Genomic DNA, 72,089 nt, shown 5'->3' on the forward strand with positions numbered 1-72,089 from the left:
TGATCTGCACATTTTGTTTTCAAAATACTTTTTTGTTGATTTAATTTATGATATATAGAGTATAATAAGTAATTATTGCTTAAACTTGTTATGATTATGTTTCATATCAATAGTTCAAAATTAATGAAGGCATTGACATATATTTCATGATTGATTTCATTTGCAGTATGCAGAGGAAAATGCAAGACCACTACAACCACTCCACGATCGAGAGATCTACCTCTACAAGCGCCCATAGTTTCTAATAGAGAGCATAAATACAAGTAATTGATGAAGACAAAGAGTTATTAATACACATTATTGTCAACATCCACCTCTCATTTGTTATTATTACTTTTTATTTTTATATTTCTAGCTGGAGGGCATGAATACATAGAACAAGACTAGAATGGACTTTTTTTGTTGTGAACTCTGTCCATGTATTATTATCATTCTTTCTCATTTTAATGAAAACATTTTGGTGCTTTATTTAGCCGTGTTATCCAACTTGTGCTATTAACCATATTTACATTATAGATTTAGTGGGCATTAACAAAAATTTAAGTTTAGATATGCCTTTGCATAACAAATCGAGTTTCAATAAGCCAAATCCTATTGTAATTTTTTGCTCATACTGATAAAAGTCACTAATTCGGCCCCCTATTTTGTGGCACTTACTAGTTAGTTTTTCGAAAAATGTTTGTTTGGCAACGTTTTAATTGATTAAAGCTCTAGTCTTGTAACTAAAGAGATATAATAAAAAGAATTTCTTTTTTATTTTTTATTTTATTTTATTTTATTTTATTTTATTTTATTTTTTTTTGTTTTTTTTGTGAAGAAGGCAATTCCCAGTTTAACATTAGCATTGCTTGTTCTAAAATATTAAATAAGAAAAGAAAAAAAAAGTATTAAACTCAAGCCGAGATCAAACATTTATTTTTAAAGAAATGAGTCTGGTTGAATTTTTGGACTAGGAACTAATTGCCCTACAGTTATCTTAAAAATGTAGGGACCAATTGAGATAAAGATTACAGCTCTTCTAATGGCCGAGAAATGAAGGGCATGAGAGAGCATATGTGACCATCTTCTAATCACTTCAAAAATACTCGATTTTGTAATGAGGATTTTTTTTTTTAAGATCCTTGATATTAAGATTTTATAAGATAAATGATATACAATATTTTCATAGTAGTTAAGGTTTCTTAATATTTTCATAAAAAAAATTCGACTCAGAGAAATTTTGCAATTTGCAAGCCAACTTGCAAGCAAGTTGCCATGGCCAAGTTACCAAATTGTTCCCAAAACTATGTATAAATAGGGATTCAAGAAGGGAACAAGTCATCAAGTGAGTGAGAAGCAAGAACAAGCAAGTGAAGAGCATAAAGCCTTTACCAAGAGTGTTAGAAAGAGAGTGAGTTTAGTGAAAATTTCGCTACCATAGACTTAGGCGATATGCCGAACCACATAAATCTTTGTGTGTTCTTTGTTTGGTTTCTTGTTTGTGTTTGTTCGTGGGCCTTGGGCACAACAAATTGATATCAAAGCACCCAGGTTGCGAAAAAATTGCTCCAAAGCTCTATTTTTTGAATCTGCCATGAAACCAACTTTGTCCGACCAAACTTTTGAATACACCAATTAACAAACTCAATGCACAGTTAGTAGAAGAGTTTGAAATGAAGGATCTTGGAGAAGGAAAGAAAATTCTTGGTATGGAGATCAAGAGAGATAGGAAAAAGGGTATAGTTTGTCTGACACAAAATCAATATTTAAAAAAGGTGCTAGACAAATTTGGTATAAATAGGAAAACAAAAGTTGTGAGTACACCATTGGCCCATTATTTCAATCTTCATGTTTCGATGTCTCAGAGCACAGAAAAAGAGCTCAAGCATATGGCTCAGATTCTATATATCAATGTAGTTTGTGCATTGATGTATACTATGGTGTGTACAAGGCCTGAAATCTCACATGCTGTTAGTATGGTGAATAGGTATATGCATGATCTATGAAAAGGTCACTGGCAAGCAATGAAATCGACCCTAAGGTATATACATGGCACAATTGATTTGGGATTGAAGTTCTAGAGAGATAGCAGGCCTGGACAAAATCTGATTGGATATGTGGACTCAGATTATGCTAGTGTCTTGGACAAATGTTGGTCGACAGCAAGGTATTTGTTTACCTTGCTAAAGGACCTGTAAGTTAGAGGTGAACGCTTCAGTCAACAATGACTTTGTTTACTATAGATGCAGGGTACATGACAGTAACAGAAACATTCAAAGATGACATTTGGTTACATAGATTGGTTGAGGACTTGGAGATTATACATGAGCAAGTGGAGGTTTATTGTGACAGCTAGAGTGCCATTTGTTTAGCAAAAAACCAAGTCCATCATTCCCGCATCAAGAATATTGATGTCCAGTTCCACTTCGTCCGAGAAATAGTAAATGAAGGAGATGTTTTGCTTCAAAAGATTGGTACTGCAGATAATCCTACAGACATACTCACTAAGGTGGTATCAGGGATCAAGTTCAAACACTTCTTGGACTTCACCAATATCTCTCGACAGTAAGTACCTTCAGGTACAATGCAGTGGTCACTAAAGTTTAATGGAGAATCCTCACCAAGATAGAGATTTGTTGAATATAGTTAACTCAATTGTGTTAACACATTGAGTTAACTCAATGAGTTGGCTCAGATAAAAGAGCAAGTGGGCAAGTTGCATATTCTAGAAGCTTACTAACTTCTTTGCATAGATTTTGGAGAGGCAACTTGCAAGCCAACTTGCAAGCAAGTTACCATGGCCAAGTTACCAAATTATCCCCAAAACTTTGTGTATAAATAGGTGTTCAAGGAGGGAAAAAATAATCAAGTGAGTGAGAAGCAAGAGCAAACAAGTGAAGAGCATCAAGTCTTCACCAAGAGTGATGGAAAGAGAGTGAGTGAGGTGAGGTTGAGAGAGAGAAATAGCATTGCAATTTCTCTATTCAGTTTAGTGAAAATTCTGCTGCTTATGGACATAGGCGATCTAATGAACCAGGTAAATCTCTGTGTGTTCTTATTTGGTTTCTTGTTTGTGTGTTTATTTTTAGGCCTTGGGCGCAATAGGAACAGCGAAGGCGATAAACGGTAAAGGAAGAACTGAAATGCCATTGAGAGATCTCTGTACTTAGACTATTGAAATCAAGATTCTTGGGTTTGAAATCTTCTTCGACCTATAGCTACAAGATAGTGATGTCGAGAAAAATGTTGAGCCAAGTGCTGATGCTAAATAGAGCATGAAAAGTGACTCGAACAACAGCGAGCTTGGAGTAAGGGGAGCACTGGCATGTCTCCTCATAGATCCTTCGGTTGACTCAGAGAACTTGGGAGATAACCTTACCATCTCCATGATCGGGGACCAACCGGGTGTGAACTCAAAGCACCATCTCTTCTCTAGCAACTAGAAGAGGGCTACCTGTCTAGTTCTGAGTCGGGTGATAGGCTAGAATCTGATTCTGACTCTGATTCCACAGAGTCTGTGGAGTCAGAATCAGATTCTGGTTCTTCTGAGTCCGAGTTTGGTATTATTGGGGGTGATAACCCGGATGCCAAGGTCTTGTCCAGGTCCTCTTTTTCTTTTGCTTTTGAGTCGGTTGTAATCGAAGAGCTGGACCTTATGAATGAGAATGTTGCTACTGATTCTGAGTATTTCTCTATGTTGCTTGTTTATTACATTGACCAAGATTTTCAGAATTTTAATGAAAACGAAGATGAAGGAATTCCTTTGGTTTTGAAAAACTTGATTAATCGAAAGGAGGAGAGGTTTGTGAAACCTTGTGCTGATGAAATCATTGCTATTAACATAGGTACTGAGAAGGATCCGCGTCTAGTTCAGATCGGGTCCATGTTGTCTTCGAAGGAGCGCGAGTGCCTAGTCGTTTTATTAAAAGATTTCAAAGATGTTTTCGCGTGGTCCTACAAAGACATTCCTGGAATCGATCTTGAGATTATACATCATCGGATCCCTCTTGACCTCGAGGCTTGACCCATCAAGCAAAAGTTACAAAGAATCCATCCGGATTGGGCATTGAAAATCAAAGAAGAGGTCACTAAGCAAATCGAGGTAGGTTTCTTGTTAGTATCTGAATAACCAACTTGGTTGGCCAACATCATCCCAGTGCCAAAAAAGGATGATAGAATTCGGGTGTGTGTGGACTTTCGAGATTTGAACAGAGCTAGTCCGAAAGACGACTTTCCCTTGCCGCACATTGATGAATTAATGGATTTCACTACGGGTCATGCATTGTTACCCTTCATGGATGGATTTTTCGGGTATAACTAGATTATGATGGCGCCCGAGGACAAAGAGAAAACTGTATTTACGACACCGTGGGGTACCTACTACTATCGGATTATGCCGTTTGGGCTGAAGAATGCCAGGCTACCTATCAGAGGGTTGCAACCACTATTTTGCATAATATAATCCACAAAGGGGTCGAGGTGTACATGGACGACATGATTGTCAAATACAAAGAAAGAGATGACCACTACACCACCTTGAAAAAATTCTTTCAACGGATCAGAGAATACAAACTGAGGTTGAATCCGCAGAAATGTACTTTCGACGTGATAGAAGGGAAAATTCTGGGCTTTTTGATCACACAGAGAGGCATCGAGGTAGATCCTTCCAAAATCAAGGCCATCCTAGAAATGTCACCACTAAGGACTGAAAAGGAGGTGCGAGGCTTTCTGGGAAAAGTGCAATTCATAAGACAGTTTATTTATAAATTAACCTTGACTTGTGAACCACTATTTGGTCTCTTGAAGAAAGGAAAGAAATTTCGATGGGATGATCGATGTCAATTCGCTTTTAAGCAGATTAAGTAGTACCTTCAGAATCTTCCTATGTTGTTGCCGCTAGAGCTGGGGAAACCTTTAATTCTATACCTGTCGGTCACAGACATAATAATGGGATGCATGCTTGCTCAGGAATCTGAGGATAGGGTGGAGAAAGCCATCTACTATTTGAGCAAGAAAATGTTGGATTATGAGACCCACTACACTCTGTTGGAGAAAGGTTGCCTAACCTTGGTATGGGCTACCAAGAAGTTGAGGCACTACTTGTTAGCTTACTCTGTAATCCTGGTGTAACAGCGCCCGCGGGGGGCCTCGCGCTACAGCTCGGACTCGACTTTTCGCAGTCACGGTTCTTAATCTGAACCAAAGAGTCCAAATCTGGCAAATCGTTTTGAGAAACAGATTTTTGAAAAAGTAGTGCCAAACATGGACTGCTTTGCCAGATACAGAGTCGCCACCTAAATATTTTTTATGGGAGAATTTAGGAAACCCTGACTCGGTGCCGAAGGCCACATGTCCGTCATCACCGGAGTTGTCTCGGCTCGGGAGCTTGGGTACGATCGGGGAAGGTCAGCTATGAGCACCCCCTTTCGCCCGGTCCGAAGACCGGCCTCTACTAACCGTGATATCCAATTTTGAAAACGCTATGTGTTCTTATCCCATTTATTAGCCTAGAATTACTATGTTATGCGCACAGCAAACAAGTATAGACCAAATTGCTCAAATTGGGACAAAACATTTCATGTTTGTTTAAAAAAAATGGTTTGCTACTCGCAAGTAGGCTAAAATGCAGATTTTGCCACCCTCAAGTGGGCTTTTGGAAAAGGTGGTTTTGCCACTATCTAGTGGGCTTAAAAAAAATCGCAGTTTTAACGCATTATCCCAATTTAAGCAATTTGACCTCCATCCACAGGCATTCAAGCAGTTTATCTCATGTAAGCACTTAGCCGCATGGCAGGCATACTATTATGGCAACATTCACACGCATGCTGGATGCTAAAGCAAAAATACTTACATTGTACTCCGTGCCAAAACAGTAAACTAGTTAGCAAACATGCATGTCCTAGTTCATGTTATTTTGCCTAATGCCACACATACAAGGTGCAATTTTAGTTAGGCTCGGTTAACCTAGATATGGCATACGATATGCAACCAACTAATTCATGTATTTAATTTTGGAATTTGAAAATACGAATGCGTTTAGCATGATGTACCGAGCCCGGTGCATGTTAACAGATGCATGAATGCACGCATGCATATCATAAGGTATGCTAATTTCAAAATGCCCTAATCTACCATCATAAGCTGGTAAATAAAAGGGAAGAAAGAAATGGGGATTGGAAGACATGCACACACTCACCCACACTTATTACATGTTTACCCTCACTCAGAGGGCTCGAATTAATATTACAGTCCCAAAATAAAGAATAAATAAAATTATTACAAAATTTCCTAATTAATTAAAAAAAAGGAAGCAAAAGAATAAAGAGGGTGGCCACAGCCTCTGCCTCGGGGCGCGCAGATGATGCATGCTCGAATCCGTCCTGCCCGGAAAACCCGTACTATGCTCTTATCGCTTCTGTTTGTACTGCCTTGTCTTTCTGAAAAAATTCCAAAAGTGCTGGAGCAAGTTCCTTGCATTCTGCAGAGCACCACCGGCCAGACAGAATCGCCACCGGCACTCCAAACTTCCTGTCGGCACTTTATCAGGTTCATCGGCACTCCAGATAGTGCCGGTCGGCACTAAATTCTGCCGGTCGGCAGAAACTTCCTGCAACAGACAATCTGACAGCAAACAGAGGATAGGCAGTGCATAGTATGGAGTTTTTGGGCACATGTAAGCATGGTCTTACTTCTTATCATATTTCGAACTCAAAGAAGCACGACCTTCGACCTTTGAGCCATCCAAGGTGCATGATGACTCAATGGATCAAATTTGCTATTTGATATGAAAATGCATGCAACAAATAACGTGAAAACCGGGGCCTTATCAAATTGGAGTCAAAGGTCCCGATGACCGGGGATCAAGGCACATTACGTCACTTGAAGTACGAATGGTCCTTGACTCCCGCACTTGGTTTGACACCCCAAACCAAGTAAATGCAATGCATGCAATGCTCACAAGCCTCAAATGTGTCATACCACCAAGATGTAAAGCACAACAAACATTATGCTATCAACATGACAAATGTACAATGCTAAGCATGCAAGGTACCAAAATGGTGCAAACATGGACCAAATTGACTATGGGATCGATGTGCTACACAAAGTTTAATGGAACAACTATGCAACAAACATGGAGCAAGCACGCAAGAGGGCTAAAAAAAATGGCAAATGGACAGACCCTTTTCCTCCTCAAAACAGTGACCAAAGGTGCTTAAAATGGTAGGCAATCAACTCATGTTAAAAAGCAAATTCAAGGTCCCAAAGTTAAGACACAAAAGGAGACAACTCACCCCCATTATCATGACCACTCATGGCATGATCAAAACAAGCAAAAACAGGATCTATGCATGCAAAAATAGGACCCAAGAAGCTCCTAGTATGGCAACTAAGATATCCCCCATGAAGCAAACACACTAAGGCTCATTCTTAGGCATAAAGGGGACACATCTTCAAGGCATGAAAGAGGCCATGCATGCACACATACAAGCATGATTCTTGGACTAAAATATGACCCATAGATGATGCCAAATCAAGAGGGTAAACACAACCATGCATGCTAGAGGTCAAAATACTCAAGGCATCCAAGCCAAAATACAAAGCAACTCTAACAAACATGCTAAATATGACCAAGTTGACAACCAACAGATTTTAAACATGGAAAAACAATGCTAAATGCTCCATGGAACCAAGCCAACACACACAAAAATCATGGCCTAATCATAGGGTGTGCTTTTAAGCAAAATGGAGCGATACAAAGCAAATATCACAAGCATGCGAGAGGGCCCAAATCCGACCAAAAAAATAGAGATTATGTAAGACCTAAGATGCCTAAAAAAGTACTGAAATGAAGCCAAGAAACAACAAGCACGCATGCTATCCTTTTGAGCCCAAAAAAGCAAGTAAACAAAACCATAAAGGGAGAGGGGTGTCCCTCCCCTATGCAAGACTTCAAACCAACTTTTTTGACACTAAAATACACTGATTTTTGGTGATCAAAAGATCAAAATGCTGAAGTGAACAAAACCTTATCAAAAGGGCACCAAAATAGGCCAAACAAGGCCTATGAGGGTGAGTTTGCAATCTAACCACAAAGAGACCTCAATGAAAGTGTTAGAGCAGGAAAATATGAACCTTTTTTATGTTATACACAAGAGCTAAAACAGTAAACAAAATAGGTAGAAAACCGATGCAAGTTTGGGGAATAAAGAGGAAAATGCTCACCCTTGAAGAACCCTTGAAGAGCAAGTGGTCTAGCCTCCTTCTTTGGATCAAAACCAGTCCAAAACTCAAGAAACAACTCCCCCAAGTCCCTCAATCTCGGACTAAGGTGTGATAGTGTGTGTAATGGTGCAAAAGTAAGGTAAAACACACCTTTTGGGCCAAAAACCACACACAAAGGAGGGGGAAGAGGGAGATATAGAGATAGAGTGTATCTATATTGTTAAGGGCTGGTTTTTGCTTCTAAGAGTCTAACCTAGAACCAAGAGGGAAGCCTCCCTCTTATAAGGATCCCTCTTGCAAAGCTTATTCAACAAGCTTGGCTAGAGGGAAATCCCTCCATACACGTGTATGGAGGGGAAAGGAGTTGGTGCCAGCTATCACAGCTGGCACAAAATATCTCCATAAAGTGGAGGAACAGTGGTCGGCTGCCCAAAAAAACAGTGCCGACCGGCAACATATTATGCCGACCGGCAATAAAGTGTGCCGACCGGCAAACAAAATTGCCGATGGAAGAAAAAGACCAGCCGGTGGCCTCCAGCCACTGCCGGTGGTGTATGGGGATGTCTCACAAGGCATTCCCTGCCCCTCTAAGGCAAAACAAAAGTGTTTGGTGCAAAAACCAGACACTAAACAGTCGAGTTCGGGGATCTTGAGGCAAGGCGCGCGAGCCGAGACCTCCGGGAACTCCAAACGAACACAATCATGGATGATCACCGAGTGTTCAAACGGTGACGTCCAAGTCTTGAGGACGGTCAAAAATGGGGTGTCTACACCTGGTTTCGAGATTAGATCCCATCAAATATTTCTTTGAGAAACCAGCGCTTACAGGTAGGCTAGCCCGTTGGTTGCTTCTCCTCTTCGAATTTGATCTCAAGTATGTCACCCGCAAGTCGGTCAAGGGGAGAGCTGTAGCGGAATTCCTAGCAGATCACCTAGTAGAAGAGGATGAAGTGGTAGAATACATGTTCCCAGATGAAGCCATTCTGCAAGTCGAGGAAGAGACGTGAACAATGTACTTTGACGGAGCGTCTAATCAATACGGTTATGGGATAGGTGTGTTGCTGATAGCACCCGACGACTCCCATATACCTTTAGGCTTCAAACTCCGGTTCAATGTGTCCAATTACGAAGCAGATTATGAGGCATGTATCGCTGGTTTAGAAGCCGCCCTGGAATTAAGGAAAAAAAGGTTAGACGTCATTGGGGACTCGGATCTAGTTATTTCTCAAGCAAACAGAGACTAGAAGGTCAAAGAAGAAAAGATGAAGGCTTATCACCAGACCTTGGATGTTCTGATTCCTAGGTTTGAAAAGTTGACTTTCACGCATCTACTGAGAGAGAACAACAGGTTCGCTAATGCTTTAGCAACTCTATCTTCTATGGTAGACATCCCACTAGGAGTCTGGACGCGTCCGATTATCATTAAGTAGACATACATGTCGGCCTATAAAACTATCGCCGCAATAGATGAAGCGCAAGACAAAAACCATTTAATACAAATTACATTATGTTCATTTTATACAAATTACATTAATACTCTTTATATCATTCTGGTCCATGTACTTTCAATTTAATTAATTTTGACTCTTAATTTTAGATTTTATGACTCTTAATCAATTACTCCTTCTACTGTTTTCATATTTATATAGACCTAAAGTTACAAAATTTTCACGTCTCTTTCAATTCTTTTTTATTTTTTTATTTTTTTCCAATATAAAAAAAATGTGCCCCATCGGCTGGTCTTCCATTAAAAAAATACTTAAACTAAAAAAAATATACACATACATAATTTGATTTTTAAATAACCACGTGATCAGTAAATATTTTTAAGTAATTTATCTCATATTGACAGTAAAAACTCCTTTCAATTCCCCTTACACTGTAGTAAAAACTCCTTGTGATTCCCCTTGCGTCATTATTATAAAGATGTCAAGCTCGAAATTATCATCGCTTTTGTTTTATCTATAAAAGGGAGCTTGGTGCTCTTGTTATGCTGGAGCTAGATTTAGCTAGCAATTAAAATGATTTTTTTTATATTTTGTATTTATTTCATTTATACAAAAACAAATATGAAAAAGTTTATTAAAAAAATAAAGATATATACAAAGAAATTGGCTAAAATAACCCGACAACAACTCATATTAAATAGAGAATATGAATATCCATCATTTAAAATATATGGATCATAGTCATAGTTTAATCTACACAATTCGCTTGTTTTTTAACTTAAAATCTTTAAATAATTTTTTTTATATTTCTATTTTTTTCCCCTATACTTAAAAGAATTATGTTGTCATTATGTTTTAAAGAAGAAAAAAAAAATTTGAGGACCTAACGTGCAGCACCCTCCCCCATTGTTATATCTCTTAAACTTTTTAAATATAATTATAGAAGTCTTTGAAGTTTAGTATGTATAACTATATATATTATGGTTCTAATTAGAATAAGGTAATTTTAAGGAAACAATATTAATAAATTTTGGTAATGATTGAGAGGATCGAAAAATTAATTTAATTTATATAAATTATATTTTGAGCTACTTATAGAATGACATGAGTATTTGATGTGTTAATTCAAGAAAATTGAGAAAATTAGCGCGATTTTCAATCTAAAAAAGGTCACAACGTTTTCACTTATATTATATAATTTGTACAAAATTTCATGTCCATATGTAGATTAAATGGACTCTTGGTGAAGCTGGATCAATTGAAATCAATGGCACTGAGTACCAACTCCATACTCTCCTTCAGAGCACTCCTTCAATGGCAGAAGGTCTGCCTCTCTCTCTCTCTCTCTCTCTCTCTCATAGTAGTATTTTAGTATGTATCATCAACTACAATTAATGTTTGTGAATAATAATAATAGGTATGCCATGGAACTACACATGGTTCATGAAAGCCCACAAGAGAACGAACAGACTAAGATTGCTGTAATTGGGGTCTTCTACAAGATTGGTCGACCCGATCCTTTTTTCACTCAGGTATATCAGTATGATTAAGATTTAGTTTCACTATTGCTACAAATAAAAAAATAAAAAATCACAAATGTGTCTCGGTAATACTATATTCATTCATTCTGGTATAATATGAATTCAATTCAAAATTAATATAGGGATCACAAATATATATACATTGTATATATATGAATTTGATAGTTTTTGTTGTATCTTTGACAAATTCGTCAAGTTTGAAATAAATATAAATAAAGCTTGTACAAAAAAAAGTCAAATAACAAAGATTTTACAAAAAAAAGTCAATAATGGTATTTACCAAACATTGTCCTTATTTTGATCTAAACTAACTTCTAGGTGACATTGTGTCGTTTGAAAAGCGAGTTGGTTTTTGGACTTTATGATTTTTTTGACTATTCTAACTTGGGTTAAAAAGTTTAGTTTGGGAAGAGCTTTTTTATTTTTTTTGCTTTTTTGACTTTTTTTTGTGAGAGAATAATGTAATTATTATGAATTGGATGTAATGTTTTGTTTATTGTGGCTAAAATAACCTATTTTGTCTTTTATGACTAAAATAGCTCCAAACCTATCCAAACCCACTTGCCAAACTTAATTGTTAGAAAATTTGTTCAGGTTTCTTAAACTATTGAATAGCCTTATTGTATAGCTCAAAAATATTTAAGACCCTCAAAATTAGAGATTTTTATGATTTCAAAATGATGTGAACCAATTATGTTTTTTTATTTTTTTACTTTTTCTTAAACAAATCACAAGTGAGTGAAGTTGTGAAAATTGTGTTTTTTTAAGAGCCTATAAAATTGTTGTGTTTGTTGAAGCAACCAATACAATAAATACACCACATGACTGTTGGGTATACCTCTTTATTGGAGTGTGGGATCCAATTGATTTTGGAAAAAGAGTTTAATTTGGTTTAGTATTAATTATAATATATTTTTATATATTATATTTAATTTTATGGAGACCCAATTCAATTTGGAAACAACTAATGGTTTGATAAAAAAACCCTAGATGCACAATATATGATTGGTATTATTTTTCCCAAAAGAAAAAGTGCAGCCGTTTTTGCTTGGGAAGTTGCAGCACGTTTTTGATCAATTGATTGGTGAGAGTGCTTGGTAATTTGTTGGGGTTCAGTTGGTATTGATTGTTGCCCTGTTTGACTTGGTCAATCCAAGAATTGGTGCCATCAAATTCAAGAATTTGTGCTTTGCTTTGCAACTCTGTTTCGGTTCTGCTTTGAAGGTCTACATTGAAGTTTTTGATTTGGGTTAATTATTTTGGATCTTTTTCAATTCTGATTCTGAAAATTTTGGTTCATCAATTTGGTGAGGTCTTTCCTCTTGTTTATTTGTGATTACTTGGAATTCACCTAAGAGTGGTTTTGTGAGACCATTCGTGTCTTGTTTGTAATCGTTTGGAAACTCTTTGGTTAATAGTGGAATCGGATTTCGATCCCGTGGACGTACCTCACATTGAGGAAACCACGTAAAAATTCTTGTGTTACATTTGATTAATTTTTCCGCATTAGTTTTTATTCCCATTAATTGATTTACTTGCGGGGAATCATAGATTTTCCTAAACAACTGATATTAGAGCTTACGGTTTGTTTGAGTTTATTTATTTGTGTAAATCAATGGAAGAGAATGTGGGTCGTATGTGTAGCTTCAATGGAAGCAATTGGGTAACTTGAAAAATTAAAATGGAGGACCTATTATTTTGTAAAGATTTGTATGGACCCATTGAGGGTGATAGTGGCAAACCTGAAGGTATGAAAGATGAAGAATGGAAGAGGCTTAATCGAAAAGCCGTTGGTGTTATCCGTCAATGGATTGATGACAGTGTATTTCATCATGTTGCTACTGAAACTTCAGCACATGATTTATGAAAAAAATTAGAGAGTCTTTATGATAGAAAATTAGTTGGTTCCTCTCATTCAGAAGCATTTGTTGTGAGAGGCCGAAGTAAAACAAGGGGGAGGAGTAAGACTCCTCATGGTCGTGATCAAAGCCGTAACAAATCAAAAGATGATTTTTTTTTCAAAGAAAGACATTGAGTGCCATTATTGCCATGAGAAAGGGCACATGAAGCGGGAATGCCGAAAGCTCAAGAATAAGAAGAAAATGCGTGACAAAAGTGTGGACAAGAAGCAAGAAGACACAATGGCAGTTACTACCGATGATCTCATGGTCGTTTGTGAAGATGATTGTATCAATTTTGTGGGCCAAGAGAGTAATTGGATGATTAATTCTGGTGCTTCTTTTCATGTGACTTCTCGAGTTGATTTCTTCACTACCTACACCGAAGGAGATTGTGGTTTTGTTCGAATGGGTAATGAAGGTCTGTCCAAGATTATTGGCATAGGTGATGTTTGCTTGGAAACAAATTTGGGCTGCAAGTTGTTGCTTAAAGATGTGAGACATGTTCCCGACATTCGCCTCAATTTGATCTCTACTGGAAAGCTAGATGATGAAGGCTTCAACAACAAATTTGGTGATGGAATATGGAAGCTCACAAAGGGTTCTTTGGTGGTGGCTAAGTGCAAGAAGACTCATATACTTTATTCGATGCAAGGAAAAATTTGTAAAGGTGTTGTCAATGCACTTGAAGATGATACTTGTACCGAATTGTGGCACAAGCGGCTTGGCCATATGAGTGAAAAGGGGCTGCAAGTTTTGTTCAAGAAAGTGCTTCTACCCGATTTGAAAAGTACACATCTCAAAACTTGTGTTCATTGTTTGGCGGGTAAACAACATAGAGTTTCTTTTCATAAAAATGTTGCTTCTAGAAAAGAAAATGTTTTGGAGTTGATTCATTCGGATATTTGTGGTCCTTTAAAAGTTAGAACACATGGTGGTGCACTTTATTTTGTTACTTTCATTGATGATTATTCAAGGAAAGTTTGGGCTTTTTTACTAAAAACTAAAGATCAAGTTCTAGAAGTATTTAAGCGTTTTCAGGCCATGGTTGAAAGAGAAACAGGGCAGAAATTGAAGCGCATCCGATCAGACAATGGTGGTGAATACGTTGGGCCATTTGATGAGTATTGTCGCAGCCAAGGTATTCGGCATCAAAAGACAGTTAAGAAGACTCCTCAACAAAATGGCGTTGCCGAGAGGATGAATCGCACCATTGTGGAAAGAACAAGGTGTTTGCTTTCACAAGCTAAATTGCCAAGATCCTTTTGGGGTGAGGCATTGAAGACAACGGTTGATGTAATCAATTTGTCTCCTTCCTATCCTTTGAATGGTGATGTTCTAAAAAGAGTTTGGACCGGCAAAGATGTGTCTTATGAGCACTTGAAAGTGTTTGGTTACCGAGCTTTTGTTCACATTCCAAAGGATGAGAGGTCCAAGCTTGATAGTAAGTCAAGACAATGTATTTTTCTTGGCTATGGGCGTGATGAATTTGGGTATAGCTTGTGGGATTCGGTCGACAAGAAAGTCATTCGAAGCCGTGATGTTGTGTTTCTTGAAGACCAAACAATTGAAGACTTTGGCAAAGGTGATCAACCGGAGCCAAAAACTAGTGATCTCATTGACATGGATTCATCTCCTTCATCTTCAATTGATGATGAAAACGAGAGAGATGTGCAGTTACCTATTGAAGATGTAGAGGATGATGCTAATCCTAATGAAGTTAAGCTAGAAATTAAGGAAGAGCATCCAACTCAAGAACTGCCACCACAACTTGAGTTGAGGAAATCTACAAGGGACCGACAACCTTCAAGAAAGTATCCTCCCAATGAATTTGTGTTGATTTTCGATCAAGGGGAGCCTGAGAGCTACCAAAAAGCAATTGAGCATGCAAAGAAAGGTGATTGAAAAAAGGCCATGGAAGAGGAGATAAACTCCTTACTTGAAAATCACACCTATGACTTAGTGAAGTTGCCTAAGGGGTGGAAAATTCTGAAAAATAAGTAGGTTTTCAAATTGAAGAATGATAGTAAGAATCTGAGGTACAAAGCACGTCTTGTTGTGAAAGGGTTTGGGCAAAAGAAAGGTATTGACTTTGATGAGATTTTCTCGCCGGTTGTAAAGATGTCTTCTATTCGGGTTGTACTTGGCATGGCTGCAAGTATGAACCTTGAAGTTAAGTAACTTGATGTGAAGACCGCATTTCTTCACGGTGATCTTGAAGAAGAAATTTACATGGTGCAACCAGAAGGTTTTGTGGAGAAAGGGAAAGAGAAATTTGTTGGCAAATTGAAGAAAAGTTTGTATAGCCTCAAGCAAGCCCCACGGCAATGGTACAAAAAATTTGACTCTTTCATGATGAATAATGGTTTTTCTAAAACCACGTCGGACCATTGTGTGTTTGTGAAAAATTTCCCGGATGGCAAATTTATTATTCTTTTGCTTTATGTTGATGACACGTTAATTGTGGGTCAAGATTCTACCATGATAAACAAGTTGAAGTTAGAGTTGAGTAAATCTTTTGCTATGAAAGATTTGGGACCGGCAAAGCAAACACTTGGTATGAAAATTGTTCGTGATCGCAAAGAGGGGCTGATTTGGTTGTCTCAAGAAAGCTACATTGAGAAAGTTCTTGAGAGGTTCAACATGAATAAAGCAAAGCCGGTTGGTTGTCCACTTGCGGGTCACTTCAAGCTTAGTTCGAATCAATGTCCTACAAGTGTGAAAGACAAGGAAGAGATGCTGAAAGTTCCTTATGCTTCAGCAGTTGGTTCTTTGATGTATGCCATGGTTTGTATAAGGCCGGATGTTACTCACGCCGTTGGTGTAGTGAGTCGGTTTCTCTCTAATCCGGGTAAAGAACATTGGGCAGCGGTAAAATGGATTCTAAGGTATCTTTGAGGGACTTCGAAGTTGTGTTTGTGTTTTGGGGATGGTAAGCCGATGCTTGATAGGTTCACGGATCCTGACATGGCCGGTGATATTGATTCTAGGAAATCTACTTCGGGTATTTGATGACTTTTGCAAGGGGAGCTGTGGCGTGGCAATCTAAATTACAAAAATGTGTTGCTCTCTCAACTACCGAAGCTGAATTTATTGCCATTACAAAAGCTTGCAAAGAAGAGTTATGGTTGAAGAAATTTTTGCAAGAATTGGGTTTGAAGCAAGAAATGTATGTACTTTATTGTGATAGTCAAAGTGCTATTCTGTAACGCCCTCAAAAAAATACATAAAACCCAACATTTCAAACATGCATTGATACAAAAGAAATCAACCATTTCTATTTATCAGAGTAATTCTTACAACTGTATTACATGTTAACAACAAAAGCAAATGCCCTATGGGCTTACAGCTTTCCAAGTTAACACTTGGATACAAAAAGAAGAGTACTAACTCAATACATATTAAGCCCTTGGCTGGAATTTACATGTAATACATCAAAATAAACAAAAGAGTCTTCAACTCTCATTATCATCCAAGCTACGTCCTTGGAGGTGGCATACTACCTGTACCTGAAAATAATGTCCCATAAAGGGTGAGCCAACGCCCAGTAGAGATATGCTAAGCATAGCATGAGCAATACCTAAGACATTAGTAATTGATAAATGTTCAATTTTCGTAAACCAATTCATAACCCATTTCCATCTCATGACCACTACGTTCATGTTTCATTTCAGTTTCCATTTCTTATCAATTTCACAATTTACATCAATGGCTCAGAATCTGGCCAACCACTTATATGAGACAGTGACTCATATTAAACATTTCCCATTATCACAATAGATAAACATACTAGTTGTATCAGCATCTCAACAGGTAAGCATACAAGCTGTACCCACATTTCAACAGATATGCATATTAGCTATATCAACACTGCCAATGACAAGCATATGAGCTGTATCAACACTTCCAAGGATAAGCATATGAGCTATATCAACACATTATCTGACAAGCATATGAGCTGTATCAGTGGAGTCCATCCCCTATCTCCTCCCAAACAACATCCGGTTTAGAGGTCCATCCCCTATTTTCCCCTAAACCGTGGAGTACATCCCCTATCTCCTCCCACACACACAATGCATATATACACAAAGGTCATATACACAATCAATCAATACATAACGTTAATGTATTCTATCAACCCTCATATTCTATGACATATCCAATTGATTAGTTTTAGTTTGCCTAATCATCATGCATTGTCTACAACAATCAAAACTACCCTCCACCGGTAGCCCAAGCAATTATTTCTAAACAAATAATAAAAGCTCCAACAGATAAAATATCAATGTTTTCAAAAGTGAGCGATTTATAAATCCAACTCCATCATTTCACACCATAATGAGCCAATTTCATTATTTCCAACTCAATTTCATAAGTTCACAATTTTTCCAAATTAATTATACCAATTAATTTTAAACAACAAATTAGGGCTTTTACCCCCAACTCTCGATATTAACCCAAAGGTTCAAATATCACCAACCAACAACAATATCATCATTTTGAAACCCAAAATACATATTATGAGCCCAAAATCATAAAACCCTCTTTAACACATTTTGAAACCCTAAGTCCCAAAATCAACCATTTAAACAATAGGCTCAAAATCTAGGTTAAAACCCATAAGAGTGAGTAGGAATCCCTACCTCAAAAGATGAGACCCAACGAGGAAGATGGTGAAAACGAAGTTGCTCCAAACCACGAGTTTCTTGGATCAAAAGATAGCCCTCGACGATCAACAACCTTTTTGTAAAGGCCAAAGGTGAGGAAAACACCTTAGCTAGGTCAATATCTAGAGAGAAGGCGAGGTTTTAGAGAGAGAGACTCTCAAATGGCTGTAGACGTCCCCCGAACGCCCCGGGAGGGTGAGTCCCGTTCTATTCATTTGGGGTCACTACAGCTTAGGACTCTCAAATTGTCACAGTTCTAAGTCTGAACCGAAGAGTCCAAATCCGGCAAATCGTTTTGAGAAAACTGATTTTTGAAAGAAGTGCCAAACATGGACTGCTTTGCCAGATACAGAGTCGCCACCTAAATATTTTATTTTTGGGGAAATTTAGGAAACCCTGACTCGGTGCCAAAGGCCACGTGTCCGTCATCACCAAAGTTGCCTCGGCTCTAGAACTTGGGTACAATTGGGGAAGGTCACTTTGTGAGCACCCCCGCTCGCCCGGTCAAAGACCGGCCTCTACTAACCATGATATCTATTTTTGAAAACTTTGTGTGTTCTTATTCCGGTTATTAGCCTAGGTTACTATGTGATGCACACAGCATATAAATATAGACTGGGTCGCCCGAATTGGAACAAAACATTTCATGTTTATTTATTTGAAATATGGTTTGCTACTCGCAAGGAGGGTTAAAACATTTGATGATTTATTCCAATTTAAGTAACCCAACCTTCATCCACAGGCATTCAGGCAGTTATATCACATAAGCAATTAGCCTCATGGTAAGCATGCTATCATGGCATTCACTCACACGCATGCAAGGATGCTAAAGCATAAAGCTTACCGAGTACTCCAAGCCAAAACAAAAGCTAATTAGAAATCCATGCATGGATCCTAAGTATACAGAAATGCCTAATGTAACACATACAAAAATGCAACTATAGCAGGCTCAGCTATTCTAAGATGGCATATGAAACGCTACAACTATCATGTATTCAATTTGGAATTGAAAGTACAATGCAGTTAGTATAATGCGCCGAGCCCGGTGCATGCAAAACAGATGAATGATGCAAACATGCTGTCATACTGTATGCTAATTGAAATATGCCCTAATCTAACAATCATAAGCAGATAAATAAAAGGGAAGAAAGACGTGGGGTTGGAAGACATACATCACACTCACGCACACTTATTACAGTTATGCCCTCGCAGAGAGGGTCTGAATAAATATACAGTCCCGAATAAAAGAATATTACAGTCCAAATATTACAGATTCCTAATTAATTTAATAAATTAAGAAAATTGTAAAACTGGCATGCAAGCCAGGGACTGCCTTGCTTTTGATGGATGATGCATGTCCGGGTTGTCTTGCGCGGAAATCCACCGGGATGCCCCAATTAGCCTCTGTTTAGCAGTTATTCTTAAAACGCGTGCCAAGTCCCGAAAAGTTACTGATTCTTCATTTTGCTGCAACAGAGAGCAGGAAAGGGGCATAGCAATGTATTTTCACAAATATATGCATGCCTCGATCCTCGTGCCACCAATCACGCATACCGAGGCATGATGGCCGAGGAGTCGAATTGCACAACTCAATATAGAATGAATGCACGTATAAACACAACAAGAACCTAACTCCATCATGGATAATCCGGAGTGTCAGTGACTGGGAATTGAGACACGTTCCGTCACTCGGAGTACGAAACGCACCTCGTTTCCCATGCCCGGGCTAACTCCTATCCCGAACATGATGCAATATGCATGATATGCATGAATGCAACTAAGATACAATCCTAACATACACAATGCTATGAAAATGAGATGCCTCGAAATGCGTGCACACGGGCACGCAAACTGAGAAAATGACAGAATGCGATCTAAGATACAACCTAGTATGCACTATGCTATAAAAATGAGATGCCTCGAAATGCGTGCATGCGGGCACGCAAACCGAGAAAATGACATACGCAATGCAAATGACATGGAAATATGATATGGACTTATACTAACATGAGAGAGCCTCAGCCACACTCACATAAGAGGCCGATAGATGAAAATGAAGTGCCTCGAAATGCGTGTCCACGGGCACGCAAACCGAGGCAATGGTATATGCAATGCAATGGCATAGAAATGGCATATAGAATGCAACATGGACTTATACTAACATGAGAGAGCCTCAGCCACACTCACATAAGAGGCCGATAAATGAAAATGAAGTGCCTCAAAATGCGTGCACACGGGCACGCAAACCGAGGCAATGGTATATGCAATGCAATGGCATGGAAATGGCATATAGAATGCAACATGGACTTATACTAACATGAGAGAGCCTCATCTACACTCACATAAGAGGCCGATAGATGAAAATGAAATGCCTCAAAATGCGTGCACACGGGCACACAAACCGAGGCAATGGCATACGCAATGCAATGGCATGGAAAATGATATGCAAACATGTTAATGGATTTTCAGCAATGAAATGTGGGGGAAAACAGCCCCGAAATGAGGCGAAAACACACCCGATGCATGGAATCTCTCCCGAAATGCAAATTAGGCGCATAGAATGAACTACAGCTATACAAAGCATGCATAATTGGTACATGAGATGAAAAGACAGAAGCAAGGCAGCCTCAAACTAAGCATTTTTACAGTACAAATCATGGCCAAACAGTAAGCAAGGATAGGGCAACAATGGCATGCAAAAATGGCCCTAAACATGAGATTATGAAGCAACTCATAGCTGCTAACTCGAAATAGGTTAGGGCCCTTCAACAACATTGAAGAGGGGCCAAAAATAAGCCACTTTACAGAACTTTAAAAACCCTAAAAACAAACATAGATATGGCTAAGCTCTTATGCAAGAAAAAGGGCCAAAAGGTGCCAAAGAGGCAAGTGGTATATGCAAAGCCCAAACTGAAAAATTCCCTTCTACAACATTGAAGAGGGACCAAAAATATGACTATTTACAGAACTTTAAAAACCCCAAAACAGTATACAAACATGCTAGAAATGCAATGCAAAATGAGGCTCAAAAGTGGCTATAACACAAAGTATACAAAATATTCATCAAACAGCCAAAGACCCTTAATGAAACATGAATAATGGGCCAAAATAAGACTATTTTTAGTACTGTAAAAAGGCCAAAAACCGAAGCATGATAGGCTGCCAAAACATGCAAGAAAAGGGGACCAAGGAGGGATATAACATGAAGTAGCATATGGAGGTCCCAAACCATGAAAGGCCCTTAATAAAACATGAATAATGGACCAAAATAAGACTATTTTTAGTACTGTAAAAAGGCCAAAAACCGAAGCATGATAGGCTGCCAAAGCATGCAAGAAAATAGCATTTAAGGAAGATATTGAAGCAAGTGCAAGATGGGGGGCTCAAACAGGGTTGAGCCCTTAAGAAAAAGTGAAAAAGAGCTCAAAAGAATGCCACTTTCAGTTATGGCCGGAGCTCAAAGCAAAAAGCATATATGGTTAAGAAATGTTGCAAAAATAAGCTCAAAAGGGGAGAAATGGCAACTCACCCTTGTAGACCACTCTTTGGTTTCTTCTTGGACCAAGTTGCAGCACCTTTTGCCTCTGAGAAACCCTCCTTGATGCTGGAAATGGAGTGGTGGTGATGGTGTTAGGTGGTAGTGAAGAAAAGGGGATGAAACTTGGGTGTTTTAGGGTAGAAAATGAGAGAATGAGAGGGGATATAATGCAAGAAGCTCAAAGGATTTTTTTCTAACCCCTAATACAAGTGCTGACCCCTGGTTATATGGAACAAAAAGAGGGTGTAAAGGTGGGGAAAAGGAGGGGGAAAAGGAGGCAAGTTTTCCCCCAAAAAATATCCCCCGGATTGAGATATTTTCTGGGGGATACAGCTATACAGCTGTAAAGTGTGTTTTGTGAGGAACATGGCCGGCTGGTTTTTGGACTTGCAGGTGGCCGGCCGGCCACCCCCCCTAGCCGGCCGGCTAGGGGTCAAAAGGGTCAAGTTCAGTTAGTGGCCGGCCACCACAAAAAGATGGCCTCCCAGGTCTCCTCATCACAACCCTGTGGTTCGAATTTGGAAACTCTAAAACAGGAGGGAGAACAAGCCATTTTTAGGAGGGGTTCAAAAGGTTCAATTGGATTTTCTGGCCGGCCATGAACTTTTAGGGTCCTCCCCTGTGTGTACAACACAAATATGTGGTTCAAAGTTCAAGTAAGTGGCCCAAGGGTATTCAACATTTCCTCGGAAGGAGGGGTTCAAAAGGGTCAAGAAACATTAGTGGCCGGCTACTAACTTTTAGGGTCCTCCCATGTGTGTACATCACAAATATGTGGTTCAAAGTTCAAGAAAGTGGCCCAAGGGTGTTCAACACTAGCTCGGAAGTGAGAAAAACGGGCGTCGGAGGGCGCCGGAAGAGCAAAAACTGGTTGTTGAAACAATTGCTGGCCTCCCACCCTTCTACGGCCTTCCCGGTGATAAAATAGAGGTACCTGCCAAAAATGAACAAAAACCGATGCAAAACGAATGCTCGGGGACCAAAACACGCAGTTCGGGGTCCCGAAAACGGGCTGTTAAGCACCGAAAGTGGCATTCGGCCACGAAGTGGGTTTCTCAGACCCCAGTGTCCCTCAAAAGGGAGCAGAAAGGAAGTATGCCAAAAATCAGAACAAACGGAGATGGTTAGGCGGTCCCGAACCGAGGCACATGGCCAACGGTCCCGAAAAACCGGAAACCGGACTCCGAAATGGGCAAAATGGCCTGCGGCCACAAAATGTAGCCCACGGCCACTGAGAGATGGTCTACGAGACCTCTCCCTCCCCTCAGGAAAAGAAACAGAGGAAACCGAGTCTGGTTCGCAAACCGAGGCGAGGCACAAAAAAAAGGTTCGGAAGTCCGGAGGCAGGACTCACGGCCGCGACTCTGAAACTTCTGAACGAGCACATTATGCAACATCACCAAGCGCTCAGTCGGTGACGTCTGAGTCTTAAGGTCGGTCAAAAATGGGGTGTCTACAATGGCCTTTTCGGAAAAGTAAGAGAAAGAAAGGATGAGAAAAAGTGATTTAAAACTGCCTCACAGCCAACTGATATACGACATTCCCGCTCGAGCGGAAAACACAACGCTCGAGTGTCAAGAACAAAAACTAGGTCCGCTCGAGCGCAAAAAGACCCGCTCGAGCGCCAAGACAGAAGAATAAAGTAAACCCGCTCGAGCACGAAAACCAGTCCGCTCGAGCGTAGATTTCCTGCTCCCAGAACTTACAACCAAAGGTACTACCCGCTCGAGCGCCAAAGTACCCACTCGAGCGCCACCGCTCGAGCGTAGAGAAACCCGCTCGAGCGTAAAAATCACACCTGCAGAAGTTTTGCAGGGACACGAAAATACTGGGGTTGTGCAATCCCCGCTCGAGCGCAAGAAGACCCGCTCGAGCGGAACGCCTAAAAATTGGGTAACAAGGAATTGAAACTAAGGCCTAACCAACCTGTAATAACCCTGCCCAAAACATCCTAAAACTCAATCAAGCGGAATTAAGGGACGACACAAGATAGATACAACTACCAGCCTCTCGGAATCGAGTCCGGAATACAACAGAACAGCAAAGGGACAACCTCCCCCCCTTAAAGAATTTCGTCCTCGAAATTAAACACAAGTTTTTCAAAAACAATATTTTCTCAATTCTTAACAATATTACAACAGAATATTAAACAACCCGACCCATTACCGGTCAATCCCATCTCTTTTCAAGAGGCAAAACACATCATTTAAAACAACTTGCATTATCAACATGCATTTCTTTGAAATTTACCAATTTCAACTCATTTTCCACAATTCAATCATGCATGCAACATTATCATCATGCTTGCATTCCCACGATACATTGAACATATGCAATGTTATACAAATTTCCATTAACCAAAACATTCACAATGTTTTACAACTTAAGACATACACAATGCTCTTAAAGTTCAACAATATTACAGAATTTCATTATAAAATTACACATCAACAAACATGTCCGGATACTTCTCACGGACTTCCAACTCACGTTCCCAAGTGGCTTCCTCCACTCCGTGATGTTTCCACAAAACCTTTACCAAGGGAATGGTCTTGCCTCGCAAGACTTGATCCCGCCTATCCAAGACCCGCACCGGTCTCTTCTCATACGAAGCATCCTCATCTACCTCCAAGTCGGTCCAATCTAACACATGGGATGGATCCGGCTCATACTTCCGCAGCATACTAACATGAAAGACGTCATGAACCCCGGACAACTGTGGTAGCAAAGTCAAACGATAAGCAACTTCCCCAATCCTCTCGAGGATCTCAAAGGGACCAATAAACCGAGGAGATAACTTCCCACTCTTCCTGAACCTCATCAAACCTCACCTAGGTGATATTTTCAAGAAGACATGATCACCTACCTCAAACGCCAAAGGCCTCCTCCTACGGTCAGCATAACTCTTTTGGCGACTCTGGGCTGTAACAAGCCTCCTACGGATAAGCTCAACTTTCTCCGTCGTCTCCCTAACCAACTCCGGACCCAACAAAGGTGCATCACCCACCTCGGCCCAACACACTGGAGACCTACACGGTCGACCATACAAGGCCTCGAACGGTGCCATGCCGATGCTAGACTGAAAACTGTTGTTGTAGGCAAACCCTACCAATGGCAAGTGCCTCTCCTACGTCCCACTGAAGTCTAGGACACACCCTCGAAGCATATCCTCAAGGATCTGAATAGTACGCTTGGACTGCCCGTCAGTCTGAGGATGATAGGTCGTACTAAAGGTCAACTTAGTGCCCAAAGCACTCTGCAAACTCTGCCACAACCTAGCAGTAAAACGAGGATCTCTATCTGAGACGATCGTCACTGGGACCCCGTGCAATCTCACTATGTCCCGAATATACAAGTCGGCGAGATGATCTACCGAATCTCTCACGCGTATAGGAATGAAGTGCGCTGACTTAGTCAACCGATCTACAACCACCCAAATGGCATCACTACCCCGCTGAGTCCTCGGAAAACCTACAACGAAGTCCATAGTGATATGCTCCCACTTCCACTCGGCAATAGGCAAGGGTTGCAACAAACCCGTTGGCCTCTGATGCTCGGCCTTCACTTGCTGGCAAGTAAGGCACTTAGACACGAAAACAGCTACATCTCTCTTCATACCCCGGCACCAAAACTGGCGACCCAAATCCCGATACATCTTAGTGCCTCCCAGATGCACCGCAAGACATGAATGATGGAACTCTCGGAGTACTTCCTCTCGACACGATTCCGGCACACACAGACGATCTCGGTATCTCACACTCAGGTCGGGATACACCGTCAAACCCTTCTCAGCCTTTCCATTTGAGATCTTCTCTCGGAAGGACTCTACCTCAAGGTCACCTCTCTGTGCCTCTAACACTCGAGTCACGAGTGTAGGCTGCGCAATAATAGAAAACAAGGCCGCAGCCTCAACTGATTCACCCAGAAGCAAGTCAAACTCGCCAAGTACACCCAACATCCCCCATTCCCGGATGGCTATACAAGCTACGTCACTAATGGATTTCCTACTAAGGGCATCGGCCATAACATTGGCCTTTCCCGGGTGATAGTGCAACTCAAAATCATAGTCCTCAATGAACTCCATCCATCTCCTCTGCCTCAAATTCAAGTCCCTCTGAGTAAACAGGTACTTCAAACTCTTGTGGTCCGAGAACACCTCGAACCTCTCACCATAAAGGTAGTGCCTCCAAATCTTCAAGGCAAAGATCACTGCTGCTAACTCTAGGTCGTGTGTAGGGTAATTCTTCTCGTGTATTTTCAACTGACGTGAACCATAAGCTACCACTTTCCCCTCTTGCATCAACACACAACCCAAACCCTCTCGTGAGGCATCACAATAGACTGCATAACCCAACCCTCTCTCCGGAATAATCAAAACTGGAACGGTGGTCAATCTAACCTTCAACTCTTGGAACGACTTTTCACAAGTCTCACTCCATACAAACTTGACCCCTTTCCGCGTCAATCTAGTCAACAGCGAAGCTAGCCTGGAGAAATCTTTCACAAACCGACGGTAATACCCAGCTAATCCCAGAAAACTGCGGATCTCAAACACACTCTTAGGCTGTACCCAGTCTTGCACCACCTCTACCTTGGATGTATCAACAGACACCCCTTTCCCGGATACCACATGGCCTAAGAATTTCACCTCTCTTAGCCAGAATTCACACTTCCCAAACTTGGCATATAGCCTATGGGCTCTAAGCAACTCAAGCACCACTCTCAAGTGTTCCTCGTGCTCCTCCTCAGAAGGCGAATAGATAAGAATGTCGTCCACGAAAACGACTACAAAACGGTCTAAGAATTCCCGGAAGATCCAGTTCATCAAATCCATAAAGACTGCCGGTGCATTGGTAAGCCCGAATGGCATCACCAGAAACTCATAATAGCCATACCGCGTACGGAATGCCGTCTTTGGAATATCCTCCTCCCTGACCCTCAACTGGTGATAACCCGATCTCAAGTCTATCTTGGAGAAACAACGGGAACCCTTCAACTGGTCAAACAGATCATCTATACGGGGCATAGGGTACTTATTCTTGACCGTAGCCCGATTCAACTTCCGATAGTCTATATACAGTCTCAAGGCACCATCTTTCTTTTTAGCAAAGAGGGCCGGTGCTCCCCACGGCGAAACACTAGGGCGAACAAAACCCTTATCTAGCAATTCCTAGAGCTGAACTTTCAACTCAATCAACTCTGCTGGAGCAAAACGATAGGGTGCCATAGAAATCGGCGCTGTGCCGGGCACTAAATCAATAGAGAACTCTATCTCTCGGTGAGGTGGCAAACTAACGAGATCCTCGGGAAAAACATCCGAATACTCACAAACCACCCTCGGTAAAACAATCTGGGTCTCGTCACACTCACCACTCATAAAGCTAGCAAGTAGACCACTAAGCTTATTCCGCCCTCGCGGATCATACATCGGTGGCAACACACTACCAACCCGATCCCCCAGGAAATGGAAACACTCTCCGCTCAAGGTACAAACCGTGACCCTCTGGCGGTAGCAATCAATAACAACCCGGTATGACGATAGCCAGTCCATACCCAAAATAACATCAAAACCCTTCATGGGCATGACCACAAACGGAAAAGGAAGCCTATGGTCGGCGACCTCTATATCACAACCCCTAACACCTTGTTTCAAGATCAACTCACCACCAATAGGCGATACCACACATATAAGAGATGCTAACTGTGCTAACTCCAATTCCAAAACAGATGCAAATGCAGCAGATACAAAAGAATGAGATACACTCGTATCAATCAATACACTAGCAACCGAGTTGCAAAACAGAAAGGTACCTCTCACTACTGATGGAGTCGGTACTAGGTCCTGCGCGGTAACAGCATACACGCGCCCTGTAGGCCCCTGATCTACCTGCTCACCTCTAGGAGCAAAAGACTGCTGCACTGACTGGGATGACGAAGCTCCCGAATTGGCCCTCGAGGCCTGCACAGACTGAGCTGGCTGATAACTCTGCGTCTGCCTAGAACCAAACGCTCCTGAAGTAGCACTCAACTGTGGGCAATACCTCTTCAGGTGCCCAGGCTGACTACACTGATAGCAAGTCAAAGGCTGGCCCCTGCCCTGACTCTGGCCTTGAGGTCTAGCTGAAGAAGAAGCAGCTCGCTGACCCCCTCCCTTCTGCGGGCAAACCGAAGACTTGTAACCCAGCTGGCCACACGCAAAACAAGTCAAGCCTCCCTGACTACTTCTCCCAGAGCCCGTACTCAGCACTAAAAAGGTCGATCTAGCCACACCACCCTGAGACTGTTGAGGGTTAGAACCCCTCTGTCTCCTGCCGTCACCTTGACCATCATGGCTCCTCTTAGAGCCTCTCTACCCCTCATCTTCCTCCTGCATCATAATCTCCCTATGAGCAGCAGCATCCACCAAACGTCTGTACTCCCAGATAAACGACCCTCCAACCCTCAGCTTGAGCCCACGCCTCAACTTCCGCTCAAACTCAAAGCAACGGCGTTCCTCAGACGCCACCAGTTCAGGTGCAAACCTGGACAGACTAGTAAAAGTAGCCTCAAACTCGGCCACTGACAAGCCCTGCTGTTTAAGCTGGCAAAACTGCTCCCTCAGCTTCTCCCTCGCAGCTGAAGATAAAAACTTCTCCTGGAAAGCATTCACAAACGCCTCCCATGCACCACCAACACGGCCTTTCTCGTACTTCCACCATTGACCTGCATCTCCCTTCAGCTGGAAGGATGCCAGGGTCACCTTCAAAGCCCCGTCCTCGATGCCCAGCATCTCGAACGTCTTCTCCATCTGTTCCAACCACTCGTCAGCCTTAAGTGGCTCCTTTGGATCCCCAACAAACTCATCCGGATTAGACCGGAAGAATTCCCTCTTCAAGAAAGAAGACCCTGCCTCAGCAACCTGATTCTCAGCTCTGAGAATCCCCAAAGCTCCTGCTATCTCTTGGACCAAGGCGCCCATAGCCTGCTGACCCGCTGGCTCGGCCACGTTGGCCTGACCAACTCCCTCCTGCACTGCCGGAACATCATCCGGTAGAGATACCTCATGCCTGCCATGCCTACCACGCCCTCGTCCTGACATCCTAATAAAGGTAACCAAGACTATTAGCAAATTCACAAATGTGCCGAAGCTATAACACTCGCGTCCTAATGCATGGACAACTGTAATTCACTCCACGTAAGCACATAAACATATAAGCACTTACGAATTTCATTTCCGAATAATGATAGTCCCGAGGCGTTACTAGAGTTCCGATTAGAAACAGCATTGATCAAGTGCCTTTCCAACAAGACTCACAGAAACTCAATGATCCAATCAACATCCTATAAACTAAATCCCATACCCACATTGTCGCATAAGCATGTTATCAATTAAGCACATAGCATATGACACTACATCTAAGTCTCTATCAAGCGAGACAAACCCATTGTGATCCTAATCACTTCCCACGTACCCAAAGTATTCGAACCCGGTACGCTCTGATACCAAGTTGTAACGCCCTCAAAAAAATACATAAAACCCAACATTTCAGACATGCATTGATACAAAAGAAATCAACCATTTCTATTTATCAGAGTAATTCTTACAACTGTATTACATGTTAACAACAAAAGCAAATGCCCTATGGGCATACAGCTTTCCAAGTTAACACTTGGATACAAAAAGAAGAGTACTAACTCAATACATATTAAGCCCTTGGCTGAAATTTACATGTAATACATCAAAATAAACAAAAGAAAGAGTCTTCAACTCTCATTATCATCCAAGCTACGTCCTTGGAGGTGGCATACTACCTGTACTTGAAAATAATGTCCCATAAAGGGTAAGCCAACGCCCAGTAGAGATATGCTAAGCACAGCATGAGCAATAACTAAGACATTAGCAATTGATAAATGTTCAATTTTCATAAACCAATTCATAACCCATTTCCATCTCATGACCACTACGTTCATGTTTCATTTCAGTTTCCATTTCTTATCAATTTCACAATTTACATCAATGGCTTAGAACCTGGCCAACCACTTATATGAGACAGTGACTCATATTAAACATTTCCCATTATCACAATAGATAAACATACTAGTTGTATCAACATCTCAACAGGTAAGCATACAAGCTGTACCCACATTTCAACAGATATGCATATTAGCTATATCAACACTTCCAATGACAAGCATATGAGCTGTATCAACACTTCCAAGGATAAGCATATGAGCTGTATTAGTGGAGTCCATCCCCTATCTCCTCCCAAACTACATCCGGTTTAGAGGTTCATCCCCTATCTTCCCCTAAACCGTGGATTACATCCCCTATCTCCTCCCACACACATAATGCATATATACACAAAGGTCATATACACAATCAATCAATACATAATGTTAATGTATTCTATCAACCCTCATATTCTATGACATATCCAATTGATTAGTTTTAGTTTGCCTAATCATCATGCATTGCCTACAACAATCAAAACTACCCTCCACCGGTAGCCCAAGCAATTATTTCTAAACAGATAATAAAAGCGCCAACAGATAAAATATCAATGTTTTCAAAAGTGAGCGATTTATAAATCCAACTCCATCATTTCACAACATAATGAACCAATTTCATTATTTCCAACTCAATTTCATAAGTTCACAATTTTTCCAAATTAATTATACCAATTAATTTTAAACAACAAATTAGGGCTTTTACCCCCAACTCTCGATATTAACCCAAAGGTTCAAATATCACCAACCAACAACAATATCATCATTTTGAAACCCAAAATACATATTATGAGCCCAAAATCATAAAACCCTCATTAACACATTTTGAAACCCTAAGTCCCAAAATCAACCATTTAAACAATAGGCTCAAAATCTAGGTTAAAACCCATAAGAGTGAGTAGGAATCCCTGCCTCAAAAGATGAGACCCAACGAGGAAGATGGTGAAAACGAAGTTGCTCCAAACCACGAGTTTCTCGGATCAAAAGATAGCCCTCGACGATCAACAACCTTTTTGTAAAGGCCAAAGGTGAGGAAAACACCCTAGATAGGTCAATATCTAGAGAGAAGGCGAGGTTTTAGAGAGAGAGACTCTCAAATGGCCTTTTCGGAAAAGTAAGAGAGAGAAAGGATGAGAAAAAGTGATTTAAAACTGCCTCATAGCCAACTGATATACGACATTCCCGCTCGAGCGGAAAACACAACGCTCGAGCGTCAAGAACAAAAACTAGGTCCTCTCGAGCGCAAAAAGACCCGCTCGAGCGCCAAGACAGAAGAATAAAGTAAACCCGCTCGAGCGCGAAAACCAGTCCGCTCGAACGTAGATTTTTTGCTCACAGAACTTACACCCAAAGGTACTACCTGCTCGAGCGCCAAAGTACCCGCTCGAGCGCCACCGCTCGAGCGTAAAAATCACACCTGCAGAAGTTTTACAGGGACATGAAAATACTGGGGTTGTGCAATCCCCGCTCAAGCACAAGAAGACCCGCTCGAGCGGAACGCCTAAAAACTGGGCAACAAAGAATTGAAACCAAGGCCTAACCAACCTGTAACAACCCTGCCCAAAACATCCTAAAACTCAATCAAGCGGAATTAAGGGACGACACAAGATTGATATAACTACCAGCCTCTCGGAACCGAGTCCGGAATACAACAGAACAGCAAAGGGACAACCGGGATTGCTATAATTCACTTGAGCAAAAATTCTATCTTTCATTCGAGATCGAAACACAATGATGTGAGATACCATTGGATTCGTGATGTGTTCGATTCGAAATTGTTACAACTCGAAAAGGTTCACACAGATGATAATATTTCAGATATATTGACTAAGACTTTGTCGAGGGATAAACATTTGAAGTGTCGAACTTTGGCAGGTATGGTTGATATCTCCACTTAAGTCGGTAAGGGGAGAATTGTTGGGTATACCTCCTTATTAGAGTGTGGGACCCAATTGGTTTTGGAAAAAGAGTTTAATTTGGTTTAGTATTAATTATAAAATATTTTTCTATATTATATTTAATTTTGTGGAGACCCAATTCAATTTAGAAACAACTAAGGGTTTGATAAAAAAACCCTAGATGCACAATATATGATTGGTATTATTTTTTCCAAAAGAAAAAGTGCAGCCGTTTTTGCTTGGGAAGTTGCAGCACGTTTTTTATCAATTGATTGGTGAGAGTGCTTGGTAATTTGTTGGGCGTCAATTGGTACTGATTGTTGCCCTGTTTGACTTGGTCAATCCAAGAATTAGTGCCATCAAATTCAAGAATTTGTGCTTTGCTTTGCAACTCTGTTTCGGTTCTGCTTTGAAGGTCTACATTGAAGGTTTTGATTTGGGTTAATTATTTTGGGTCTTTTTCAATCCTAATTCTGAAAATTTTGCTTCATCAATTTGGTGAGGTCTTTCCGCTTGCTTATTTGTGATTATTTGGAATTCACCTAAGGGTGGTTTTGTGAGACCATTCGTGTCTCGTTTGTAATCGTTTGGAAACTCTTTGGTTGATAATGGAATCGGATTTCGATCCCGTGGACATACCTCACATTGAGAGAATCACGTAAAAATTCTTGTGTTGCCTTTGATTTAATTTTTTCGCATTAGTTTTTATTTCCATTAATTGATTTATTTGTGAGGAATCATAAATTTTCCCTAACAACGACTTTGTATTGGTTTATGATACAAATATAAAATTTAATATAATAATAATGGAGAGTATCGACTCCAATTCAGATCTTTGATTAGAGGGTATTATTTGGACTAATAGAACTGATTATGAGTACTGTTTTGATAATCTGGACTCTCCATTATGTCGAATACTTTATATATTTTATTTACATAAAAAATTAAGTCGATCTGATAATTGTAACTTATTCAATTTATTAAGTTTTTAACTAAAACAATTTGGAGTAAAAAATAAATAAAAAATAAAAAAACGTAGCTTTTGCTGCAAAAGTCAAGTTACCAAATCGTTTGTCATCTAATTAAAAAAAAATTAAATATCACATTGACTTCTTTTACTCTTAAAACTTACTTTTGTAATAATTTTCTCAATACATCACTACTAGAAAACAGGACTTTTGAGTCGGCAGCGTGCCGTCACAAATAGCGTATTTGTCGACGCAAAAACTTTTTGCGACGACGTTTCGACGGCAACTCAAGGGACGAAAATGGTGGCGTCGGCAGATTGCCGACTCAAAAAGTGGTTAAATGTTTTAAAAAATTTAACTCATAATTTTCTCATTGAGGCTCCCAAGTTTCGAACACACACCATTTGGACAATTTGACCCGAGGTCACCGCACTAAATCCACTTCACCACCATACCTCTTTCAGATATTAAACGAGATATATATTATTTATAGTATATACACTCAATATTAATATAAAAGTATATGTATAAATAAATATATTTATTAAATATAATCAAGTAAATATATATATATCTTGGCTATAAATTTTTTTTTTTTCCTACGGCATCAGTTGTCAACACAAAAAGGTCTAATTTTTTGCGTCGGCACAAATTTGCCAACGCAAAAGGTCTATGCCGATTCAAAAGGTCTATCTTTTGCGTTAGTAAATTCAACCGACTCAAATAATGCTATCAAATATTAATTTTTTGTGTCGGCCAACGGTGTCGACGCTAAAGGTTTGGTATTTGAGTCGGTAACTCTGTGCCGTCTCAAAAAGGCTACCTTTTGCGACGGTAAAATTTGCCGACTCAAAAAACCGACTCAAAAGGCCCTTTCTTTGGTAGTGCATTAAATTTTTTAAATTCTAAAAATATTTAAAAATAATTGAAAAAAACCAACCCCAGACTAGTCATACTTGCAAGTTGCAATGAATCTAGCCACATATTAAATTATTATTTTTTAAACGTGGTCAAAAATTCTGAATACTTGTTTTTTTGTTTTTTGGTTTTTGTTTTTGGCTTTTTATCTAACGGGTAGTGTTAACATCAATTTTCAGTTGATGAGGAATATATCAGATATTATTGATCAGAAAGATGAGAGACACTTTGGGATGGTTGATCCAAGAGATATCAAAACGGGTGGCAAAAGACATTACAGATACATGGGCTCACTCACTGCTCCTCCTTGCACTGAAGGTGTTGTTTGGACTATTAATAAAAAGGTAGAACTTCTCACTATATTTTAATAAGTTCATGTCAAGCCATTATTTTTATCTGGCTCTTTTCCCTCTCATTGCCAATTCAAATGACATCTTTGACATAAATTTAAACTATCTTTAGGTGAGAACTGTTTCGAAGGAACAAGTGAAATTACTCAGAGAAGCTGTTCATGATGTAAGTAGCTACAATTGCGTTACTTTGTATAAAAAAATGTACACAAAAGTGTGCACATAATACAGAGGGAGTGAATCGTCTCTTTCTCTTACGTGCAGATTTATGTGTAACTAGTTAAATTTTGTTAACTAACGTCACTTGTTTATAATTTTGAAATAATTGTATATTTTAACTTAGACATTATTTTTCTAAATATCTAATTAAACTTTGTAAATAACTATTTCATTATTGTTTTACGGAAAAAAAAAATGAAAGAGAAGAAGAAGCTATATATAGAATGTAATAAGTAATTGTTGCTAACAAATCAATAGTTCAAAATTAATGAAGGCATTGACATATGTTTCATGATTGATTTCATTTCACAGTATGCAGAGCAAAATGCAAGACCACGGCAATCACTCAACGATCGAGAGATTCGCCTCTATAAGCGCTGGTAGTGTCATAGAGAGAGCACATAATAACCATTCTTCTACATACACAGAAATTAATTACAAATTCAAATATGACTCCCTTGCATATGATATGCGATCTGGTTCTATAGTCAAATTCTGTGTACTTTAAAATATTCTACAAATAATTGATGAGAGAGGAGCTATCAACACATTATTGTTATTATTTATTTTTTATTTCTGGCTGGAAGATTTTTTTTTTTTTTTAAGATCTCTATCCATTTATTATCAATCATCTTATTAATGCTAACATTTTGGTGCTTTATTTATGTTATCCAAGTTCTTGTATTAATAATATTTACATTTTAGATTTAGTGATAAAATTCTGCATCTCTTGCCATTAACAAAAATTAAGTTCATAGTAAGGACAATAGATAGACAGTCTTTCTACTATGTTTTGGTGAAGAAGGCAATTCCCAATATTAATAATTCTATTTATACATAACATTTATATAAAAAACACATGATAAGAATGATGTGTTGGATTAATCTTCTGTGTAAAATAAATAATTTGAAACAAATCAAATAAATAAAAATAAATTAGTTACAGAATTTATTTTACCGAAATGTAAAAGTACAAAAAAATCAAGTCGAGTGTGTGACACTCTATCCTTAAGACAGATTCGCCCCGCTACGGTGCTTACAGATAAATGACGTCTATCTCCCAAGATACAATGATTTTCACAAATTGTAGTAGCACTCCAAACAATCTGTATGGCAAACTGTTAACACCATAAATCTGTAATTTTTATTATTATTTATTATTTATATAATTGCAGGACACGTGGCATCCTCTTATTCATTTGGAAGTTAAAAGAAGTTATAGAGATAATGGAGAATATGGAGGACAAAGTGGATGAGTGGAATGACACATGGCAAGACAAGAATGAAGATGGAAGAAATGGGTAGTTACTAAGTAGTTATTGCTGTATTTTTTCTTCTATAAATAGCCATTAATGGCTACATTGTAAAGGATCCAGAACATAAATCAAAGACAATTGATTTCAATATTTCTTGTCATTTTCCTTATCTTAGGAGTAGTTTAACATAGATTTATATTTCGAAGCATTTATTTCCAGCATTTCCATTTCGAAGCATTTTATGCACTTTCTTTTCGAAGCATAGGAGTAGAGGTAAGTAATTATTACTTCGATTGTTCACTCAATCATCTTTCTCCGCCCCTTTTTCTTCTTTTACTTTTTCTTTTCTCTACACTTGGCAAATTTGAAGTCCTCTTCGTTGAGGCAAAAGAACCGTCAACGCAATCGCTTGATAATTGGCTTGAATTTAATCTGTAAGGATTTTTCAATCCTTGCTAGCACGCTCGCATTTATGATATTTTCCTTCGTAGGAAAAATAAGCCAACATTTTTTGGCACGCCCGGTGGGACTGCCAAGTGTAAGAAATGACAAACGATTTGGATTTCGCCATTCGAACTTGTCAATATGAAATATATTGGCGTGAAAGAGAAATTTTGGATCTTCAAGAAGAGATCCATTTTCTTGATGAAACAAATTTTCATCCCTTACAATATTATTTGGTGGAAGAAAAAAGACACCATGTAATTGGAGAAATTCATCAACTTGATATGGAAATTCGCCAATGGAATGACGAGTTATCAACTCTCACTACCAAGTCTTTAACTGAGGCCTTAATGGGCGGAATTGGTGAATTTTTTCAGAATTTTTTCATGGTTAAAAATAGCAAAAGCAAAGAGTTGATTTCATCAATGGCTCGGGGGGTTCAAGAATCCGTTTTTAAAGAGCCAAATTATGAAATTAACACAACGAAAGAGCATGTTCTTGAGCCAAATTTGGCTAAGAATGATGTTCCATGTATGACTCGGGGGGTCCAAAAACCAAATTTTAGAGAGTCAAGTCATGAAAATAATATATCTATGGGTGATTTTCATAAGCCATTAATGGCTAACATGGAAAAACAACCCACTTTGCCAAATAATTATGAAAACCTATTCGGCAAAAGTCATGTTTTTAAAACAAACATGGTCAAGAATAATGAACAAGCCACTGTTCATGAATTCAAAATTTTTGATATTTTTCAAAATGTCAAAAAGTATAAATTTTCATGGTCACACTATACCATGACTTTTGGTGTTCAAAATCCTTTTTGGATTTGTGGTTCACATCAAAATATAATTATGATGATGTGGCTAATAAAATTAACAAATTGTTCTTATGAGTTCGAAACACTAAGAACAAGGGATGACCATTTAAAATGCATGAACTTGGCTAGAAAAAGCCTGTGCATTTAAATAAATGGTTGAGAATGGCTTATCTTTTCAAATTGATGGCCAGTTGTTTGTATGTACACAATCAAAGCATCGAAGATACATTCGAAGCATCAAGAGTTGTTTCGAAAGTTGATTACTTCACATTCGAAGCTGTATAAAGCTTTGAAGATACATTCGAAACATCAAGAGTTGTTTCGAAGGTTGATTACTTCACCTTCGAAACTGTATAAAACTTTGAAAACTTTCGAAATGTGTACATCTCTTCAAATATATGTAAAATGATAATTAATTAGTTGTCGAATAATGCCTGTTTTTTGCATCATAAGTTGGCTCGAAGAACAACAGTTTTGGTGTCTTCGAAGAATTAATAATTGGTTCGAAACACAAAATTAATATTTTCATTAATTATGTGTGAACCAGAACATATAAGTTTTGAATAAACCACAATGGTTGGCCAAAAACAGCTTCGAAAGCCGTTTTGCCATAATTTTGTAAGCTTCGAAGCACTCTATCTTGCATCAACAACAGCTTCGAAGAAATAATAATGGTGGTTGTGAACCTTCGAAGCTTTGTCGAGTATTTTTGATGATGTAATTCGTCTTTGGTCGGTTCCATCGACCTTCGAAGAATGATTTTGGTCCTTTATATCACTTTCGAAGCTTGTTACTGGTAATAATTCAAGTCATCTTGTCATAATTTCATACTCATTCGAAGCACTTTATTGGTGTTGTTACATCATTCGAAGCACTTTGCTGCTTAGGTTAGTCATGTGCTTGGTTCGGCCCTTCAAAAATTCAAATAAACATCATTTTTAAGGGCCGCGGGGGGTAATGTTAACACCATAAATCTGCAATTTTTATTATTATTTATTATTTATATAATTGCAGGACACGTGGCATCCTCTTATTCATTTGGAAGTTAAAAGAAGTTATAGAGATAATGGAGAATATGGAGGACAAAGTGGATGAGTGGAATGACACATGGCAAGACAAGAATGAAGATGGAAGAAATGGGTAGTTACTAAGTAGTTATTGCTGTATTTTTTCTTCTATAAATAGCCATTAATGGCTACATTGTAAAGGATCCAGAACATAAATCAAAGACAATTGATTTCAATATTTCTTGTAATTTTCCTTATCTTAGGAGTAGTTTAACATAGATTTATATTTCGAAGCATTTATTTCCAGCATTTCCATTTCGAAGCATTTTATGCACTTTCTTTTCGAAGCATAGGAGTAGAGGTAAGTAATTATTACTTCGATTGTTCACTCAATCATCTTTCTCCGCCCCTTTTTCTTCTTTTACTTTTTCTTTTCTCTACACTTGGCAAATTTGAAGTCCTCTTCGTTGAGGCAAAAGAACCGTCAACGCAATCGCTTGATAATTGGCTTGAATTTAATCTGTAAGGATTTTTCAATCCTTGCTGGCACGCTCGCATTTATGATATTTTCCTTCGTAGGAAAAATAAGCCAACATAAACAAAACCTATGTTCTAAACTCTCTGAAATTTTTTCCTATAAAACTAATATGTAGAATAATGTAAAGAAAGCAAAAATTCAAAGCAACAAGAGAATTTCTGAATACCAAACTGCTGGAAATGATGTTAGTATTTATAGGCAAAATAGGTGACCTTTAGATCTGTCCGAATAGGTGCAAAAGGGATGAACATATCTGTTTTCAAACTGGAACAGGTACAGTTAGAAACTGAACAGATCTGCTAGCAGTTTTGGACAGATAACTGCTAGGCAGTTTAAATTTGTTAAAAACAGTTTATCTGTTATGGAATTCGGACTTGGAAGAGGCATAATTTTTGGACAAAAAATTTGAATCCAAATTGGAATTAATTTCATTTTGAAATTCAAATAATTTCCTGCTCAAAAAAATTAATGTTATAACCCACTCGGACTGTTGTGGCGCGCGCGTGTAGTGGTTTGAGCCAAGGTTCAATTTGTCCATAACTCCTCCGTTTTACAAACTTGGGGTGCCCCTTGGAGTCCAACCCAAGTGTTGCCACCTAAAATTTATATACACACATAAGTTCTCTTAAGTTTCCAATGTGGGACAAGCCTTACAAGGAAACCCACATTAAATTCTATAATTGTCCATTCCATGAACCCGAAAACGATATCAACTTCACATTCACTCATAAATGGTTTTGACGAACCGTATTCACCGTATGACTTACCATGCGGCAAGAAACACGTCACCTCTTTGGACCCACCTCAAAAGACGCGTGGACCCCACTCAAATTTGGACTCAAAATTGGCCTAAAATAAGCTTATAAAAAACCATAAATTCCAATAATCCCCCACATGAATGAAATTTGACGGAGAGAAAATGCAACAACATGATCTAATTACAGAGAGTACAGAAAATGAAATTTTTTTTGCATAGGATAGGTAGCTTTTAGCTTTAAACACTCCCTTGTGAGACACTATCAGATTTACTAACTAACCAGTAAACATGATGTCTTGAACTGTTCAGCCATTTGTGTAAACTAAGACAATAAAACTCACATAGTATATTACCAGACACAGTTTAGTTCACACTATTGTGTTCATTTTGGCCCTGAACAACCTAGTGTTTCATGAGTGCTCTAAAGAATTGTAGCCCTTCATAAATCCCATGAACCAGCTCAGTTCACACTCACATAAGTGAATCTTATCAAGAGTATCCTGCCATACTCCATTAGGTATTCCTAAATATAAGAATCATCAAAAGTATTACGTAACCTAAAACGCTGTAGAAATTACTATTTCATCATAGAAATGAGTAGGAGTTTGACTCCCCAGTGATCCTTGTAAGTCATACACAACTCGGTTGTCCCTTTGAAGCTAGATCTTGGGATCTCCAGTCAACTAGGTTGGGTTGCCGTTGTGGTAACTCTTATTTAATAGGCTTAAGTCCCATTCCCCTCGATGAATTCTCAACTAACTCTCCTGCTAACCCTTTGGTTAGTGGATCCGCTATGTTGTCTTTAGACTTCACATATTCAATAGAAATAATTCCATTAGAGAGTAGTTGTCTTACGGTGTTATGTCGATGATGAATGTGTCGCGACTTACTGTTGTACATATGACTCTATGCTCTATCTATTGCTGATTGACTATCACAATGTATGCATATAGTAGGCACCGGTTTTGGCCACATTGGAATATCTTTAAGGAAGTGGCGAAGCCATTCTGCTTCTTCCCCAGCTTTATCTAAAGCTATAAATTCTGATTCCATTGTAGACCTAGCAATGCAAGTCTGCTTGGAAGATTTCCAAGATACAGCCGCCCCACCAAGAGTAAAGACATACCCATTGATGGATTTTGAGTCTCTAGTATCCAATATCCAATTAGTATCACAGTATCCTTCGAGTACTGTTGGATATCTAGTACAATTAAGTCCAATGTTACGAGTAAATCGGAGATATCTTAGAACCTTTATAATAGCTTTCCTCTGTTCTACTACTGGATTACTCATATATCTACTTAATTTACTTACTGCATAGGTTATATCTGGGCAAGTGTAGTTCATCAAGTACATTAAGCTTCCAATAATTTGGTCATACTCTAATTGAGAAATACTGAACATTCTTAGAAAGAAACAAATTAACATCCATAGGTGTTCTAGCAAGATGATCATCATCTTTGCTAAATTTGTCAAGTATTTTCTCAATGTAATGAGATTGTGATAAAGCATATCCGTCTGATGTTTTGGTAATTTTCATACCAAGAATTACATCAGCAATGCCCATGCCTTTCATGTCAAAATGTTTATTCAATATTTTCTTTGTAGTTTTAATAATGTCATTGTTATTACTTATAATAAGCATATCATCCATATAAAGACATACTATAACATAACCTTTGTTTGTGTTTTTAATATAAACACATTTGTTACATTCATTAATTTTGAATTCATTTGACATCACTGCTTCGTCAAATTTCCCATGGCATTACTTTGGCGCTTGTTTTAAACCATATAATGATTTATCAATTTACACACTTTCTTTTCTTTTCCTGGAATAGAAAATCCTTCTGATTGTTCTATGTAAATTTCTTCATTTAACTCACCATTTAAGAAAGTGATTTTCGCATCCATTTGATGAATTTCTAGATTGTACAATGATGCAATAGCAATTAGCATTCTAATGGATGTTATTTTAGTAACCGGTGAGTAAGTGCCAAAGTAATCAAGATCTTCTTTTTGTCTAAAACCTTTGACCACAAGTCGTGTCTTATATTTGTCAATTGATCCATCCGCTTTCATTTTTCTTTTGAAAATCCACTTGTACCAAAGAGGTTTACAACCTGGTTGCAAATCCACTAATTACCAAGTATGATTTTGCAGGATAGATTCAATTTCGCTGTTTAAAACTTTTTTCCATAAAAAAGTTTCAGGACTGGACATAGCTTCTTTGAAAGTTAAAGGCTCATTGTCTAACAAAAATGTTAGAAAATCTAGAGTAAAAGATTTTGAGGTTCTAGCACATTTACTACGCCTAGGTTCCTTTTCTCATTTTGATCTATTTCTTGCTATTGTTCTTAATTATGACTAGTAATAGCATCATAAGATTTTTTATTAGTACTAGTCTCTTGTCCAGTTTTATTTGGAAACACATGTTCAAAGAAAGACGCATCTCGAGATTCAATAATAGTATTTGCATGCATTTTAGAATGTTCTGACTTATGAATAAAAAACCGATATACACTACTATTCTTAGCATAACCAATGAATATGCAGTCAACTATTTTAGGACCTATCTTAGTCTTTTTAGGACTAGGAATAGTTACTTTAGCCAAACACCCACACACTTTTAAATATTTATAGGATGGTACTCTCCCATGCCACAATTCATAAGGTGTTTGATTTACTTTCTTTTGGGGTACTTTATTTATAATATAATTAGAAGAAAATATTGCTCCCCTCCACATGTTCTGAGGTAATTTAGAACTTATTAGCATGACATTCATCATTTCTTCTAAAGTCTTATTTTTCGTTTTAGCAATTCCATTTTGCTGAGGTGCGTAAGGAGCGGTAGTTTGATGAATTATGCCATATTCTTTACAAAACTCACCAAAAGGTGATTCATATTCACCACTTTTATCACTTCTAAGTTTTTTAATTTTCTTACCAAGTTGATTTTCAACTTCATTCTTGTATTGAATGAAAGTTTCCAAAGTTTCATCCTTGATTCGAATTAAATAAACATAACTATATCCAGTATAGTCATCTATGAAAATGATAAAAATATTTTTTCCCACCTCTAGTTTGAATTGATTTAAAATTACAAATGTCACTATGAATTAATTCAAGTGGTTTCGTACTTCTTTTAATTGAATAAAAAGGAGTTTTGGATAATTTTGACTCAACACAAATTTCACATTTATGATTTAAATCAATGTCAAATTTAGGTAAACATTCCATATTAATTAATCTATGCAAAGATCCATAATTAACATGTCTATGTTTACCATGCTATAAATTTGAAGACTCAGGCAAGTAAGAAGAAGATATATTTTTATTAATAACAGAGGGTACAACAGTCATTGCATTCATTTTGAAAAGGCCATCAAACATGTAACCTTTCTTACATACATCCCATTTTTAGTAAGTACAAACTTGTCACTTTCAAAAACTAGCATAAACCTATTTTTACTCAACAAAGATCCGGAAATAAGGTTCTTGCGAATGTCCGATACATGCAGTATATTGTTGAGAGTGAGTTCCTTTCCAGATGTCATTTTCAGAATAATCTTTCCTTATCCTTCAACTTTGGAAGTTGAGGAGTTGCCTATAATACGTTGTTCACCATTATCCACTATAGAATGAGATGCGAACATCTTTTTGTCGGCACAAATATGGCGAGTAGCACCAGTGTCCACCCATCATTCTTTAGAATTTCTGACAAGGTTTTCCTCGGAAACAACTGCAGAAAGATTTATGTCATCTACACCACTGAAAATTTTGTCCACTTCAGTCATATTGACTTGAGCAAGCTTCTTACTTGATCTTCCTTTGCCTTTGAGCTTGTTACGACAATCTTTGGCCCGATGTCCCTCTTTGTGACAGATGTAACATTTGCCATTAAACTTGTACTTTTTAGTTTCTCCTCCTTTAGAGCCTTGTGCGGAACTTTTTTTAAAAAAATTTCCGTTTCTTGGCTTTTAAAGCATGTTTCACCACATTTGCCTTTGACTCTATTAGATGCTTACTAGCCCGCTTCTCTGAATTGCGGTTGTGATACCCCTGTTTCGTAGTATACTAATTGGTCCTTAATTTGAGTATGATTATGTGTTTAGCATGATTTTATGTGCCATTATGTGAATATTTGTGATTTTGAAGTCTTATCTGTTCACCGTAGGAATATCTGTCTGAATAATCTGTTTTGGAAATTAAATTGAAGGCCTTATCGGCCACGGAACCCGAAATTGATTACGCCATTGTGATTGGCATAATTTTTAAAGTCTACGGTGAAATTTAATTGAAAATTGATTCAGGTCAGATTAAATTGATTTAATTGATGAATTGAGTACCCAATTATTTTATGTTGAAATAATATGTGAGAGGGGCTATTATAACCTTATTAAAACCAATTCCTTCCCTTTACATTGATTTTGGCTAATCAACTCTAAGAGAAGAGGAGGGCTGACTATTAGAGAGAGGGAGGGGAGAAAAAAATCTAAGTTTTGCTCTTGATCCTTGAATGCCTTGAAGATAACACAAGAATTGCCATAGATTGTGAAGATTAAACTCCTTGGTGAGTAGTTCATGTAAATTTTTAGCTATCATTTTGTGAATTCAAGGTTGAAAGAGGGTCTAGAGCATGGAATTGTTTGATCATAAGGAAATTGAGTTGAATTTGTTATAATGGAGACCCATATATGCATCCATGTGTGTGATTGTCTTGAATATTGCATGTTTTGAGCTCAAAGGGGTATGATCTATGTAAATTGTAGTTGAAACTCATGTTTTGATCACTAATTGTGCATCTAAGTTGAGAATGTGGCTAATTCGTCACATGCATGTACAAATTATGAAGACATGGGCTTGAATGTATGAATTTGTTATGTTGGATTGAGTTTGATGGGAGATTGGGGCATGCATGTGAATTAATTGTGAATTGAGCTTCGTTGGGTTGTGAATTGGGGTTTGCATCATGTTAGTATGATTATATTTGAGATTTGAGCCATTGCATGCAAGTAATGTAGCTGGAAAATCGATTTGAAGCTCAAGAACACAACCTGGAATTTCCAGAATTTTGATTTTCGCTCGAGCGGGGGAAGGGCCGCTTGAGCGGAGAAATCGTGCTCCCAGCACTTTTTGCAGAATTGGATGTACGCTCGAGCAGGATATCTCACGCTCGAGTGGGGAGTTTTTGTAAACAGGCATTCCGCTCGAGCGCCCTAACTCACGCTCGAGCTTAATTTTGAAGTAACCAGTACTTTTGCAGGCCTCTTGGGTTCGCTCGAGCGGGGGAGTCCACGCTCGAGCGGAGACCCTGTTCTCTGAAATTTTATATGCTCGTTCTGTGTTTTGTTTTCCGTTCTCTTTCACTTGTAAGTACTCTTAGGCATGTGTTAAGCATTGTAAATGAGTTAATGAGATAAGAATAAAGCCTAAAGAGGAATATGTGAATTAAAGAACAGGTTGAATTGATAATGACCCTTTTGTGTTCATGGAATGTGTAGGGTCAAGCTCTAGAGCGAATCCACAAGCCGATCACTGTGAGTAATATCGATATTTGAAAGCTTGTCAACGTCCAATTGTTATTTCCCTTATAAGCTTTATGAGTTGCTAATTGAGATTGTGGACAAAAGTTTGACATTATAGAAATGAATGGATCGAAGGTCGTTTTGATAGAAATGAATGGACCGAAGGTCGTTTTGATAGAAATGGACGGACCAAAGGTTGTTTTGACAGAAATGAATGGACCGAAGGTCGTTTTGATATAAATGAATGGACCGAAGGTCGTTTTGATAGAAATTAATGGACCGAAGGTTATTTTGACATGAATGAGTGGGCCGAAGGCCATTTTGACATAAATAAATAGACCTAAGGTCGTTTTGACACGAATGTATGGGCCGAAGGCCGTTTTGACGTAAATGAATGGGCCGAAGGCCGTTCTGACATAGATGAATAGGCCGAAGGCCATTTTGACATGAATGGAAATCTGATTGGGCCAAAGGCCAGTATGTTTGGAACTAGTCATTTGATCTGAATTTTGTATAAGTGTATATATGTTAAGCAGAAATATGCATTGGGCCCAAGGCCATTCGGAGCATGTTGTTCTTCATATTGCTTATGTAATTTATGTATTCGATATTATTCACTGGGCTATCGCTCACGCTCATTCATGTGTTTGTAAGTGAACCGAGAGAAGTCCAAACCCAGCCCTAGTGAAGTCTGCCAAGAACAACATGAGTTTTGGAGAGTAAGCCTTGTGTCTCACGTACGAGACCCATCCTTGCCATTTTGTTATGTATTTATAGTTTGTCTTGTTGGCAAGGACTTTGTGTACATTTGTATATAGTTTTCATATGGGTTGACTCAGTTTGGATGATCCTGTCTGTAAAGGATTTTGTGATACTGTACTTGTTGTGGGTTATTAACGTATATGAGTATGGTTTGTTTTGTAGTGCATATAAGTACGGCTCTATGGACAAAGTTTTTGATTATTGCTTCTGTTTGGCCATTTTACTCTGTCGAGTTATGTCTATTTTGGTTTAAGGCCGTAGGTGATCTCAGGATTACTGGCCGGTTACGTCCTTAACCCATAGGGGCGGGTTCGGGTCGTGACAGCGGTTGTCCACATCAATCCTCAAACGCACAATCAATTCTTCCAAAGTCATTTTTTTTGCGCTTATGTTTGAGGTAGTTCTTGTATTCCTTCCGGCCTGATGGTAATTTTTCAATTAACGCAACAACTTGGAAGGATTCACTTAGAGACATGCCTTCTGCATGAATATCATGCAGAATGAGTTAGAGATCTTGAACTTGGTTGATCACAATCTTAGAATCAACCATCACAAAGTCTAGGAATTTGCCAACCACAAATTTCTTTGAGTCAGCATCTTCTGTGTTTGTACTTTTTCTCCAAAGACTCCTAAAGTTCCTTTGCCATTTTGATAGGACTGTAGACGTTACACAATGTGTTGTCAAGTTTGATCAAGATGTAGTTCCGGCAAAGAAAATTAGCATGTTTCTAGACATCAACCGCAACAACCACTTGCCGGTCGGTTTCATCCTCGTTCAGAGTAGAAACATCCTCACGTAGAAAACAAGCCAAGTTCAAAGTTATAAGATAGAACAACATTTTATGTTGCCATCTTTTAAAATCAGTTCCTAAGAACTTCTCTGGTTTCTCACCGTGATTGATTGGCACAGTCACAACAGGAGAAGAGGTTGGCACAATTGCAGCCACCATACTTGTACTTGTCTGAGCATTAGTTTATCCAATTTTAGTAGCCATGAATTCTAAATTATAAAACAAAATTAGAATTAGAATTTTATAATACGCAGAAAATTTAAACCAAAATCACAGAATTAAAATTCTATAAAAAAATAAAAGAAATAAGAATTGTAACTTTTATTTCCAATTAATTTGAAAATAAAATAAAATTTTATTTAAACAAATTAATTCCACACAGAATTTTTTTTTTTTGGTAACACTTCAAAAATTAAAATACTAAAAACAGAATTTTAATTAATGAACATTAAGAAATTATTTCTGAAAACCAAAATTAATTTCTGACCAACATCACAAATAAATATTCTTAATTGTTAATGACACCAATATATTATTATTAGTTGTCAAAGAAAATAAACGTATATTACTACTATTTGTCAAACAATGTATTACTGCTATTTGTTTTTCCAACCAGAATATTATTTTATTAAACCACAGAAAAAAAAATTTGTAAGAAGAAGAAAGAGAAAAGGAAATAAACGAAAAATTCTGTATAAATAGAATAATTCGAATCTGTCTTAAGATTATTGGATCAATCTTCTATGTAAAATAAATAACTTGAAACAAATCAAACAAATAAAAATAAATTAGTTACAGAATTTATTTTACCAAAATGTATAAGTACAAATGGATCAAGTCGAGTGTGTGCCACTCCGTCCTTAAGACAGATTCGCCCCATTACGGTACTTACGGATAAATGGCATCTATCTCCCAGGATACAATGATCTTCATAAATTGTAGTAGCACTCCAAACAATCTGTACGACAAACAAAACATGTGTTATAAACTCTCTGTAATTTTTTCCTATAAAACTAGTATGTAGAATAATGCAAAGAGAGCAAAAATTCAAAGCAATAAGAGAATTTCCGAATACCAAACTGCTGGAAATGATGTAGTATTTATAGGCAAAATAGGTGACCTTTAGATCTGTTCGAACAGGTGCAAAATGGATGAACAGATTTGTTTTTAAACTGGAACAAATAGTTCGAAATTGAACAGATTTGCTGGCAGTTTTGGACAAATAACTGCTGGGCAGTTTAAATCTATTAAAAATAGTTTATCTGTTGTGAAATTCGAACTTGGAAGAGACACAATTTGAATAGCTTATCTGTTGTCAAAAGAGTTTATCTGTTGTAAAAAAAATTGTGAAATTCGGACTTGTGAAAAAATTTTCAAAAGAGTTTATCTGTTGTCAAAAAATTGAGTTTATCTATTTAAAAGAGTTTATCTGTTGTCAAAAGAGTTTATCTATTTAAAAGACACAATTTTATCTGTTGTGTTTATCTCTTTTTAATTTTCAAAAGAGTTTATCTGTTTATCTGTTTAATCCATTCGGACTTCTGAAATTCGGACTTGGAAGAGACACAAAATTTGAATTAATTTCATTTTGAAATTCAAATAATTTACTGCAAGAATTTGAAAAAATTCAAATAAATTTTGTCCAAAAAATTAACCCGACCCAGCTTGGCGGTAGCAACGTGCGTGTGGTGGTTTAAGCCAACGTTCAATTTGTCGATAACTCCTCCCTTTTACAAACTTGGGATGCCCCTTGGGACCTAACCCAAGTACTGCCACCTAGAATTTATATACACACATAAATTCTCTAAAGTTTTCAATATGGGACAAGCTTTACAAGGAAACTCACATTTAATTCTATAATTGTTCATTCTATGAACCTGAAAATGATGTCAACTTTCCATTCACTCATAAATGATTTTGACGAACCGTCTTCACCGTGTGACTTACCATGTGATAAAGAACACGTCACATCTTTGGACTCACCTCAAAAGACGTGTGAATCCCACTCAAATTTGAACTCAAAGTTAGCCTAAAATAAGCCTATAAAAAACTATGAATTTCAACATGATGTGATAATATTATTATTATAAATAAATTCATCTTCAATAGTGTTTTGTTTTAAAATGAAAGGTCCATAATGAATCACATCATTATTATATAAATTTTTTATTTATATAACATTACTCTTTCCAATTTAATGACTGACAAAAAAAAATATATATATATATATATACCTTCACTAATTTCAAAAATCTGGGATCAAATTGAGCCAAATACAACTCATGCAATGCACTGGCAAAGAAATGAAGGGTAGGGAAACGTCCAGAGAAACCATACAATATGCACGTTTTAAAAAAAAAAAATAATTCTATAAATACTAAAATTTTTATTAAAAATAAAAGACATAAAATATAATTAATTGTCAAAAAAACATTTTTCAAAAAATTTTACTTTCTTGTTTTCTGTATTTTTTTTTATTTTTATTGAATTTTTTAAAATATTTTAAGCAATTTTTTTTTTAAATTTTTAGACACCTAATATAAATACACATAAAAAACATAATTTTTATGAAAAAAATATCTTACAAATTTACTAAATACCAAAAATATCAAAAAAAAGAAAGAAGAGAATTTAGTATATTTTTCATATTTTTATGTATTTATTAATTTTTTAAAATATTTTTTCATAAATTTTTTACTTTTTTAGATACACCTAAATAAGGTGCATTTAAAAAAATAAAAAAATACTTAAAATTTTAAAAATATTCACTAAAAATAAAGAAATACAAAAACTAAAAAAACTTAATTTTCAAAAACTTCAAACTAAACCCACACAATAATACTTGACACTTCATAATATTTGACACGTGTGCTTTTAATTGTACCATTGTAGGGGGTCCTCCTTGGAAGTTTAAGATCGGGCCAACAACTCCCAAAAAGAATGAGTGGGTGATTTCATTTCGTTTCTCCACTAGCGTGGAAAATTTTAGGTGACCTAATAATGAGACATGAATTACTGTTTGGCTTAACAAACATGTCATATGTGTCTTATTATATTTGAATTATATCATCTTCTTTCAGAGATTTTTATTTTTTTTATTTTAATAAGATTTGTCCGGTTTAATATAAATTATCTTGATATACTTAAATTTTTCTCGAACAAAGTAATTAGCTCAATTATTTATGTAGTTGTCTTATGGTATAGTGATAAAGTTAGAGAAATTCATGATTTAAGAGATTGTGATCTTTTCTTTATAATCTAATTTATTAATTCACTAATATCCTATCCTTTGTTAAGAAAATTAAAAAAAAAAAAATTCAAAATTTTCTCTCTTTTTTATTGACATAAGTGAAATCCATTACTCGTAAATATTTGAAAGAAAACCTAATGAGTTAAATATCTTGTTAGTGAAAAATATCGCATAAGCATGTTATAATTTTTTTTCACTAACACTATTGTTAAAAAATTATTAAATATTATACACATGTAAGTATTGTAATTTGATCAATTATTCCAACTGAGCTGTCCTTGGCGGGTGGTGATAGGACCCACCAAGACTTCTAGAATTCTAAAGTATGTTCGTGTTTTGTGTCTATAAGAACTAGTAGTTGCTTGTGTTTAGTGGAGAGATTCAAGGGTGAATTTAAAAAATAAAAAAGAAAAGGGGTATAAAATTTAATAAAATATAAGTATGTTTTATTTATATTTTACTTATCTTTTTATTTTTATTTTTAAATCTCTTCTTAAATTTTTTAACTAAACACAACATTAATGAATATAATTATAAATATGTTAAAAAGATTTCAATTGATGTATCGAAGTATAATATTTTCTTAACGACATTTTCAAAATTAAGATTAATGAAATTATGCATATGATTGCCAAAAATAATAAATAATAAATAATATTTTATATTTTTACACTTTATATCAAATCTCATTTTGCTTTAATATTTTATACATAATAATGTGAATAATTTGGAGGTTTTTAAATAAACAATAATCTGGCACAAATAATATGGTTATATTTATTTGGGTGACCTTATATATATATATATATATATATAAGTAGTAGATTCTCTCCAGTCTATTATGTGAATTGGACCAGGCTATTTGGGTTCATGGGAACTACCATGGGTCTTGTTTTGTTAATCTGAATTGTTCAATATGTAGAACTCGTTGAGTGTTTCAGTCTTGAAAAAAATCACATTGATCGGATATCGATAACTACTTAATCGAATCAGATTTCTATCAATACTTGATTTTGAAAATAATGTTTACCGTTAACAGAAATATGATTTGATCAAGTGACTATCAATATCTAATTAACGTGATTTTTTATAGAGATGAAGTACTTGACGAATTCTACACATTGACAATTCGGATCATCAAAACAAGACCTGTGCCCTCATGAGCGCAACAATACGTTTCAATCCGATCTCAGATTAAAGAAAAGCCTGTCCATATATATATAATATTTGAAAAGTTTGATTTTATTTACATACTCATATAAATAATACACACTTTTTGATTAGTAAAAAATAATAAAATCTACAATTATAAACAGAGGCAATACACCTTTTAAATGTAGAATTTCTTGTTTTAGATCATTCAAATTTTATATATTATTAACACATTCAAAAAATATATGTCAACAAATTCATTTTCATGGTCAGGCATGACATCCGTAACCAACCTAGTAACAACTCTTTTCTTGATCAGCAAACAAAATCATACAAAATAAAAAATTGAAAAATAATCTTTGTTCCTAATGACTTGGAGGTAATCCAGATGGTTCTAAGGTGGTGTGCATATGCCTCTTCTTGGAAGCTTACAATTTATTATAAAAATGTTTACCTTCTGTATGTTGATTATATTAATATCAAATATGAGTGGTGAATTTTTCTAAATTAATGTAATGTAATATATATTTTTTTAGATAGGAAAAGTAATTACAAAGAAGAGGGAATCTCAGAAGCCACCAACACTATTAAAGAGGGAGGAACTTCCTCTATCCAAACATGTAATGAATCAAAGTCAAAGACTAACCTACTTAAACAATGATCCACAAAATTGCATTCTCTATTAACATATTAAACCGATGAAGAATGAAATTACAAGAGAAGCGCCTGAGCCACACCCACGTAATGACCATAACAAGTTAAATTTTTCGCCTTTTCCTAAATTGCAGACACCACGTTTAGAAAATCTCCTTCAAGGTGAATATTATCCAAACCCAAATCATACCCAAATTGAAGCGCTTTAACTGCACCCAATGCTTCCACACAACCCACATCCTCCAGATAATGAACTCGCTCAGCCATAGAAGCAATAACCGCCCCATTACTATCGAGAACTACAATCCCAAGCCCAGCAATTGCTCGGGTCTTCCGAACCGAGCCATCAAAATTCAATTTAAACACACCCTCTTGTGGCACAACCCACCTTCGTCCCTGCACACGATGCACTGGAATTTAGTTGCATTGTTGAGCTTGAGCATACTCTGTTACGCACTTCTCAGCAAAAGACACAATCTCATCTATGATCCTTGCCTTATTGTCAAAAATAATTGAATTTAGCTGATTCTATAAGCCCCAGCAAATAGTAAAAAATAAATTCATCAATTCCATATCATGCTTTGCCATAAGATTGCAAGCCCGGTCAAAGCAATTGGTAATAGGCATAGAATTGATAACCATAGAAATCGAGGTGGACATCCAAAATATTTTTAATATCATACTTTGCCATGTAATATATGAAATGATAAAAACTTTATACAAATAAAATTATTATAATATTTAAAAATAAATATACGAAAATATTTTTAGAATAATTATATTTGATGTGATATTTTATATTACAATTACAATTATTATGTGATAGATCCGGGGAAAAAATTAGTGTTGCTACTTAAAACAAAAATGAAATAAAGAAGATAAGATTTTATATGAGCTCATACCCAAATGTAATCACCACGGTATTACTTAAAATTTATAGGATAAATTACAAACACACTTTTGAAATTTACTTAAATTACAAATTATTCCTATGGTTCAAGAAATTACATTATATCCCCTAAGGTTTCTAATTTCATAATAAATAGGTCATTTTATTAATAAATCATTAAGTTAATTAACAATTTTTAATAATGTTATAATTTTATTTCAATTAATAATTCAAATAATTTTATTATTTTATAGGTGAATATATAGAAATTTTACTTTTTCAATTAATTTTGTTAAATAAAAAATTATGACAGAGAGGTATTTGTAATTTTTCAAATCATAAAGAGCAATTCGTATTTTGGGCAAATCTCAAAAGATGCATTTGTAATTTACCCAAATTTATTATAAATTAATGGATCCAAACCGACCCGGTATTGAGTAAAAATTTAAACCATTAACAAATTAAGTAAAAAAATGAGTGATTAGTGAATTCATTTCATTTTTTTTTCTAACACTGGGGATTTTTTTTTTTTTTTTTTGGGAACGCCAGATATTATGATTTTATAAAATAAATGATATATAATATTTTTATAATAATTGGAATCCTTCAATATTTTCATGGAAAAAATTTGATACAAAAAAATTTCACCTCAACACAATTTTTTTTTAATTTTCATAAAAAAATTTCAAAACTTCTCTAAGTATGTTGACAGAGGAATTTCATTTCTTATTTTGTCTCTCTTATCTTCTCTGTTTGTTCCATAAATCAATCCACTATTTCACTATTGGAAGAAGACTGTAAAGTGTCCTCTCAGTCCGATTGGTTTTCTCCCATCAATTGTGGCCTTATTAAAGAAAAAGATAAAAAAAGACCTTCTTCTGTCCACCAGGAGTACAACGAAGCCAACCATAATCCACAATCATCATTCACGTGCCTAGACGCGCCACACGAATCTCCGCGACCAGTTCTTCCCGTTCTCTCACTCTCTGCATGTACGCCACGCGTAGGCATCTCTCTGTCCTAGCGCCGCTACCCCACCCGGCTTCCCTAGGCTGTGTGCCACCAGCCACGGCTTATGCCTCAGCCGTTTTCTTTCGACTTCCGCATCGCCTCAGCAGGCTCTCCTTCTCTCGGCTCGTCCAGCCGTGTACTCTCTAAGCCGCCGTCTGCCACTCTATTCTTTATTTCTTTATTCTGTATGTTTTTTACTATTCTCTTATGTTTCTGTTTTGCAAAAAAATAAAAATAAATAAATAAAATAAAAAATAAAAAATTAGCATGGATCATTTTGAGACTTCTCAACCAATTTTTGTTGTCTTTAATGGCTCTAATTATGTTCTTTGGACCCAAAGTATGTCTAGGTTTATCAAGGGTAAGGAATTTTGGCATCTTATTACTAGTGACACTGTCAAGCCTGTTTGTGAAGCCATTGGAACTATCGCTAAGTATGAGGAATGTCTTGATTGGAACAACAAAAATCATCAAATCATTACATGGTTTCACTATACTTCTTCTGTCTCTATCGATCTTCAATTTAGTCGCTTCAATACGGCTAAAGAAATCTGAGATTTTCTAAAGACCCGTTACAGCACCACTGATCTAGTTTACCAATATCAACTCCTTAGCCAGCTTCATCATATGCGTTAGGAGTCTAGTCAATCAATCAATGCCTTTGTCTCTCAGAATTATGGTGTTTGGAATCAATTATCTCTTTCTGAACCCAATTGGAAGTGTTCAGATGTTATTGAGCTTTTTACCACCTATCGTGACGACCAACGTCTAATTTAATTTTTGATGGCGCTTAGAAGAGATTTTGAGTTTGTTCACGCCTCTCTCCTTCATTGCAACCCTTTTCCCACATTAGAGGGTGCATTTGTGAGCTCCTTTTATGAAGAAACTCGCCTCAGATCTCTCAACCCTCCATCTATGGATGTTGCTCTTGCTACATCTCACCAGCCCGGTTGCCCTTCCATTCCTGACTTATGCTCCTACTTTCATAGTCCACTACATGCTCTGCTTTGTTACCTTATTTGAGTGTGCAAATGGTGTCACAAAACTAGTCATGGTCACTATCAACATGAGTGCTTCAAGAACCCCCATCACCAGTCCCATGATCGACGTCCTCAGGGTGGCTCTTTTGGACCACATCTAGTACATAATAGGTCTAGATCTTCCACTGCTGCTGCCACTGACTCATTCTCGACTCCTGAACCTTTTCCATCCGACACTCTTCATGACATCGAGTCCATTGTCAAACAGGTTCTCTCCATTTCTGGTACACATTTTATTGTCCTTTTCGTCACTTCTTCATGGTTTTTGGATTCTACATGTTGAAATCATATAACCCCTAATCCAACTTTTTTTTCCTCCACCACGTCTACTGCTACTACTCCTGCTATTTTCACTACTAATGGGTCTCCAATGCATGTTAGTCATATAGGCCATGTCTCTACATCCACCGTTTCTTTTCTTGATACATATCTAATTCCTCATCTTACTCTCAATCTTATATCTATTATGCAACTTTGTGATCTTGGGCTTACTGTTCTTTTATCTTCTTTTGGTTGTGTTACGCAAGACCCTCAGATGGGATAGACTCTTAGGATTGGCCGCAAAACTGGTTGTCTATACGAGCTTATTCATTTTCAAATCCGTTTTCGGTCTTCCCCTCCTATACCTGCTATTTCCGCATCTGCACGCTCTTCCCTCAGTTTATGGCATTCTCGCCTCGGTCATGTGTATTTTGGTCGATTACGGTCTTTAATGTCTAGTGGTTAGTTAGGTCTCTTCAAATAGCCAAACAACCTGCTTTACCTTTTTATAAAAGTGATTCCATGACTCATGCCCCTTTTGATCTTATCCACTCTAATGTTTGGAGACCTTCCTCACACTCTACCATGGAGGGATCACTACAAGAAAAAACACTTTTGGCGACCACCTTTTTTTTTTTGGTCGCAAATAGTCCACTTTCTGCGACCAAAATTTAACTTTTGGCGACAACAATTTTTTGGTCGCGGAAAATCACTTTTTGGCGACCAAAAAAAAAGTTGGTAGCGAAAAGTATACCCATTGGCGACCAAAGGCTTTTTTGGTCACGGAAGATCACCTTTTGGCGACCAAAAAAAAAAGTTGGTCACAGAAAGTATACCCTTTGGCGACCAAAAAAAGAGTTGGTCACGAAAAGTATATTATTGGCGACCAAAGGCTTTTTTTGGTCGCGGAAGATTACCCTTTGGCGACCAAAAAAAAAAGTTGGTCGCGAAAAGTATACTATTGGCGACCAAAGGCTTTTTTGGTCGCAGAAGATCACCTTTTGGCGACAAAAAAAAAAAGTTGGTCGCGGAAAGTATACTATTGGCGACCAAAGGCTTTTTTGGTCGCGGAAGATTACCCTTTGGCGACCAAAAAAAAAAGTTGGTCGCGGAAAGTTATGGCGGGATAAATTTAAAAAAAAATGATACTACTATAATTACATGCTATTTTTCTGTTTAGGCATTAAAAGTTTTATAAAATAATATATGACCGAATTTTTATGGGTTATATATATTTTTTGTGGAATATGAACAAGAAGCATGGTGATGGCAGAGGGGATTGGGTGCATGGTAACTCCTTGGTCACGAGTTCAAGTCCCAAGTAGCACAAAAGAATTATTTTTTTTGGGTCAAGGCGTTGACTTTTGGCGACCAACTTATCTTTGGTCGCTAAAAGTTTACTTTTGGCTAATTTGAATTGGACTTTCCGCAACCAAAAAAGTTGGTCACGAATGGTCACTTTTAGCGACCAAAGGCTTTTTTGGTCGCTGAAAACTATCTGTGATGAGGCTTTAGCGACCAACTCGCGACCAACATATTTTGGTCGCGAAAAGGTTTTAGCGACCAAATATGGTACTTTTCGCGACCAAAATGTTGGTCACAGAAAGTGTTTTTTCTTGTAGTGGATCTAGGTATTTTGTTATCTTTGTTAATGATTTTACTTTGGATATTTCTTATGAAAAATCGTTCTCAATTGCAACAACACTATTATAATTTTGCCCACATGGTTAAAACCCAATTTTCTAGCACTGTCAAAATTCTTTGTGTTGATAATGCCCAAGAATATAAAGAAACAATTTTTTTTACAATTTCTTCGTGAGAATGGCACTCTTTTCTCACTTCTCTTGTCCTAGAACCTCTCAACAAAGTAGCCAGGCAGAGCATAAACATCGTCATATCCTTGACACTGTCCATGCTCTCTTAATCTCTACCTCCCGTCCTAAGCGTTTTTTGGATGAGGCTGCTCTCACTATTGTATACATTATCAATCAAGTTCCTACTCTTATCATTCACAATCAATTCCCGTATGAGTGTCTCTATGGTTAGCCACATGCTTATAGTAATCTTCACGTATTTGGTTGTGCATGTTTTGTTTTATTACAGGCCCATGAATGTACCAAATTAGACCCTCAAGCTTATCTTTGTTGCTTCTTGGGTTATGGGATTGAACATAAAAGTTATCAGTGTTGGGATCCTTTCTCTAAATGTCTTCTTATGTCTTGTTATGTTGTCTTCTGGGAAGATAAAATGTTTTCTTCAAAAGGATAAAAAGAATTATTTTGGCTTACCTATGAATGAGGTAGAGCCTTATATATATATAATGAAACAATATTATAAAATAGGAAACGAACAAAATAGGAAACGAAGATAATAAATCTGTGATTGACATAATCACAGATTTTATATACACTACCATAATTACAATATTCACTATTTCCTAATTTAATACTACCATAATTATAATATCACTATTTCTTAATCCCAACACTCCCTCTCAAGCTAGTGTGAAGATATTCTTAAACGCAGCTTACCGATAGACGACTAGAGTAATGTTGGGCCTACAGACTTGGTGAACATATCTGCTAACTGCTGAGAAGAAGAGACAAATGATGGTCTCACAATCCCAATCCTACCCTTCTCTCGAATAAGATATATTTCAACCTTTATATGCTTAGTACACTCATGTAGGACAGAATCAAAAGACAGCATAATAGCAGATTTATTGTCACAAAACAAGGATGCAAGAGCAGTCTCCTCAAATCCCAACTCCGCCAATATAGAATGTAGCCATAAAATCTCGCAAGTGCCTTGTGCCATAAGCCATAGAAGGTACAAAAGCCAGGAGTAGAACACCTATCCATTCTAGACCCTGCATAGTCAGCATCAATAAAACAAGAGAGTCCAAATTGAGGATCAGCTATAAAGAACAATCCCAAGCCAGAAGAGGTCTTCAAATATCTCAGGATATGATGAACCACATCAAGATGTTCTGTACGAGGTGCATGCATGAATTGGCTAACCACACTAACCTCAAATGTCATGTCAGGTCTAGTATTAGTTAGATAGATGAGACGCCCAACAAGACGCTGATACATGCCTAGGTTCTCTAGTAATTCGCCTGACTCTGATGTGAGCTTGACTTTGGGATCCATAGGAGAAGAAGCAGGTTTACACCCCAACGTACCAATATCCTTAAGTAAGTCAAGAGTGTACTTCCTTTGAGATGAGGAGATAAATTGTCATAAGTAAGCCACCTCAATCCCTAGAAAATACTTGAGATTTCCCTAATCATTAATATCAAAGGAGTGTCCCAAATCCCGTTTTACTTGATCAATACCTATAGAGTCATCACCAGTGATAATGATATCATCCACATAAACTAACAAGACTATACACTGACTTGTGGAATTACGACAGATGAAGCACGTATGGTCTGAATGGCACTGAACAAAGCCCATGAAGATGATGACTGAGCTAAAATGACCAAACCAAGTGCGTGGAGACTGCTTCAAGCCATATAAAGACTTGTGCAGTCGACATAATTTCCATGAATACTCCTCCTCAGCTCGAGAAGATCCCCATGTAGAAAGGCATTCTTGATATCAAGCTGATGAAAGGGGCTAAGAATTGGATGCGGCAAGGGAGATGAGTAGACGAATAGATGTAAGCTTGGCAACAAGGGCAAATGTGGCACCAAAATCCTTGCTAGGAACTTGAGTGAAGCCCTTGGCCACTAAGTGGGCCTTATGACGGTCAATGGCGCCATCAGGTAGGTACTTCATAGCAAAGACCCATTTGCAACCCACGGTACTCTCGCCAGAAGGTAAAGAAACCAAATCCCAAGTATGATTGTGTTCTAAAGCTGTCATTTCAGTCTATATGGCTGCCACCCATTTTGGATTCTAAAGGGCCTCGAACACAGATCAAGAAATAGACTCGGACTCAAGCTTGCCAAGGAAATAATGATATGAGTATGAAACCTTGGCATATGAGAGAAACTGGGAAATGGAATGATCAGTACTACATAGATAATCCCAACGGTTGAGGAGATGTCGATCTCGAGGAGGATTACGATGAGGAAGGGAATGCGATGTATGTAAAAGAGAAGAATCACCTAACCCAAGAACCGGAGAGGTAGCAGGAGGAGGCTGAGCACAAGGGTGGTGAGAGTATACATGCAAGAGAGAGGAAGAAGGCAAAGGTAGAGGATGAAAAGGGGGGGGGGGGGAAAGGACAACCTCATCTGCAATCTCATCCAAAATGGAGACCAGGTAAACACTCGGAGTATTTGAAGAGGAAACCTGCAAAGGGGGGTTAGGACTAAAAAAAAGTGAAGATCCTCACAAAAAGTAACATCCAGAGTGTGATGAAAGTGACGAGACACAGGATCAAAACATCTTTACCCTTTAGACATGGAGGAATACCCTAGAAAGATACAACGAATAGACATGTCATCTAACTTAGTGCGAGTGGGACGGCGGTCCTGAACAGAACATGTACACCAAAAAAATACAAGGTAAAAGAGGAAAAAATGATAGTATTAGGCATAAGAATATGGAATGGGGTAAGGCCATATAACACACGACTAGGAGTCCTATTAATGAGATAGACAACAGTAAGAATAAATATGTGCCAATAAGACTTGGGCACATGCATACCACAAAGAAGACAACATACAACAAACATAATATAACGGTTTTTACATACAGCCACACCATTTTGTTCAGGGGTCTGAGGACATGTAAGTTGTTGAAGAATACTCGTTCGATTAAGGTGGGAACGGAACTTGTTGGAGATGTATTCCCTACCATTATTAGAACGGATGTTCGTAACATCTGTACGAAATTGTGTCTTAACCATTTGCAAAAACTGAACAAATATGGGAAATACATCAGACTTGCGGCGAAGTAAATAGATCCAAGTGCACCTAGTGTGATCATCAATAAAAGTCACATAATAACGATGACCAGAAAAACCAGAAACATGAGAGGGGCCTCAAACATCAAAATGAATAAGGTCAAAAGGACTAGGGGCTCGTGTCATATGTGGTGTGTAACTAGTACAGATATGTTTAGATAACTCACAAGTAACACAATGAAATTTAGAATCCTTGCAAGCTTTATTAAATAAAGGGTAAAGTTGACATAAATATTGAAAGTTAACATGACCCATACGGGCGTGCCATAACTCTAAAGTTTGAATAGAAAAAACACAAGATATAGAAGTAGGCAAAACAGACGCCTAAAAATTAGCTAAAGTCGAAGGTTGGTTCGGTGGATCCCCAAACTAGTATAGCTTGTCTCGCTTATATCCCTTACCAAAAATCCACTTTGAACTTTGGTCCTATAAAAGATATGAAGAAGGGAAGAAGATAACAACATAGTTAAAGATTTTGGCAAGACGACTAACAGATTAAAGATTATAAGCAAACTTGGGAACATGCAACACATAAGATAAAGTGATAGCAAGGAATAAAAACACAGCACCCTTATGTTAGACAGAAGAGCAAAGACTATCAGCAAAACACATAGATGGGGCAACAATGGTGGGTTCAGGAGAGGAAACAAAAGAAAACTCACCAGTCATATGATCAGTAGCCCTAGAATCCAGAATCCATGAAGGACTAGCAAAGATGGCAGTAGAGGATGATGGACCAAGAAAATGAGTGGTAAGAGACCCAAGTTAAGCCTAAGCTGACCAATTTGAGTCTATAACTACTGTAGATTAGGGACATTAGAAGACTCAGAAGCAGGAGTAACTTCTATCAAAGCACTAGTGCGAGCAGAGCCAGAACCATGTTGAGCAGGACCACGGGAATGGGAAGGGCATTGCCTCAACTCAAGATGAAGTTTGAAACAACGGGCTTTGACATGTCCAAGCGCACCACAATGACGACAAGTAACAGAATCGGTAATACTCCAAGAACTAGAACTCGCAGCAAGAGCCATCTGATCTACTAAAACTGGAGGGACTGAAGGAACACTAGGCTGAACCAATCGCCGGCGACGCTCATCACTGTCAATAGTAGCAAAAGCCTCATAAAGAGATGACATGGGTGATATGTTTAGAATTTGAATTCAAAGATATTCAAATTCAGAGTTTAACCCCATGAGAAATTAATAAGTGTGCTGTCGGGCAAGCCTTTTGGATATAAGGCAGGCAGCTGTTGGTGGAAGGTTAGTCAAAGGCTCATATTGAGCAAGTTCCTCCTAACGAGCCTGAAGATATCCAAAGAATTTAGCGACAGAAAGGCTAAGAGAGGACTAAGAGGCCCGAGCTATATCCTGGTAAAGCTCGAAGATATGGGCATCATTGTGAGCATGAGCGTATATTTATGACAATGCGTGCCATAAACTCGGAACTATATCGTAATAAAGAAACATATGATAAATCCGATCTTCCATGGAATTGAACATCCATCCCAATATAGTGTAGTTATCGATATCCCACTACGCATGTATAGGGTCTGTCACAGTTGGCGGGGTAATAGTAAATAAAAGCCAATGAGCCTTCCCCTTTCCCCTAAGATAGAGTTTAAGGGAACGGCTCCAAGAAGTAAAATTTTTCCCATTCAACACCACACTTGTAATACGATGAACATGAGTGATAAAAAAGAGAAAAATTAGAACCAACACGAATACATTTGGTGGGTACATCAGAAGAGACAATAAGAGATGGCTCAGTCATGGTGGAAGAATATGGGTTGAAAAACACACAAAATCACAACAACAATGGCTGAAATAATGCAATAAGCTAGAAAAAACTCAACGACTTATCTAAATAAATGCTACCGAACAAATTCAGTAGCCCAATGAATCAAGAAGACAGAAAAATGTGCCTAAAACATCAGCACAACACCCCAAGAAGGGGAAAAGGGACCTTGGACCACCCTAGTGGTCAGTAGCAAATAGGTCTCGGCAGGAGTGTAGGAGACTTGCCGAAGGGAAAACAGGGAAGAAAAAACGCTGTTGAGTGGTCTAGAAGGTATGGATAGGGTTGTCGGTGGCTAAGAGAGGAAAAAAAAAGGCTATCGGTGGTGATAAGTGGGACTAGGTGGTGCCAACAGAGGGAGAGGAGGGCTAGGGTGACTAATTTTTGGCTCTAATACCAAAAATGATGAAAAGAATTGTTTTGGCTTCCCTATGAATGAGGTAGAGCCTTGTATTTATAATGAAACAATATTACAAAATAGGAAACGAACAAAATAGGAAACAAAGATAAAAAAAAGGCATTAAATCTGTGATTGACATAATTATAGATTTTATACACACTACTATAATTATAATATTCATTATTGTATACACACTACCAAAATACAACTCAATAAACAAAGCAAAAATAGCTCAAACACAGATATATACACTTGCTAAAACCAAAAGACTCAAAACAAGATCTCAAACAACAAAGATCAAGACAAAACCAGGTTGCTAACACTGACCCATAAGTGGACGGCCGGCCACCACTTATGGACGGCAGGCCAAAAAAGGTGGACGGCGGACCACTAATGCAAGGATCACCAGATTACTAATAGTTGGCCTCCACTCACAGCCTTATCTTCTATAAAAGGTCCTTCTTCGTGATTTCTTCTCTAGAACCTCATTTTAGGTGTTGTTTCCTCCACAAATAGAGATATTCCTTGCCGAGAAGCTCATGGATTGGATAGCAACTTTAGACAGCACAGAAAAGGTAAATTTTTAGGGTTTCAGCATAAATGCACCTTTTTCGTTAAGCCATACTCCACTTTTTTTTTTTTTTCATTCCTCCATGTCACGACCCGATGCTAGGACTCGATTACGCATGTATTTCACTTTGAAACACAAGAAATGTGCCCGACTCTTGAAGAATTTCAGGCATTGATGGAAACCTAGCGAGATGAGGAAATCATGTCTCAGCCCCATTTTGGCCGCGCCCAAGCTTTGGGACGGATGTGTGGGCTCACTTTGCACGAAGCTCGATCTTTGGCCTATGACGGAGAACTAGACATACCCAGCTTGATTCATTGATTTTCTAATATCGGTGACAAAGGCGACCTTTTTTTGTGAGGTTTTCCGCAACATGCCCTCTGTTTATGTATGCTTGTTCATTTCCTACTTGCCCCTAGTTACGGTGGAACCAGCATTCGGTTGATCAAAGTGGCCCAATGTCTAAAAGAGGGTAAAAGCTGCATCGTTTTGGCCCTGGCCGAGACCTTGATAGGCGTGGATCCTTTTCATTGGCAACAGACTACCAGGTTTGCGGGAAGTCGATTACTTCTTCAGGTATTGTTTCCCATCCTTTCTGATATGTGTTTCTCACATCACACAGCACTCATGCTCTATTTTTCTTTCAAAGTCCTTGTGGGAGCCGAATAATTTTGGATCAACAGGAGCGGACCAATCCGGTCCAGAACATAACTTCTATTCGGCGTTGACCCTATCCAATTTTGGGGCCGAATAAAAGAGCTGACATTCCTGCCAGTGAAACAAGGGCCGTGTAGAAGTACATGGCAAGGACTAGGAGTGGGCCAGGCCCCAAGGACCCTAGAGAATACTATAAATACAAGATCTTCAGTCCTAAAGATGCAGGTGAGAATTACTATGCTTAGCTTAGAATACAAACTTCTTCAAGTGTAGATACTAACTTGCCCGTTGGAGTGCTAATTCCGGCACCCCCGACCGGAGTGTTTATTCTTTTTCAAGTGACCATAAGAGGATCACGAGCGTTCCCCAGGATCCTGAAGAGTATTTCCAAACCACTTATCCACAATTGGCACCATCTGTGGAAACACTCAAGCACATCCATGGTGAGTGTGACGGAAGATCCTCCGATAGTCACTATCGACCCTATACCTCACGATGAAACTACTCCAACAAACTTGCTTGGACCAGAGACTATCGCCACACGACGAGCCTTGAATTTTGCCTCACCCTCGACTTCGGAGCACGAGGCAATGCAGGTGATCATGGAACAAGCAAAGCAAAATGAACAGAGGCTGGAGAACATGATCGCTGAGAACGAACGTATTCGTGAAGATTTGGCATTGGAAACGGCGAAGTCCAAACAAGCTGTGCGCCTAAGTACGGAACGATCTCCGAAGGCAGGTGGTCGACAACCTCGAGCATGACAAGACACTGATAGCGACTCCGACTGACTATCTCCAGAGCCCAGGAAGAAGGGACGACATGAAACCACTAGTTCTTCCGAAGAAAGTCCCTGTACAATGCAGAAGTGAAGAAGGAAAAGTTCGAACGAAGACCAACACGACCCTTTCGTACAACGGATCGCAAAGGCTGTGCTACCAAAGAAGTTTAAAGCACCGTCGTTCACCCTGTACGACGACAAATCAGACCCCACCGACCACATCCGCCACTACAAGCAGGCCATGACATTGCATGCAGACGACGAGGCCTTCATGTCCCGAATATTTCCCAGCAGTTTGGGACCGTTGGCGGTCCGGTGGTATTATAAACTGGAGTCGGCTTCGATCAATACCTTCCACAAACTATAGAAATCCTTCAGGGCCAGATTCATTACTAGCGAAGTCCAGCCAAAGCAAGCCGACTCCCTCTAGGCAATGCAAATCCTGCCAGGAGAAACACTAAGAGCTTATTCGGCGCGATATTGGGAATGCTTTAACCTTGTCAATGACGCTTGCAACGACTCCATGGCCATTACTGCCTTCAAAATGGGACTACACCCAGATAGTGCCCTCCGCAGTTCCTTGACTAGAAGACCCCCCAAAACAGTCTGGGGGTTGATGAAGAAAGTAGAGGAATACTGCAAAGTGGAAGACGATGCCTTGCGGGTTAAAGCCGGACACGTGGTCAACAAAACGGCCCCTCCCGAAATCGCTCAGCCAATAAGTTCCACACCACCTCAAAGCCCTGAACCACGACAGCAGGCTAAACGAGACAAGAAACGGAATTCTCACCGATCCAGCGATCGATGCCCACACCAAGCCAATGAGCAACTGCAGGTCAATAGCAGGCGCATAAAGCGCGCCGACAAGAAATATACGGAGCTGTTAGAGCCAATCAGCTCAATTATGCCTAAGATCCAACATCTTCCATTCTTCAATGGCCGTCCAAGATGGTGGGACTCCTGACACGAGAAGGCGGGACAGACGTTGTGAATATCACAAAGATCACGGTCATGATACGGACAACTGCTATGCCTTGAAAGACCACCTTGAGGAATTAGTCTAAGATGGTCGGCTCCAGCAACACGTCCGGAAAAGCACAATCAAAACTGTCGCCCTTCGGCAGGAGTCACCTCCCCTCGGCGTTATACATATGATATACAGTCTTCAAACGCCACGTACCTTGCATGCAATCCGTTCATCCCCCCAGGAGTAACACGCACAAACGAAACAGCCCCACCAAGCGCCGAGCATTATCTTCGACGATTCCGATCTTATCGGCATAACACTCTCCCATATTGATCCATTGGTCATTGAACTACATGTGAACCGGTTTACCATTGAACGCGTCCTCGTTGGCTGGGGGAGCACTTCGGAGGTCATGTATTACGAGACCTTCATCAAACTCGGCTTCAACGAATCAGACCTGTCTCCGGCTCCTCATCCATTGTTCGGCTTCAACGCGAATACGGAGTATCCGTTGGGGAAAATCACATTACCCGTTCGGGCGGGCTCCCAAACGGTAGAAGTGGAATTCCTGGTCGTCAAGCTCCCTTCGCCGTATAACCTCATTATCGGGCAGACTTGGTTGCATACTATTCGGGCCGTACCAAGCACCTATCATCAGCTACTACACTTCCTAACCGACCACGGCGTTGAGCAAATCCGGGGTTCCTGGCAATCCGCACAAGCATGCTATCTCATTTCTAGAAAGACACCAACGGAGACGCGGGTCAACTCCATTGAAGCGTCAAATCGAGAGTCTCAATGAAGTCGGACGGCTTGGTGATAAGAAGCCACGAAAACTGTAGGCGATACCGGTAGCAGCTTCTCAAGATGTCTGATCAATGCATCCAGCTGCACCGCTGCACACCGATAAAGTTGCCCCTGAAGGTATTTTTGGACGATAGAAGGCTGGTTGATGGAGAATTAGGCACGCGGCCTTGCTCCTAACGCACTAGCGTGAGTTCTATCATAAAACCCGACTTATGGGAATGATATTGGTTCTGAGCGGCTCACCATGTACACTTTCCACTTCTGTAATGCAAAGATGCTTGTTTACTGACTCTGCAATCCAGTTCTAAAGCCTCCGGATTCAGAGCGCCCTTCGTGGATGGCACGATTGGCCAAATTAAGTCTCTGGATTCGGAGCCCCATCGGCGCATGACGTCTTCGGGTAAAGCCTCCAGATTCGGAGCGCCTTTCGTAGATGTCACGATTGGCCAAATTAAGTCTCCAGATTCGGAGCCCCAACGGCGCATGATGTCTTTGGGCCGATAAAGCCTCCGGATTCGGAGCCCCATCGGCGCATTACGTCTTTGGGCCGATAAAGCCTCTGGATCCGGAGCGCCCTTCGTGGATATCACGATTGGCCAAATTAAGTCTCCGGATTCGGAGCCCCATCAGCGCATGACGTCTTTGGGCCGATAAAGCTTTCAGATTCGGAGCGCCCTTCGTGGATGTCACGATTGGCCAAATTAAGTCTCCGGATTCGGAGCCCCATCGGCGCATGACGTCTTTGGGCCGATAAAGCCTCCGGATTCGGAGCGCCCTTCGTGGATGTCACGATTGGAAAAATTAAGTCTCCAGATTCGGAGCCCTATCGGCGCATGACGTCTTTGGGCCGATAAAGCCTCCGGATTCGGAGCGCCCTTCGTAGATGTCACGATTGGCCAAATTAAGTCTCCGGATTCGGAGCCCCATCGGCGCATGACGTCTTTGGGCCGATAAAGCCTTCGGATCCGGAGCGCCCTTCGTGGATATCACGATTGGCCAAATTAAGTCTCCAGATTTGGAGCGCCCTTCGTGCATGTCACGATTAGCCAAATTAAGTCTTCGGATTCGGAGCCGCATCGGCACATGACGTCTTTGGGCCGATAAAGCCTCCGGATTCGGAGCGCCCTTCGGGGATGTCACGATTGGCCAAATTAAGTCTCCAGATTCGGAGCCCAATTGGTGCGTGACGTCTTTGGGCCGATAAAGCCTCCGGATTCAGAGCGCCCTTCGTGGATGTCACGATTGGCCAAATTAAGTCTCCGGATTCGGAGCCCCATCGGCGCTTGACGTCTTTGGGTCGATAAAGCCTCCGGATCCGGAACGCCCTTCATTGTAACGCCCTAAAAAAAAATAGCATTAAACCCAACAATATAGACATGCATTGATATATAAAAGCTCCACATTCTTCTATTCATCAGAGTTCCATTACCAAAAAGTATTACATGTTAACGACAAGAGCAAATGCCCTACGGGCTTACAGCTTTCCAAGTTAACACTTGGTTACAACAAAGGAGTACTAACTCATTTACACATTAAGCCCTTGGCTTGAATATACATGTAATACATCAAGAAACTAAATAACAAAAGGTCTGCCCGCATCTAGCCTCCCAAGCTATGTCCTTGGAGGTGGCATGCTACCTGTACCTGAAAATGATATTCCCATATAGGGTGAGCCACAGCCCAGTAGAGATATGCTAAACACAATATGAGCAATGACTAAGACATTAGTAATTGATAAATGTTCAATTTTCATAAACCAATTCATAATCCATTTCCATTTCTTATCGATTTCATAGTTTCCATCAATGGCTCAGAACCTGGCCAACCACTTATATGAGACAAAGACTCATATTAAACATTTTCTATTTTCTTACAATAGATAAACACACAGGTTATATCAATATTTCAACAGATAAGCATATTAGCTATACCAACACTTCCAATGACAAGCATATGAGCTGTATCAACACTTCCAATGACAAGCATATGAGTTGTATCAACACATTATCTGACAAGCATATGAGTTGTATCAGTGGAGTCCATCCCTTATCTCCTCCCAAACAACATCCAGTTTAGAGGTCCATCTCCTATCTTCCCCTAAACTGTGGAGTACATCCCCTATCTCCTCCCACACACACAATGCATATATACACAAAGGTCATATACACAATCAATCAATACATAACGTTAATGTATTCTATCAACCGTCATACTCTATGACATATCCAATTGATTAGTTTTAGTTTGCCTAATCATCATGCATTGTCTACAACAATCAAAACTACCCTCCACAGGTAGCCCAAGCAATTATTTCTAAACAGATAATAAAAGCTTCAACAGATAAAATATCAATGTTTTCAAAAGTGGGCGATTAACAAATCCAATTCCACTATTCTACCATATAATGAGTCAATTTCATTATTTCCAACTCAATTCCAAATATCAACACTTTTCCCAAATTAATTATACCAATTAATTTACACAACGAATTAGGGCTTTCTCCCCCATTTTCCAATATTGACCCAATGGTCCATATATCGACAACCAACATCAATACCGCTATTTTGAAACCCAAAATACTCATTTTAGAATCAAAATAATAAAACCCTCTTTGACATTTTGAAACCCTAAGTCCCAAAATTTCCCAACTTCAACACTTTATCAAAATCACCAAAAATCTATGTTAAAGACCATAAAAGTGAGTAGGAATCCCAACCTCAAATTCGGAGCCCAAGAGGAGAAGATGTAGAAAACTAAAATGCTCCAAACTCCAAGATTCACGGATCAAAATGAAGCCCTCGACGATCAACACAACTTTTACAAAGGGCAAAGGGAAAGGAAGTACTCTAACTAGATCAAACCCTAGAGAGAAGGGAGTTTCTAGAGAGAGAGGCTCTCAAAATATCTTTTTAGAAAGTAAGAGAGAGAGAGAAGAAGTGTAGAAAGTGATTCAAAAATGCCCAGCTGCCCTCTGTTATACGACATTCCCGCTCGAGCGGAAAACACAACGCTCGAGCGTCAAGGACAAAAATTTTGGACATGCTCGAGCGCAATAAGGCCCACTCGAGCGCCAAAACACAAGAATAAAGCACTCCCGCTCAAGCGCGAAAACCAGTCCGCTAGAGCGTAGATTTCCCCCTTCCAGAAGTTATACCCAGGAAGTACTACCCGCTCGAGCGTAGAAATCACATCTGCAGAAGTTTTGTAGGAACACGAAATACTGGAGGTATGCAATCCACGCTCGAGCGCAAGAAGACCCGCTCGAGCGGATCGCCTGAAAACTGAACAACAAGGAATTGAAACCAAGGCCTAACCAACCTGTAACAACCCTGTTCAAAACATCCTAAAACTCAATCAAGTGGAATTAAAGGACGACAACAAGATAGATGCCACTACCAACTTCACGGAACTGAGTCCAGAATATAATAGAACAGTAGAGGGATAGCCGGGATCGCTATATTCATGGATATCATGATTGGCCAAATTAAGTCTCTGGATTCGGAGCGCCCTTCGTGGATGTCATGATTAGCCAAATTAAGTCTCCGGATTCAGAGCGCCGTTCGTGGATTTCACGATTGGCCAAATTAAGTCTCCGGATTTGGAGCCCCATCGGTGCATGACGTCTTTGGGCTGATAAAGCCTCCGAATTCAGAGCCCCATCGGCGCATGATATCTTTGGGCCGATAAAGCCTCCGGATTCGGAGCACCCTTTGTAGATGTCACGATTGGCCAAATTAAGTCTCCGGATTCGGAGCCCCATCAGCACATAACGTCTTTGGGCCGATAAAGCCTCCAGATTCGGAGCGCCCTTCTAAAATGAAAACATTTACACATCTAAGCAGGGATATGTAGGCTGAAACCAGTACAATCGCATGAACAAGACAAAACGTGCCAACATTCAAAGTAAGATGCCCAAATCAAACATACAAAAGTTCAGAATGAGATAAACTTTTAGAATGAAACATTTTATTCAATTAAACGGTAATTACAAAAAATGCCATCCGCATTCGAAGCATTACAATATCTATTCTCATACGACATCACGCTGTACAAGCGGTAGTGCCAAATCAATGCCCGCTGATCAGAGGGCACCCACAACTTGAAAATGCTTTGATCTGACTGCGCTTGAGTCCACGATTCACCCCAAGGAGATAATCGCCCTAGAGGCGGAAACCTTTGGCACCATAGACAACGTCAAGGCCAAGATCCAAGACAAGAAAGGAATTCGCCATGAAAACAGTAATACTCAATGGCCGCAGAGCTACATCGGCCCCATTTCTTAGCCGCGGTTGCGGACAACTTCGCCATCGCTGTTTCTCCTTTCGAGGTGATCCGCTTTGATGACTTAAAGGCTGATATTTCTTGAGCACCCTGCCTCCTGTGCGAGTGTTTTCCCCACTGCGACTCGTCACAATATCAGACTTAACCAGAGTCCAAGCTTCTTCCCTACTGAAGAAAATCTTCATTCGACGATCACACTTACGTAACCCCACGCAGCAAAATCGTTCTAAAACGAGTCTGTGCACAGAAGCGCAGTCACTAGAGCAACAAATCCAATTCATTTTATTTCTAAAATCTTTGCAGTGGCCCCGAGGCGATTTCATTAACATTGAACTCCAAACGACGGATGCCGAGCGACATTTTCCGCAGCCACTTCATGCACTAATTTTTGCTTTGTTAAAACGGCCTAAATTATATAAACGACAATTATGGGTGAATGCCTTGAAGTCCATGTACTAGCTGGGGCAAGGCCAGATTTATTAATCTAACCGGCCGAGCATCTTGGCCCCATGTCGATCGATACGTGCCACAACCACTTCATGCACTAATTTCTTCCTTATTAAAATGGCCTAATTATATAAACAAAAACTATAGATGGGCCGACTGTCTTCGGAGTCGGTGCCCCATCGGCGCATGACGTCTTTGGGCTGAAAAAGCCTCCGGATTCAGAGCCCCATCGGTGCACGACGCCTTCAAGCCGAAATGGCCTCTGCAGAAAATACGCGTGTGCCGAATAAAATTTTCAACGAAGTAAAGTTGGAATAAAATGAGTACTAATATAAATAACAAGTACGCTACATATTGAGAACTAAGCATTTTATTAAATTTGGCGAATAAATACATAATTTCACTTTCAATCTACGCAAGCATTACAAGGATTTCTTGGGTTCGGCGGCTTCTTCATCATCGCTCTTCTCAATTTTGAATGCGGAGAAGGGAAAATCATTCTGTTGATACAACGGAAACGCCGAATCCAACCCTCCCGATTGGAGACTCGCAGCTTGCCGAAGTGCCTTTATTCAACCGTGCCTAAATCCACGATTTTCACATCGGCAAACTTCTTCGACGAGTTTCTCCTTGGTCTTCTGAATTCCGACCTTTCGGCCGTCATGGAAGCCTTTTTCATAGGCGGTACCCCTCGCAGTCTCGATCGCGAACATGCTAGCCGTATTACGATCGGCGATTGCATCCCTAATCAGCCTTTGAGTAACCCTCTCTTCAACAACCGGATTGGGGTGGCTGGTTGATTGGGGCCTGCCAGACTTGATTTTCCTTAGCTCGCGCTCGGCATTCTCGGCGCGAGCTTCTAACTTCCGAATGCGTTCATCTCTCTGTTCTATGTTACGGTGAGCGGCGCGGAGACACATGCCGATCTCATAAGTCGTGTACAGTCCCCTCACCACCCCATGAACGCCTTCACGAAACACTTTGAAATCCTGTCGACCTACCATCGACTGCTAAACTTCGGGCGGGAAAATCTGTCGAGCAAACTCAACTGGCACATTCGGATCACGAATGATCGAGTCCGCCTTTGTCATTGGCCTATTACCCACGAAGACTGCAAAACTCAATGGGCGAGGAGTCGCGTCAGGTTGCCTGCCAGAACCAAGCTGAGGAGACTTACGTTGTGGCTGTTTGTCCCTCCTGGGCGACCTACTCCGACGACGAGGAGATTGGCGCCTCTTTCGATCCCTCGAAGTCCTACTGCCCGTGCGTGAAGGTTCACCGCTTCGACTCATAGCTCCTCCCAGCTTAGCTAGAGTCTTCGCTTGCGCCTTTGTTGTTGAAGAAAAGTTTATTTGACATTTGCACTTGTTCAATCTTCCTCAAACAGCTGGACTGAAATGCTGAATGAGCACATAAATAGGACCCTCGTTCACGAAGTACATGCCCATTTATTCCCTACGGGGGCAGCACCTCCGAGGCAATCCCCTCAATGTTGAAGCACCAACTACCCAGCGCCGAACGAATCATATGCCCCAATCACATCTATTCGGCGTTCTACGATCGGGAACCCGCTGGGGCAAGGGAAGATTCATCAATCTAGTCAGCTTAAGTGCCTCAGCTGTTCCCCGAATCGATGCCTCAATACAAGGTTCTTATGGACGTGTTATTCGGTGTTCTACGATCGTGAACCCGCTGGGGTAAGGGCTGATTCATCAATCTAGTCGGCTTAAGTGCCCCAGCCGTTCCCCGAATCGATACCTCAACACAAGGATCTTATGGACGTGTTATTCGACGTTCTACTATCACGAACCCGCTGGGGCAAGGGCAGATTCATCAATCTAGTCAGCTTAAGTGCCCCAGCCGTTTCCCGAATCGATGCCTTAACACAAGGTTCTTATGGACGTGTCATTCGGTGTTCTACGATCGCGAACCCGCTGGGACAAGGGCAGATTCATCAATCTAGTTGGCTTAAGTGCCGCAGCCATTCCCCGAATCGATGCCTCAACACAAGGATCTTATGGACGTGTTATTCGGCATTCTACGATCGGGAACCCGCTGGGGCAAGGGCAGATTCAAATCTAGTCAGCTTAAGTGCCCCAGCTGTTCCCCGAATTAATGCCTCAACACAAGGTTCTTATGGACGTGTTATTCGGCGTTCTACGATCGCGAACCCGCTAAGGCAAGGGCAGATTCATCAATTTAGTCGACTTAAGTACCCCAGCCGTTCCCCGAATCGATGCCTCAACACAAGGATCTTATGGACGTGTTATTCGGCGTTCTAAGATCGTGAACCCGCTGGGGCAAGGGCAGATTCATCAATCTAGTTGGCTTAAGTGCCCCAGCCATTCCCCGAATCGATGCCACAACACAGGATTCTTATGGACGTGTTATTCAGCGTTCTACGATCGCGAACCCACTGGGGCAAGGGCAGATTCATCAATCTAGTCGGCTTAAGTGCCCTAGCCGTTCCCCGAATCGATGCCTCAACACAGGGTTCTTATGGACGTGTTATTCGACATTCTACGATCGCGAACCCGCTGGGGCAAGGGCAGATTCATTGTTTTAATCAGATCGCTAAGCTCAGTCGGTTTGTAAGTCTGCCGTCTCACGTAGTCTTGGAATTTTGTCCTAACCACTGATTCTCCTAATTGTCTACTCATACAACAAACAATAC

The 72,089-nt window shown here is 39.0% G+C and overlaps 1 protein-coding gene and 1 pseudogene across 2 annotated transcripts in view; both read left to right on the top strand.

Annotated features, from left to right (window-relative positions):
- LOC114284619 (carbonic anhydrase Nec1) overlaps positions 1 to 472 on the top strand; it is a 3,167-nt gene extending 2,695 nt beyond the window's left edge. The window contains exon 7 of the mRNA XM_028227558.2: positions 167 to 472. Coding sequence (XP_028083359.2) covers positions 167 to 238 — 72 coding nt within the window. The 3' untranslated portion in view covers positions 239 to 472. The remainder of the gene's footprint in view (positions 1 to 166) is intronic.
- A 1,731-nt stretch (positions 473 to 2,203) lies between these two features.
- Positions 2,204 to 34,279, top strand: LOC114284618 (carbonic anhydrase Nec1-like; annotated as a pseudogene). Its single transcript, XR_014341471.1, has 8 exons — positions 2,204 to 2,317; positions 2,463 to 2,558; positions 2,822 to 3,016; positions 10,878 to 10,974; positions 11,068 to 11,182; positions 33,244 to 33,408; positions 33,527 to 33,580; positions 33,946 to 34,279. The product of XR_014341471.1 is annotated as a carbonic anhydrase Nec1-like (transcript).
- Positions 34,280 to 72,089: the final 37,810 nt, after the last annotated feature.

This window comes from Camellia sinensis, chromosome 10 (genome assembly GCF_055761805.1).
Source record: "Camellia sinensis isolate YWXY chromosome 10, ASM5576180v1, whole genome shotgun sequence".
In the NCBI taxonomy this organism is placed as follows: Eukaryota; Viridiplantae; Streptophyta; class Magnoliopsida; order Ericales; family Theaceae; genus Camellia; species Camellia sinensis.